Source organism: Zingiber officinale, chromosome 4A (assembly GCF_018446385.1).
Source record: "Zingiber officinale cultivar Zhangliang chromosome 4A, Zo_v1.1, whole genome shotgun sequence".
Lineage (NCBI taxonomy): Eukaryota > Viridiplantae > Streptophyta > Magnoliopsida > Zingiberales > Zingiberaceae > Zingiber > Zingiber officinale.
The window spans coordinates 59,940,806-60,012,894 of record NC_055992.1 but is presented as its reverse complement, the minus strand read 5'-3'; the positions used below and the strand labels follow the sequence as shown (position 1 = coordinate 60,012,894).

The window sequence follows — 72,089 nt, the reverse complement described above, 5'->3', positions numbered from 1 at the left end:
TTCAAAGGAAGGAAGGTTCTCCCTTTGGGGAGATCCATCTTGGTGATGATCCAAGCTCTCTAAGCTCTGTGTTCAACGATCTGAGGTCGTTTCCATCATCACATCGACTCCATAAGCAAAGGATTGAATTCGATGATCATGTGACGCAACCAGATAAGCATTCTTCTCCTTTCCTCTTCTTGTTAAATTTGGATGCTTTCAATCTTTTTGTCTTTGGATATTTTTCTTCTAGCCATGGAGTAGATCTATTGTTCTAAGATTAAGAGAGTACTTGTGGTGTGGATTGATGTAAGAACTCATGAATATAACAATTTCCTATCTAGATGACATTATCATGCTTTATATCTATTTGATCTTATGTGTATGCATTGTGCTTGATCTTATTTCTCATGTTTGATTGAATGGTTGTGTTGAATTATTGATCCCATAGGAGGGATGTCTTAAATTGTATGACTGAGGGGCCCTAGTGACAAGGGTAATCTGTTAACGAACATCTAGGGTATGATCTTGAAAGGAGAAGCAATTTCCCCATAAGGAAGTAGGGAATTGCACATAATTGTTATCTTTATCTCTAATGATATTGAGTATGAGTGCTTCTTATGATTTATGATTGAGGGGCCATAGTGACAAAAGTGACCTGTTCCGGATTTTATAGGAGTCATTCCTAGTCCATAGAAAGGGATATTGATTTAAATATCATGCCAATTTGACCACTGCAAGGGAGAGCTGGTAATGAATCTAACTTGCTACAAGTGCATGTGAATTGAGAATAGATAATTGGTGAACCATGATACATTGATACACATCACAATGAAACCAAACCCCTAGAATATCTCCCCGAAGCAACTCTCTCTCTTCCCTTTTCTCAATCTTATTTCCCTTCATTTATAGCTTTCAACCAACAATTGTTTAGCTAATTTTACGTGAGAGATCTCTAGTACTTATAACCAAGCTCTATGGGTTCAACAATCTTTTATATTATTGACGACTTAATCATGCACTTACGGTACATAACAAGGAGGGGATGTGGTCCTGCAAATAAAACTCGATTTCTCTTGCTAACGATTTAGCAAGGACACATACGCATTAAGTAAACAAACTTAAATATATAAAAGAAAGAGGCTAAGTACTTTTACATGGTTTACAACCGGTTACTAGTCCAATAACGATTGAAGATCCACTATCTTCTCCTCTTCATAAATGTCCCAGAGGTGGAGAAACCTTTTACAACAATAGAGCACGAGTGAATAATTAAAAAGAAGTTAATATGGAAAGTATTTCAAATGTGTGTGTCTACAAATGAACTCCTTGTGTCTATTTATAGATACTATATAGAGTGTTGTTAAGGCACATTTGGTTGGTCGATCGATCGAGTTGTTCGGTCGATCGAAAAAGCTGACATGGTAGGTTCGGTATTATCCATGCAACGATAGCTTGCTCAATCATTTGCTGACGTGATGGATAAATGTTTATCTGTTGTAATGGTCAAATTCTTGACTGTTTGTTGATGTCACAGATGATAGTTTGTTGATGTGGCATGCTGACATAACCTGTTAACATGGTAGACTCTCTCATCCACTCAATGGTCATTTCTCTCTACTAATGTGACATTCGGTTGAATGATCTATAGGTTCAGTGGACTAATCCTTGTTTTTGGTCGATCGATCCTGCTGGTTCGGTCAACTAGATCCAGCTCCTCGCGCAACTTCCTTTGGCTCCACCTTCCCACTCTCGAGTACTCTTCAACAACATCTCATTCCTCAGATGCACCAAATTTGTTGGTTCTTTTCCCATACCATTTTTTCTCTTTTGCTGCGTCTTCTGCCAAGACTCACTATCTCCGATGCTCCTCGTCCTTTTCGATCACTTGAGTGTACTCCTCACTGTACTCCATTGGATCCTGAGCATACTTAGATACACAAGTTAGAGACATAACACACCCTAATTTAAACTTAGTTTGATAACACATCAAAATAATCTTGGCTCACCACTTGGGGGTCTACACATATATAGAGCTTGGAGAACACGTTGGCTTAGTATGGCTAAAGTGGCATGCCTAATGGTTTGGAGGTCCATTTAGATCAAGGAAGGACGATATGAGATATTCGAGAGATTGCAAAACGAGATATATTAAGGTGTTGTTGTGGTAACTATGAAGGATTGACTTAGCTGTTCAGGTTGGTAGCTTAATGACTCGAGGTTCATAGAGATCATATAATGTTATAAGAGGCAAACTGAAGGATTGCAGGACAAGGAGCATCGAGGCAGCAAGGATGATAGTCATTAGAGGTGCACTACATAAGCACAAGGCACAAAGGATGACATGTGGAGGAGTAAAGGGCTTGGATGCATTTGAGAGATGTATGACTTGATGGTTGATGACCGGTGGGTTGAAGTTAAACTATAATTATAAGATCTCAGTGAGTTGAGTGTTGAGTAACTCATATATCTGGGGATGAGAGCAAAATTCAACATAGGCAGGACTTAATCGTAGAAGTGGTAATAATCATGGTCAGTAGTCAATTGTTGATGGATGCAATTGGCTTGTGACTAGAAAACTCAATATCCTAAATGGATTTAGGGGTTTAGGAGTTAAATAGTCAATTAATGATGAACATTAGTTGATTTACCCTCTAGTCAGTTCGTGCAGTTAACTATGTTCGAGAAGCCAACACATAGGATGGTTTTATTTGTGGATGGGTTACTTAGGCAATTGACTAATGCCATCACTCAGTTCCTAGTAAGTGACCAATCGATTGATGGCCAATATAAAAAGTAAAAAAAGAGACATTGGTTTGTCATAACAATTGGATTTTGAGGTCTAGTTTACTAATGAACACAAAACAATCATCTATTGAACGGCAAATAGCAAGAGACGTTAGAGTTTGAAGGCTAAAAAAAAGGGAGATTGGCTGAGTCTTCAAGTCTAGCAAAAACAAGATTGGTCAAGTCTTGTTAGAGATTTTTTTTTCTAGTGTTCTAAATCTTCATTAAAATCACTTGTTATCTTGTGATTGTAAAAGGTATATCTACCTGTAGTTGTTTAAGAAGTAAATATAATGACTTTTTAAGAGTAATTTTACTTATAGATCATAACTCGTAGAATAGGGACCTAGAGTTTGCTGAATCACATAAATGTATTGTATTAGCGATTATGTAAATGTGGTTTCTTTTATGCTTATTTCTGCTACTAATATTATTGTTTAACCTTACTATTGAGGGTAAGAGTAGAGTAGTATATGAGAATCACATGACATGTTAAAAATTACTACATCACCCTCTAGCTCGGCCATTTGATCCCCAACCAAAACAACTACTTGAACTTAAACTAATTTAATTTTAAAAACATGTCTAATGTTGTGTTCATTTAATATTCTCATTTTTACTATTTTTAGTTTTAAAAGTTTATATAATAATTTTAGCCAAAACTACTAATTGACTTAAAGCCGCTAGATTTCACAAACAAGTCTCTATTGTATTCCTTATAGGCATAGCCCCTTGAGTTTTTCTATATTCTCATTTGCTTTTTGTTGTTTGAATTTTGAATCAAATATATTTTAGTTAGGGGTGTAAATGAGCCAAGTCGTTCGTGAGCTATTCGAAACTCGATTCGATAAAAGTTCGTTTGAGCTCGTTTAATGAGGCTCGTTAAGATAAACAAATCAAGCTCAAGCTTCACAATATTCGTCTCGTTAGCTCGTGAACATGTTCGTTAAACTCATGAATCAACTTTTAAATAAAAAAAATAATAGTTTTGATATTGAATTTATAAATTTTACACTCTACTTATGAAAAACATAAACAAATATATTAAATTTATTTATTAGAATAAAATTATAAATTTTAACAAGAATATTATAATTTTTTAAAAATATATAATTTATTTTTTAATGAATATTTAAATTTATAATTTATATTTATTAAGGTCGTTTAGGCTCGATAAAAGTTCGAATAAGCTCGTGAGCCATGAATATATTCGTTAAATAAAGCTCGAGCTCAGTTCGATTATAAACAAGCAAAACTCACACATTCAAGATTTCGACTCGGCTCGACTCGACTTGATTACATCCTTAATTTTAATATTTATTTTGTTTTAAAGTTGTCGTATTAAGTGAGACAAGAGTATAAGTAAAAGTATATATAAGCTTTTAATTTTTTTCTTCCAAAGTTAGAGACGTGGTTCAGAAAATGGAATGTTTAATGAGTTTTCACACAATCAAATAATTAATAATGCTGATTTGGAATTTAGATCTTCTACAATCGCATAATTAATGATGCTGATGTGGAATTTCAAACTAAATAATTGAATTTTGGTAAATTGGATGCGTCCTCGATTAGGAAAACGTACGTCTCCGCGGGCGTGCGGAGGCGGGGAGTTTTGGATTCCTTTCCACAAAAGCGCGATGTGAGAGAGAGAGAGAGAGAGAGAGAGGGTGCGATGGCCGAAGATACCCCAAATATATATCTGAAAGGAACCGCCACCAATTTAGAGGAGGCCGCACCGGGGAAAGCGAAGAGCTCTCAACGGCCTCCCCCTTCCCTCTCCTCCCCCCTCCCTCGACGATACCGAGGACCCGACGCTACGATTTCTGTGGCTTCGTCGGAGTTTGGAGAGGTTTGTATTTCATTTTTTTTTCTTTAAACTTTTGATCGGGGTTTTATTGTGCTGAAAAACCATTGGTCGATGCTGCTCACGGGGGAAGGGGATGATAAAGGGAATGATCATGGATTTGTTTTCTGCGCACCAGACAGGGATTTGAGTTTGGCTGCGGGCAGGGTGGGCTAGTGAAAGAGAGGGGATATGGACGGGAAAGGTGGCTCTTTTGTGACGGCGAGGAGAATATCTCAGCCGGCTGGTCGAGGACACGGTTATCATCCACCTCCTGGTATGTGCAAAATTCTTCGCCTTTTCATCTCTGAGTCATTGCATTGATGGCGTAAGTAATAAGTTGCATTTTCATATATCATTTTGGAACATATATTGAAGTCGTTATTCTCAAGTAAATTTCTTGAAACATATTTATCGATGTTTCTGGCAGAATTTTATCAAGATTAAATGTTTCTGGCACGAAAATCATAAGCCAATATTTCAAATAATATGGTCACGTAAACCCAAAATCACCCAAGGGTGCAAGCTCTTTTAATGTCACAAATACTAATAACTTCACTAACATGGATCAAATGTGAATGCATAGTAGAATACAACAATGCCAGAAACTGGACCGATCAATCTATTCTTCTACTACCTTTATTGTCGCCATAACACATGTGGTATGAATCACATGCTACAATATTTTTTTCTTTACCAAAAATAGTGAATGTTTTTTTTCTCATAATTTAGCATTGTATAGATTTTGATTTAGACATATATAATGTCTAATTCTGAATTCAACTTATGAATTTCAATCTGGTCATTAGCAGATTCAGTAAATGGTGGGTTCATTTACTTCGATCATTATTAATACATAAATGATTTCATCTTGATATAATTATCAAGGCGACCCCAACTTATGGGTATGCTTCTATTCACAGCTACACAAGTTATCCCATAAGTAATGATCTTACTTCTATTTATATTAAACAAATAGAGATGATTGTTGAGTGGACCAATCTCAACCTGCCAACATGCTTATCGAGACTTTATACAAATGTAATAAAGACGTATATTTACACCAAATAGATTATGACATTTTGATATATCTAATTGTCTTTATAATATGTTACATACTTCGAAGTTCCAAAAACTTTACATGTCCTTGAAATGACTCTTTAGTCAATTACTTAGTAAAAGGATATGCAAACATACCATGTGCAGAGATATACTCAAGAATTATTATTATTTTTTAAACAATATACTTTATAAAATTATACTTAATTTCTATGTGCTTGCCCTTGCTATGATATTTGGAATCCTTAGAAAAAGATATAACAGCTTGACACAATACGCTATAACAGGACTCTCTTGTCCTTAACAATTTTCAGATGCTTCAGGAACATTCTCAACTAGACAACTTCTTGCATAGCCGATGCGCAAGCCACCTACTCAACTTCCATTATTGACAGCACTGCACAAGTCTATTACTTGCTGTTTCATAAGATGACGTCACCATTCAGCAAGAATGTATAGCCAGATGTAAATTTTTTTGTCATCAATGTCTCCCACCCAATCTACATCTGTGTAGCTCTTCATGCTTATATTTAATCCTTGGAAATAGAGATAATAATCTGTTGCCCCTTTGAGATATCTGAATATCCTCTTCATTGCTTTCCAATATCTCGATCCTGGGTTTAACCAGAAATGACTAACTAAGTAAACAATATAGCTTATATTAGGACGAATATACAACTATACATTAAACTACCAATGACACTAACATATGATTTTTTCTTCATTTCAGCTATTTTTTTAGGAGTCTTGGGATGCATACTTTTGCTCCAAACAATACCTCTCACTACATGTGTTTGTTCAATGTTGCAATCTGATATGTTGAAGTGTTGTAGCATCTTAGTAAAATAAATCTCTCGAGACAAACCCAAAAGTCTTTTTGATCGATATCTAACGATCCTTACTCATGAGATGTACTCAGCTTCTCCCATATCTATTATGTCAAATTGTGATGAAAGCCATGATTTAACTTCTATCACATTTTATGTCACTTCCAGCTATTAGCATATCATCAACATATAATGGTAAAATGACAAACTTTTTTTCCTTTCTTAGGTAAACATAATGATTCTCATTGATCATTTTGAAATCATAAGATAAAATAACTTCATTAAATCTTATGTTCCCTTATCTTACGCTTGCTTTTATCTATATATAGATTTTTTAAGTCTATATACTCTATTCTCTTAGCCTTTAACAATTGAACCTTCTGGCTGTGCCATATAGATTTCCTCATCAAAATTATTATTAAGGAAAGCCGTTTGTACATTTATCTGATATAATTCTATGTCAAAATGTGCTACTATAGTTAGGATGATATGTAGTAATACGAACTTTACAATTGGGGAGAATGTGTCTTTAAAATCAATACCCTTTATTTGGGTATATTCTTTTGCAACTAAATGAATTTTGTATCGATTAATCGATCCATTTGTTTTCCTCTTAACTTTGAGAATCCACTTATTCCCAATAGTCCTTCGGTCCGGAGGAAGATTAACTAAATCCCAAAGTTAATTCTTTCTCATAGACTATATTTTCTCATCCATTATAATTTTTCATTTTTCTTTTTACTGAGTTTTTCAATGCTTCCTCAATCGTTCGAGCTTCCTCATCGTCCGAAAAATCATTAATGTCTCATTTTCAATGTCAAACCTTCTCCGAGGAATAATCTGATAACTACTTTTTCATAGGTTAAACAAAAACTAATTCATTATCCATAAACCATTCCCACTAGGTTGACTAGATTCAGGTATCTCTCGTGATACTCGATCTGTTGATAAAGGAATATTATCTTCTTGCTCTATTGCAAATAAAGGAATTGTCTTATCAACTTTACCTCTCGTTGGGAACTCAGTTTCGAGAAAAGGTGCATCTCTAGACTCTATTTCAGAGATGATTCATCTTGCTATTCACCAATGAAAATATAACCTTTAAAAGCATCAGAATACCTTACAAAGATACACTTCTTATCCCTGGGTCCTTTTTTCATATTTGTGTCTTATCATGAACATAATCAGCTGCCCCCAAGGTATCAGATTACTCAAATTTGATCTGCTTGTCCAATGTTCATATGAAGTAGATGGAATAGATTTAGAAGACACTCGATTAAGTTTATAAGTTGCAGTTAATAACGCATCTCCCCAATAGAAAATTGGTAAATTAACTTGAGCCATTATAGACCTAACCATATCTAGAAGAGTTCGATTTCTTCTTTTAGCAACTCTATTTTGCTGTAAAGTTTCAGGGATAGTTAGCTGTCTAATAATCCCTTTCTCATTACATATTATCTTGAACTGATTAGAGAAATATTCACCTATATGGTCAGTGCGTAAGGTTTAATCTTATGTTCCAATTAATTCTCAATTTCGCTCAAATAATGATTGAAGCAATATAATATTTTATGTTTTTGAGAGATCAAATATACATGACTAAAATGTCTGAAGCCATCAATAAATGTAATGAAATAAGAAGTTCATTGTCTAGCCTTCATATTAACCACAAATATCCGAATAAATTAATTGCAATGGTGCTTCAGTCCTAATAGCCTTACCAAATGGTTTCTTAGTTGTTTTTTCAACAAGATAATGCTCATATATAGATAAGTTAACTTCAGTATGAGTGCCAAGCAGGTACTCTTTAGCTAATCTATTCATTTGTTCCTGTCCTATATATCCTAATCTAGCATGCCAAACTTTATCATTTATATCAGCATCGCTAGAAAAAATAATATTTGAGAAACAACCATTATTGCTACAATTAATATTTGATTTTACATCAAGAACTATAAAACTATTCGATACATAACCATGTCCTATTAACACAGAGTTAATACTTATTTCCACACAACAACCGTAAATGTTTATACAATAACCTAAATCAAGAAGACTAGTAACGAAAACCAGATTCCGTCGAATCTCAAGAGTATACAGGACATTATGTAGAAAAAGGTACGTCCACCACGTATGTTGAGTTTGTAAGTGTCAACTCCTTTGACTTCAATCTTTGCATTGTTTCTCACATATATCCATTTATTGTCAGTTGGTACCCGACGATACTCCACGTATATAGCTTGATCACGAGCTACATGGTTCATTGCTCCTAAATCTATAATCCACAAAGGATAAGAATCAACAAATAACATTGAAATAGTAACATAATGCTCATGGAAAGAAGATAAACATGGATCTACCTTTTTTGACTCGGTACATTCCTGAGAAAGTGACCCTTCTTACTAGGTATGACAGGTCAGCTTGCATTTAGGTTTCTTTCCATACTTCTTTCTTTTCTTCTTGATTAGACCTTATCCAGCAGCAGCACTAACTTCTTTTCCCTTCCCCTTTCCTTCCGAGAATCATTTTTCTTATTCTTGGATTCAGATGCTCCAACAGAACCTTCAGCTACAAAAGCTTGTCCAGGAATCCTTGCGGATTCTATTCTTTCCGCCTCCAATTCAACATGGTGTGAGACATCAGTGAAAGTCTTGATACTTTCACTGTGAGTCAGATTTTGTTTTATCATTTCCTAAAAATTAGAAAGAGAACCTGTTGTTCATCAGTTAACTCATGACTAGCCTTTAGATCCCAATTATATTCGCTATTTCCCTCAAATGTTGGGTTGGATACATTCAGACACTTTTTACAACTGCCAAAATTAATTGTCAGCTAACGAAACTTGCTTAGACTTACTCCATTATACTTTTCTCTAAGGGCTACTCACACAGCATGAGCTGATGAAAATAACTTATACTCAAAGAACAGATCAGCCACCATTGAACTAATTAATATACCCTTGGCAGTGGAGTCCTTTTTCTTCCATGCCTTCATCTATGTCTCGTTTATGCTATACTGTAAAACCATTTGCAGATTCTTCCATAAACTGATGAACAGTCTTTAGAATTTCTTGTTCCTCAATAATATATTATATATTTTAAGGTGCCAGATTTTATAGTTATCCCCATTAAGTTTTCTCCCTTATTGAGTTCAATTATGATATTTTTAGTAGTCATAATTTACTATAAATAAATACATTATTTAATATTTCAAATTTATATGTATATAACTAATGATTCACTCAATGTAAATTAGAATTGGTTTACAAAATTAAGTGGTAACTATGTTTCCACTCATCATTCATATGTTCCAATCTAATCAATATTGATCAATTATATTACACACATCCTATCAAATGAACTAGTAATTAAGTGAACAAATCATAAAATGAACTCATAATTTAAATAAACTAATCATTTTTTAAGACTGTTAACACATAATATTACTTTTTTCATAAAATATAATATTGTTCGTACATAACAATAGTTTCTACTACATTAGTTTCATAAACTAAATAAGCTAATACTGTTCGTACATAACGATAGTAACAACAATAAAACTCTAATAAGATAGATAAGCTAACACCACTTTCACTAGGATAAACACTAGTGTAGTGGTCAATACTATCCCTTTCATCCTGGACTTGGTCGGGGCAATCTCAGGTAGGTTAGCTCCAAGATTCTCCATTTGGTCTATATTCGAATCCTCTTCTGGATCTTTCTCAAATTCTTCAGGATCCTCCTCAAACACTTCAAGATCCTCTTGCTCCACACGGTGAAGTAGCTCCACACACAACTCTGCATATGAGGTACGCCTTTTAGAGATCCCATATATGGTATGTTACCACCTTGGGATACTTCGGCAATGATCGAATTAATGCCCAGATCCTGTAATTATCTACTATTGGAAACTCTGCTCGAGTTTCTGGAATAATCGGTCGAGCCATCTAATATGTCCTTCGACTTCATATTCTAGGTCATATTCTATCTCCTCAATTGCCTCTCTTAGCTCATTCTGTCGCACATCGCGACGAGCCATCGTGTATATTATTCGTGACATCTGAAATTGAAAATAATAATGTTAGTACAAAACTGACAAACTGTAACAAAATTGGTTCAATTCAATTCGCACATATACATAGAACAAATACACAAAATCCATAAGTAAATAAGACAAAATAAATTTTGACACATTGGACCGATCGATCAGGAAGCCAGATCTTAAGCATTAGCTTAGTTCCTTATCCTCATTAGAACTGATTAAATTGGGATGTACTTATGTAACCTAAGCCAATTTAATTCAAACTCAGACCTATTGATCAAACCAAGTTATTTGATAAATTCTAGCCCAATTTTGATTAAAGCTCTTTAGAACAAATTTGGCCCATTTGATTAGATCTAGAAAGATCTAGCATAATAAATCAAACTGGCTAAATTCTATAATTTTTTGGCCAATTTTGATTAGCCCAAACCCATTTAATTAAACTATCTCAATTAGATTCAATTTGGTCTAATTGAATCAAACTGATCTGGTTAAATCAACTAATGGTTTGAACTAGATCGGGACCAACCTGGTCTAATTAAACCAACTAATAGCTTAAATCAGACCATGGGTTAAATTGGACCAAAACTGATCTAGTTAAACCAACCAATAGTTTGACCAAACTTGAGTCTGATTGAACCAGACTGGTTTAAACCAACTGAACCAGATCGGTTCATTAAAAAAAAAATTATTTTTATATTTTTTAAATAAGACCATTGTGTAATTGATTAAAAAAGGTTTAATCGATTAAATTAAAAAGTTTAATCAATTAAAAAAGGTTTAATCGATTAAATCTCATGTACATTTTTTCGATTTAATAAAATCAAACTTTTTCTCATTCAATTTGCTTTGTCATTTTTTTGCTTTATGCTGGGCTTTATTCGCTGCGACAAACACGGTGGCCGGCCGATCACTTAATTTCCCATGCGGTCGCCGACGCTTGTCGGCCACGAACACTGGTCGCTAGCCATCTGACGTGGTCGCCGGTGCCTAGGTCAGTCCCGACGATGGAGAAAAATGTGATAGTCGCTTTTCCCGGCACGACTATGTGGCCTCTGCTGCGATGTGATCATTTGTGGGATTTCTCTTCTCCCAAGCAATACGTTATGATACTATTGTTGATAATAAGATAAATTCGTACGAACTGAACAGACCGGAGAAGAAGATTGGAAGAAGAACCTATTGTGGGAAGAACGATTATGAACGAATCGAAAAGCTCTTCGAAGTTCCACCAACCAAAACCCTTTGTTTGCTCTTAATGTTCTCTCTTAATTGCACACCTTTCACTAATTGCCTTGGACACCCTTTTATAAGAGGAAGATGGCTCTTCCTCTACCTCCATTAATGGGGAAGGTGAAAGGGCTAGAAGATGAGGGGAAGAGGTGCCCTTTCACCTTCTTAATTCCAACATAACTTAGTACCTCTAACTAATTATGTTTTTGGAGTTCTGGAGATGAAATTAACTATAAATAACTCTTGAAGAAAAATTTCTTACTCATTTAGCTTGTATAGGTTCTTCATAACATAAAATAAACTTAGCATGCATTGTAGAAGTAGTAGGTGTTTGTTTAACAATTCTTCGCAAAATAACTCTTATTCCTCACATTAAAATATAATGAGAATTATGCTTCATGCCATGAACATATCCAATAAAATTTGAATTTGACTATCCAATCATCTCTAAAAATCCACCCTTTTACTGACAAGCACTCAACTCTTAGTTAGTTGTTTGTGGATACATAAGACTATTAATTTCAGTCCAATGATTCCTTCTAGAATTAAATCATTGATAAACTTGCAATGAAAACAATATCAGGCCTCTTGAAAACACATCAAACTTCTAGTGACACTAGACAGAGAATGTTCTTCATGAGAGTTTTCATATGGTCATTCTTAGCATTAACTTGACTCAATTTATCCTCCTTCACGGTAGGGAATCTCCAATTTTATGATTTTGAATGTTGAACATTTTAAGCACACTCAATGCAGAGAGTATCCAACCCATGATATTTATATCTTTGAAACTCAATTTCTGACAACAAAAGAGGCTTCACTACAATCATTCATGCCCAAAGTTTTCACCACAGTCATTCATGTCTAAAGTTTTTTATAAAAATGCTTGCAATCTTTAAAAGGCTCATGTCATTACTTACAAGGTATATACCATTAACATAGCAAGGTTTAAAGTATCATTTCAAGCTAGGTATTGACTCTTTGTTTAGAATGATATTGATTATTATCATATTGATTATTATTATATACCATTACTTCTCTACTAGAGAAGTAGAGACGAATATGGTCCCTTATATTGGAAAAGTTGGAGGAAACCAAGAGATGTGACTTGTAGAGCTCTCATAAAAAATTTCAAAGAGATCTCCATAGTTGTCACCAATGGAAACTCTCCTTTGTCTTCCTCTAGCTTGTGTCTCAATGAAACCCTTACAAAAGAACTAAGAACATGCAAATTAAGGGACTCTTGCATAAGAATTTGAAGAAATCACTTGAGTTATGATTATTGAAATCATTGCAAGAGAAGGTTTTCCTGGTATTACATCTTGGACCCTTTCCACATCTTGACTCTCAAGTGGACTTTGATTGTGCAAGTTGACACATCATAAAATGTCACTCCATACAACATATAATACCAAGATAATTTTCTTCCACTAATCTTATTCTTTATGTATTGATTAATTTTATTTTCTTTAAATTCAATTTTCATTTGATTAATCTTAAACATTGTCTTTTTTTTGTCGCATGGATTAAACTCTCGTTATGGAAACATTTCGTTCCGCTCACGGACTGGCATAGGCACGCCTCCGGTGCCAATGTGCCCTGAGGCCCTATGGACGGATCGTGTTGGCTGACGGCGTGTTCGGAGGCGTCGCTCGGGCCCAATAACGTGTCTGGAGGCATCGCTCGGGCTCGATGATGCGTCTAGAAGCTTTGCTTGGGCCCGGCGATATGCCAGAAGGCTTCGCTAGGGCTCGAAGATGCATATGGAGGCTTCGTGTGGGCCAGAGGCATCGTGCGGGCCCGGTGACGCGTCCAGTGGTGTCGTGCAGTCCTGATGACCCTCTGGAGCCATCACGTTGGCCTAGTGATGTGTTCGAATGCGTTGCAAGGGCCAGAATAGGGTGGGGGTCGTGGAAGGTTTTAATTTAATTAAATAACTTATGCTAATAGTTTTAATCAACTCCTAACTATAATTGGGATAATTTAAATATGCATAATTAAAACCTAATGAAATTATCCTATTAATTTAATATATATATATTCTATTTTTAAATATTAGATTAAATTATTTATTTTTAGTTAATATATTTTATATTTAAAAAATATTGAAATTATGTTGGCATGACATGATATGGTACCGAAACCGTATTGTTCTAGCCCAGGATCCAAATTTCATCACGACTCGATATTTTAAACCATGGTTTGTAAATTGATTTACAAACTAATAGTTCCTTTAAGGTGTTTCAAAACTTTCTAGTTGTATTACTACTAATGATTTGAAATCTCGTATCATGTTGGACGAAATGGCCGAAATTCGATACCACTCTGCACTAAAGTTTAAAATCTTGAGTTGTGCTATAGTTTTAGTATTTGACCAGAAAGATATTACAGTATTGTGTCAACACTCCAATGTATGAAGCTGGTGATAGTTTAGAGGTTGAAGGAGGAAGGAGATGAAGTAAAGTACGTGCCAAGTGGTATCAAGTTTTGATAATTTATCGAAATGTTATACTTCCACCATTCGTCCAACATAGTACAAGATTTAAAACCTGTTTAGCACAAACTCCTTCCTATGCTTCATCTCCTCCCTTCTTTAACTCCAATTCATTATCGACACTACACATCGAAATATCAGCATGATACTGAAACATATCATTCCAGTCAAAGATTGAAACTTCAATACGGTTCAAGATTTTGAACCTTGATTTAGTCTTTGCTTTGGGATAAAGACAAAAAATGTTCTAGAAGAAATTCTCTTTTTCCAACCTTGTTAGAAATAATTGGCTATATTTTCTATTGATTCCAATAACAATAACAATTAAGTCTTTATCCCACTAAGTAGGGTCAATTATATTTTTCATTGATTAATTATTAATAATAAGCTTCCAACTTGAAAAGAGCTTTACAAGGTCATATACAACATTCTAAGTCATAAATAATATCTTGCATTTCCTTCCTTTCAATTTTAGCATTGATTCTCATCTTTCATTGTTGCCTTTTATTTCTCTAATTGAGCACTGGTCATTACTTCATATTAGCACGGTCAACAACATGATGCATATCAATAAGGACAAAACAATCATAAACTTTAAAGATTGTCTTGGTCTAGAGGATCCCTTTGTACATTGGAAATAAAGTGTTGGTTAGGTGATTTAACATGAGCTTGATACTTTTTGTGGTTATTAGATGTCTCTTTGGTAATTTGGGACTTGCATTTTCTTATGGTACAAGCAAATAAAAATATATACTTAGATTTAACATACATTGTGGCAAAAGAGAAAGGAATCATTGAGAGAAATTGAGTAGTGTAAACAACACGGGTGAAATAAGAAAAGGTAAATAAAATTGAAAAATAATAAATTAGATACATGTACTAGAGATAACATTTTATAGGCTATGCCTAGCAAATGTGTTGTGTTGACTTGATCCATGGCATGCACCCTATGGCATGGGATCATAGCTTGTAGGCTAGGACAACTCGAGGTTAAAATGGATCAAGCCTAGCCTGACATGGGGTTGGGCTAGACACAAAAATATTAATGATTAATTATCATATCTGATATTTTAAAAATACAATAAAATTATTATTGTTAATAGTGTTTATTCTATTTATTTTAGATTTTTTTTATTAATTTGGAATGCAAATATTCATGTTGTACCAAATTTAAAATGCAAATATTGTACCAAAATGAAATCATGTAGGGTTTTAATTCAATAAATTTTTTTAGTTTTTTGTGATTTTAAAAATTATTTTAGAATACTTATGTTTTCTATTTTCTTTTTTCTTCCCACACAACACAGGGTAGTAGTGTTGGAGAAAGCTTAACTACCCAACATAGGGTAGTAGTGTTGGATATACGCCTTAAACATAGTATCAATAGAAAGAAAATATATACAATTCCTATAATTAAGTGGTGGAAGTTAAAGGATGGGAAGCAACATATATTTAAGGAGAAGATAGAAGTACAAGCATTAGGTGAAATATATGATGACTCTAATACAACATGGGATAAGATGGTATCAAAATTAAAAATAGTAGCTAAGAGTGTCCTCGGTGAGTCAAAGGGGCATGCACCGCTAAGTAAAGAATCTTGGTGGTGGAATGAGAAAGTACAAGAGAAAGTGAAGGAAAAACGAATAGCTTATAAGGAATTATATATTTGTAAGAATGAGGAAAACTTAAAAAAAGATACAATAGCCAAGAAAGAAGCTAAGAAAGTGGTGAGTGAAGCAAAAAATGAAACTTTTGAACGGTTATATCAAAAATTGGATACAAAAGAAGGGGAAAGAGACATTTATAGAATAACTAATGTGAGACAAAGAAAAACAAGAGATCTTAGTCAAATAAAATGTATTAAAGATGAATGTAATAGGGTATTAGTAAGCGATGGAGAAATAAAAGAGCGGTGGAAGAGGTATTTTCATCAACTTTTTAATGAAGGTTTAGGAGACCAACTTAACTTGGGTAATTTAATTAGGTCAAATGAGCATCGAAATTTTAATTTTTATCGTAGAATTCAAACTTCAGAAGTAAAACAAACTTTAAATGAGATGCACAATGGAAAAGCCGTTGGACCAGATGATATTCCGATAGAGGTGTGGAAGTGCTTAGGGAAACAAGGTATTGAATGACTTACAAAATTATTTAACATGATATTGAAAACGAAAAAAATGCCTGATCAATGGAGGATAAGTACTCTAATTCCCTTATATATGTTAAACTAATGAGTCATACTATGAAACTTTGGGAAAAAGTAATAGAAAAAAGATTAAGGAAGGAGACCACAGTGACAGAAAATCAATTTGGGTTTATGCCTGGAAGGTCGACAATAGAAGCTATACATCTTCTTAGACAATTAATTGAAAAATATCGGGAGCAAAAACAAGATCTACACATGGTATTCATTGACTTAGAAAAAGCGTATGATAGAGTCCCAAGAGAAATTATATGGTGAATTTTAGAAAAGAGAGGTGTTAGCGTAACATATATTGAACTAATTAAGGATATGTACGAGGATGTAACGACCAGAGTAAAGACTTCAAGCTGAAGCATTTTCAATAAAGATAGGGTTACATCAAGGATCAGCTCTAAGTCCCTATCTTTTTACACTAATTATGGATGAACTCACTGCGCACATTCAAGACACAGTACCGTGGTGCATATTGTTTGCAGATGATATTATTTTGGTAGATGAGACACGTGAAGGAGTAAATGCTAAGCTAGAATCTTGGAGGGAAACACTAGAAGGGAAAGGTTTTAAGCTTAGTAGATTAAAGACAGAATATATGGAATTTAAGTTTAGCAATATTAGAAGTAATGAAACAATTGTTAAGATAGGAGAGGACGAGTTGCCTGGAACCGAGCGATTTAAATATTTAGGATCAATTTTACAAAATGATGGAGGGATTGAGAGAGATGTCTTACATAGAATACAAGCAGGATGGGTGAAATGGAGGGGAGCGTCGAGTGTTTTATGTGACCGTAAAGTACCTCTTAAACTTAAAGGTAAGTTCTATAAAACCGCAGTTAGACCTGCTATGCTATATGGAGCTGAATGTTGGGCTATGACTCGAGCACACGAGCAGAAGATAAGAGTTGCAGAGATGAGTATGTTAAGGTGGATGTGTGGACATACGAAGATGGACAAAATAAGAAATGAGAGCATTAGAGAGAAAGTCGGAGTTGCATCTATTGAGGGAAAACTCCGAGAGACACGTTTAAGATGGTACAGACATGTACTTAGACGACCAATAAATGCTCCAGTTAGGCGATGTGAAACTATGATAAATATGCATATCAAACGAGGAAGAGGAAGACCAAAAAAGACTTGGTTAGCAACAATAAAACAAGATAAAATTTATTTAAATATAGATGATGATATAATAGGAGATAGAGCTCAATGGCGTAAAAGGATTCATACAGCCGACCCCACCTAGTGGGAAAGGGTTTGGATGTTGTTGTTGTTGTTGTTCCAACACAACACAAAAAAATGGACCAACATGGACATAACCCATTGATACCTCTACATCTATCGTATGTTGGGCATGACTTATTAATACTTCTATATCAATCCATATCATCCATACCATATCAATAGAATTTGTGAAACCAAAATTATCAAAAAAAAAAGAAAAAATAAATAATTTAATATAATAGACACAAATGATTTTCAATGACAATAAAGTTGATATATTATATGAAAATATTATCTTATTAAACTAAATAAATAACTTTTAGATTAGTGATAGATAATGTCATATTTTATTGTAGAATGAATAGTTAAAAATATATTAATAAATACTATCACATTTTTTGTTATAAAGTAGTTAAATAAGATTAGATACTAATATATTATTTATTAAAATAGATTATTATGATTGGGTTTAGTTGAGAAGCATTTATCTTTGATAATATTGATTGAGAGAAACTTTCAAATCTTAATTAACATTAAATGTTTAAATGAAGAAAAGCTAGATGGAGTGCTTGGTCTATGTAGTTGTAAATTACATGAAATAAGAAAGTCATTTTATTGATTTTGCAACAAATTATAAATGGTGAGAAGTTGAGGAATTTAAGTTAGAATTTATGAGAGCAACATTGACTACCTCCTCTTATATGCCTTTCTTTGTATTCAAGCTAAGATTGGGAAATAGTTAGCCTAACTGGTTAGCTGAGTTTTTCCAAATCAATTTAGTTTGAGTAAATTTCAACTTAATTGTTGGTAATTTATTAAAATTTTAACTTTCTTTTAACTTAGGTTTCTAACGAAAGATAGGTCGACAATCTAACTTGGACACTTCATATTCGTATCAGTTGATTTTGACAACTATGTTTCTAATTGCTAGACTTGAAGTGCATTTGGTTCAAATGAAATCAAATAGACAACTACAATTTTTTATGGCGGTTTTTATAAACCAACTAAACTGAATAAGTATGTTATCAAATTAAATACAAAATGAAATTATCAGTTTTGTTTGGTTTGGGTTGAACTAAATTTGTGTCTATACAATATGTTTTTTTCTTAAATAAGTTTTATAGATCAAATTTTGTCTTTTAAAGAATGCCATGCCAAATTATATTTTCATATTATAAATTTTTGATATAAACTTTATAAATATTAAATGATTTGCATTGAATTTTAATGATAAATATAAATTTTATTATTAAACAAAATATATATTCAACTTTCTGGTTTAAGTTGGTTTAAGAATAATCAAATTGAAATCTTTTTATATAGCAGATCAATCTAAAACTCAGACAAAGTAAATTCGTCAAGTAACCACACTAAATTAAAATTTTAAGTGGATTATTTTTGGTTGGAACCAAATAATGGAGACCACTGTGGTTTGGTGGGATTTATCCTTGCATTTTCTTATATAACAATAGAGTAATACTATGTGCATGCTCCACACTCTTGTGTCTACCAAGGAAACCAAGGTTTATTATCACCAACACAAGGTCTAGGAGAAAAATTGAATATAATGGCTATGGCTCATAGCATCTTATAGGCCTATGCCTTGTCTCCATAAGATATCATTTATAAGTATCTTTTCCTTAGCAAGTGACTCATCTCTAATCCAATATCATGCTATGCCTTATGCTAATCATGGTCTAACTAAGTTAATGAATCTATTGCCATTTTCAATGTGTACTAACCCTAACAATGATAAAAGCTAGTTTATGTTATATCTCATAAACATCATCCTACATTATTGTACCTACAAGCCTTTTCAAATGACTTTAGCATATAAGACTACCATCATGGTTGAAGTACTAAGGTGTTGGTTTGTATAGGTGGAATTTGTCATTCGACCGATAGCATGACATTAAATTTGACACAGTGAAATAGTGAAGAGGCCAAGTGAGAGGAAGAGAGGGGAGGAGAGGAGGTTTACTGGCAGGAGGGATAGTGAGTAGGTGGGGGCAAGTAGATTGCAGCGGGGTAGCGATAGGTGGGCAGTGGGCAGACATTGCACACTATCGAGGAGGAATAGGAAACTTGCTTAAAATAAGGAAAGAAAGAGAGAAAAAGGGAGAAATTAAATACTAATTTCCAACCTTTTAAAAATACTTCTAATCTAATTAAATCTGGTCGAATGAATTTTCCTCTACAAACTTGGTTTAATTTTAAAAGGACCAAAATAAATTCAAACTTGGTCGAAACTTACGTGATTTGAATTAACATGTCTAATTGATGGGTTTCATCTAATCCTAATTCAACTTCTACTTGAACCCAAAACTTAAAATATTATATCAACTTAGTTTATTAGTATCTAATTTTTTTTTAAAAAAGATTAGTTTAAAATGTAAGAAATCTAAATAAGATAAACTTTGGTACATGACATTGGCAAAGATTTTTTTTTGTGTGTGTTCTGACTCTTATGATATCAGATGATTGTCTAGCTAGTGATGAGAAAACTAAGATTTAACTGGAGTATGATAACGTTTTGATTATATAAATATATTTGATTAAGTTAAAAAAATAAATTTTTTAATTTTATTTTTAATGGAGTATCATTCAAGATATATAATAAGTACAATAAATGTTCATTAAATATTATTATTATTTTTAAAAAAAGCTCTATCTATTAAATTTGAAAGTCTAAAAAATTTTCAAATCCAAATTTAATTTTATCAAAAAAAATTCTTGAATCCAAAGTTCCCAAATTTAATGGGGTTGAATAATAGTCGAATTTCATTTTTTTTTCATTTCTTAGAAATTTTATACCTATACAATTAAATAAAATTAATTATAAAATTTAAAATATAATTTTAGCCAAAAATATAATATTTTACATTGTAAAATTTAAGATATCTTATATCTTTCTATTTTCATCTATTTGAATAATTATAGTTCCATGAACACAACAAAATAAGTTAAAATGTTGGGAACTCGAGTACATGAGTAGAATATAGAGTTGTAGAGATGTGGATGTTAAGGTGAATTGTAAACATACGAGGATGGACAAGATAATAAATGAGAATATAAGAGAGAAAGTCAGATTGCATCTATTGAGAGAAAACTTCAAGAGATACATTTAAGATGGTATAAACGTGTACTTAGATGACTAATAAATGCTCTAGTTAGGCGATGTGAAACTATGACAAATATACACATCAAACATAAAAGAGGAAGACCACAAAAAAAATTGGTTAATAATAATAAAATAAGATAAAATTTATTCAAATATAGATGATAATATAGCAAGGGATATAGTCCAATGACGTAGAAGGATCCATATAGCAGACCCAACCTAGTGGAATAAGACTTGGTTGTTATTATTGAATATTTTACTAGATCTATGTTTTATTTAGGTTTTATCAAATCAATACAAGAAATATATGCTTACATTTCTTACTAAATGCTTATGAACAAATTGCAAACACTCAAGGTTCAAAATCTCAAGCTATGCCGAATTTTTGGTCTTTGATCGGAACGATATTGTGACAATGTTTTGATGCATGGTGATGGTAATGGATTAAAGTTGAAGAAGGAAGGAGAGTAAGCATATATAGGAGACATTGTTTGCGTCGAACATGCCTTTAGATCTTGTACAATGTCGCGTGAAATGGTCAAAATATATCAATCCGGTAAATTACCGAAACTCAATACTACTTAGCAATGCCTTTTTCCTTTACTTTATCTCTTTCCTTCTTCACCGTCACCATGCATCAAAGTGTTGACACGATACTAGAACAATATCTTTTCGATCAAAGGATGAAACTATGACACGACTTGTTGAATGGTATTGAGTTCCAATGATTTATTGAAATGATACGTTTCGATCGTTTTGCCTGGCACGATATGAGATTTCAAAACATGCAAACACTATTGTATTGTTGTCTTTAAAGTTGAAATTGCTACAATGCTATAGAATTTGAAAGCTAATGATGCCCTAAGCTTTAAATTTGAAATTGCTGCAATGTTACAAAATTCGAAAGCTAATGATGCCCTAGTTTATAAAGGACCATGTAATGTCTCATTTTCTCATTACTCTTTCTGGGTTTTACATGCAAAAGTTAAATAAGTTATAAATATAAATAATTATAAAATAATATAGATTAGATATGACTAAAGTTGAAAATTACAACTTCATTGATTGTTGATATTTTTTTTACTTTAAAGATTGAGTTGATCAAATTAATCAACAAGTACAAACAAAATAATAAAATATTAGCAATCTGATTAATTATTAAGTAAATACTTAGTTTCAATAGAAAATAATTAAAAGATACAACTTATACTAAGTAAAATAATCACATTATTATCAATAAGTTAATTAAATAAGTATCAAAAGTGTACCAACATGTACGATATAGTACTGAAAACATATTCTAGTTAGCCATTGAAACTCCGACATGACTAAAAATTTGAAGCCTTGATCACCATATAAAAGAACATATATATTATGCATAGGTATCTGTATGTATAACAAATAGTGTGGTGTATAAAGTATAAACAAAGGAGATTCACTAACAAGACGATATAAGCAAGGCAAACAAAGGAGTCATCAACATGCCTTTGAGACTAACCTCACCATCAACCATGCTAAATTACCCTCATTCATTGAGTATTTTCAACTCAACAACCTAAATGAACCAAAAGTAAGGATACACCTTGTAATAGTTTTCTCCACTCCCTGATATAGTTTATACTCATCGACTTTCCCTCTAGGCTGCCATACATAACATGCAAACCAATACTCTTTACCATTGATGACCTTCTTGTATGACCCCACCCATTTCCATGCAAAGAGAAGTTGAATCTATCAATAAACTGCAGCTAATTGAATAGAGTTGAAAAGACTATTCTTGGCAGAAAGAAACTTTTCACTTTCATGGGTGATCGTCACTCAATGTAGGGCCACTAGAAATGAAGAACAATGAAGAAGTACCAATTTTACTATGATAAATCACATGGAAACACAAAAAGTGCAATAAAGTTATGAGCTCACATTATGGATATTGCAACACAAGGAATGAAGAAGGTTTGAGGGATCTTTTGCTTGCATGAGGGAGAGGAGATGGACTATAGGTTTGTTGCATGATGGACATAGAAAGGGATAGGGTTGTAAATGAACCAAGCGTTCGTGAACAAGCTTGGTGTTCGGCTTGGTAAGAGCTTGTTTATGTTCGTTCAATATACATAAGTTTAATTAAACAAACAAGCTTGAATAGCTCGTTAAGCTAAAGAAACAAGCTTGTACATATAAGTGTTCAGCTCGTTAACGTTCGTAAACAATGTTCACAAATCATATTTATTAATAAAACTCTTTTCAATATGCCAAATAATAAAATAAAATAAAATAAATAAATAAATTTAAATTATCAATTTTAATAATCAATCAAATAATTAAAAGTTTCAAACAATCAAATAAGCTTGAATTGAGAGCTTGATAACATCTAAACGAACCAAGCTCAAGCCAAGCTTGAATTGAGAGCTTGATAACATCTAAATGAACCAAGCTCAAGCCAAGCTTCAAACAAGCTCAAGCTCATAAAAAATAAACCAAGCCAAGCTTGAACACTTATTTCAAAAGCTTGGTTCTTTTTAAGCTCGGCTTGGCTCGACTCGATTATCTTATCAAACAAGCTTGAACACCCCAAAGCTTGGCTCGGTTCGGCTCGTTTACAGCCCTAGAAAGGGAGAGGGATTTTTTGGGGGGGGAGTGTTGCTCCTCACTACAACATAATGGAAGAAAGAGGGTAAAAGGGGAGGTAGAATTTGTTGTGGATGAGACTATGAGAGATAGTAAAGATTGTGGTGGCCGACTGAGCAACAAGTGACAATCAATGTGTGACAACTACCTGATGAATAAGGAATGGAGATCGAAGCTATTACTCCTTGCAGTCCATAAGCAAGAGGGGATTAAAGAGGCAATGGGTGCGAGAGACATTCGAGTAGCAACGCTTGGTCTACAAGTGGTGAGCACAAATGAGAAGGCTTGGCAATCGAGGTGGGGAAGGCTGTATCATTAGAGGGATGTTGAAGGGAAAGAGATTTTAAGGGTTCAATGAATGAATCTACCATATATTCTTTTTCCCAATATATCACACATTAAGTTTCATCTCACTACTATTAAAATAATAATATGGTGTTGATGTGTCATTATTTCATGTCAACAAGTTGATTGCTTGCATGCTAGAGTTGATAATGGAAACATGAACTCATTCTAGATTCGGGGTGCTCTAGACGTGATTACCAAAAAAAAAAAAAATTCATTTTTAAACTTTTAGATATGATTTTTTGATACCCACACAATCTATTTAATGACATGGCATAATGGCATGTTAAACATCACCTCAACATTTTATCTGTTAGAAATAGAAAATTAATGTGTTATATTTGAAGCAAAAAAGAATACATTATGCTAGATATGAAAAACATTAAACATGGCAATAGATTAATTAATTAGTCCTTTATTTTCATCGCATACTCATTTTATGTTTGTATTCATGAACTTGGTAAATTTCTTGAGCACATTTATTTGATGTTTTAACTTTGGAATGTGGTATGAAGCTAAGCATTTTTATATGCAAGTTCATGCTTCCATTTTTCAAGATTTGCTTTCTTTTTTCTAATGATTTTTCATCTAATAAATTGTTATTCTCTTGTTACTTGTGGTCATGGTTTGAAATTTCATGTCATGTCAAGTGGTATGATCAAAATTTACTATTCTAGTAAATCATCAAAATTCAATATTGGTAACCACGACTAATCTCTCCTTTATTGTTTATGCCAAGGAGTACCACACTATAAAATTGTCAAATCAAGGGTTTGTATAAATATTATTGAATTTTCAAATCATGAATGCTAATGTTTAGAGAGCGAAATATGTTAAAAGATTTATTTTGGCATTCTACAAAATGTAAAATACTATAGTACAATTCTATTTAATAGAATCTATTATAAATGGTGTTGATGATGATTCATGACAAAAACATCCACAATGCATCGATCTTAAACTTTTAATTTGTTAGATTTTGGTTAACTTTTATTTATTTTTCTATAAAATTTTGATTCATTCAGTAACAAACTATCTAAAGGTAGATTAGAACTTCATTGTGTTGAGTGTTGACACAGTATGATGCAATAAATATTAATGTGATTGGATATCTAATTGTTACAGTGGAAAGGATTAAAGTAATAAAGTGAATTTGAACTCATCTTGGCATGCTTCACTACATGTTGAAGCATGGTTGAGTATTTGCACTAGTTTGTACATCAAAGTTTTGATTGAGTTGGCTCTCCAATTGTTATAGTTCTATTTTGTAAATAAACTTGGGGTGAACCAAAAAAGTTTGGGTAGAGCCGAATCTAAGTGTTGGCTAGGTAAGAGTCCTATAGTAAGAGTATTTATGAACCTTGTAGGCCATCTCCATGGAGGGTGATGAGGGGAGAGCCCCAATTGGTAGAAAAAACCCACAACCCCTTGGGATATCCTGCGCTTGGAAGAAGTAGGATGTAGATGGGGTTTCCGAGGAATATAAATAACCTCCGTTTTTTTTAGATTTGGCGAGCATCTAGAATAACTAGTGAATTACAACTTTATTATACCACAATTGGGGCATTGGTCTTTGCATCGTTAATGCTTTTTGCCCATTGGTTCCATTATCATAAAGCCGCCCCAAAATTGGCTTGGTTCCAAGATGTGGAATCCAATTGAATCACCACCTTGAGGGGTTATTAGGATTTGGGTCTCTTTCTTCGACGACCCACTAAATCCATATATCTTTACCGATTAACCAATTTCTCAACTTTGGAGTTGATCCTAGATAAATACCACTTTCTCATGGATATATCTTAAATCAGAATCGAACTTGTTTAGAATAAACAATTGTGTCGAACAGCTGTGACAGTTTGAACAACTATGAACAGTAATAGCTGTGAGCACAAAGTAGGAAATCAAGGGATGTAATTAAAAAGATATTAATTTCTTATGTACATAATAATTAGTTTTCTATTCGCTATTAATTTCCTATTCTCTCTTCTATTGTAATTTTGTATATAATGGGTATTCCCATTCTAAATATAATACAATTTGAGACATCAATTCTTTCCACATAGTATCAGAGCATTAAGCCTTCATTGCTAATTCTTTGCTTTTGCATTTCTTCATCATGGCTGATTATGCATTTTGCATTTCCTAGGAAGATACAACAATATAGAAATTGAGAAACTTCGTGGATTGTTGAGTTCTCTTGATAAACTGTTTGGCATATGCTCTTTGTCTCTCTCATGTATCTCCTCACTCCCTTTTTGTATGAATACCTCAAATAGTTTTTTTGATAACTCATGGATCATAGACTTAGGTGCCACATACCGCATGACTCTCAATTCTCAAAACTTTCACACTTGTAACCCCAATCCAAGTAATAGAAAAATTGTAGTAGTCAAAGGATCTTTTACTACTAGTGCTGGTTTTGGAAATGTTCACCTTACCCCTAACCTTATCCTTAAAAATGTCTTCCATATACCAAAATTCTCTACCAACCTTGTTTCTGTTAAAAAATTAACTACTAAACTTCATTGTCATGCCATTTCCCCCCTTCTTATTGTGTTTTCCAAGATAAGGACTCGGGAAGGAGGATTGGACTTGCTAAGGAACATATTGACATTTACTATCTTGAATCCACTAAGAAGAATAATTTGTCTTTGTCCTTTCATAGTTCTTCTAATAAAGATAACATTTGGTTGTATCATAAACATCTTAGTCATCTATCTTTTAGAGTTTTAAAGGTCATATTTCCTCATTTTTTCAAGGATTGGATGTTTCTGGATTGAGTGTGATGTTTGTGAATTGCCAAAATATTCTCGTCCACCCTTTCCTATTAACAATAAAAGAAGTTCTACTCCCTTTCATTTAATTCATAGTGACATATGAGATCCTTTTAATATTCCCAATGTTTCTGGAACTTGATGGTTTGCCTCCTTAATTGATGATTACATAGTTGTTTCTCCTCAAACAAAAATTTGATGTCAACCTTATTATTCCTAATTTCCACTCAATGATTCAAAATTAATTTAGAGTGAAAATCAAAAGCATTAGGACCGATAACGCTAGAGATTACTTCAACCAAAGCTTGTCCTTCTACTTCCAATCTCAAGGGATTATTCATGATTCGTCTTGTGTTCATACACCCTAACATAATGAAATAGCAGAAAGGAAAAATAGACATTTACTCAACACTACTCATGTCATTCCTTTTATAACAATGCCCCTAAATCCTATTAGGGAGAGGCTATCCTTATTGTCACATACATGATAAACACACTTCCCTCACGTGTCTTAGATAACATGAGTCCTATGCAACTCCTTGACGATTTTTATCCTCATTTCGAAACCATAAATGGACTTACTCCTAGGATTTTTGGGTGCCATATCCATGGTCCACTACGAGGTAAACTAGACCCTCGTGTCATCAAATGTGTCTTCCTTGGATACTCATCCACTCAAAAAGGGTACAAGTATTACCACCCTTCATCTCAAAAGTTTTACATCTCGGCTGATGTTACCTTCTTTAAACATACCCCGTTCTTCTCTAAGTCCTATCCTCAGGGGGAGATTTCAGTGACAGAAGATAACACTTCTTAATCATTTGAACCCATTAACGCTCTTGATCTTCCTTCTACTCAAGTCCGTACCGAATCACCTTCTATTCCTATTCCATCTAGTGAGTCACCTCCATCTTCCTTTCCATCCAATGTTTCTTGTGATACTCCAATATTCCTCAAGTTTATTCAAGGAGAAAGGCTGCTTCAGAAGCGATACAAATCCAAGAACCTTAACCACAAATCTCTAACCCTGATATTGGGATCATGGTAAGTTCTAACCCATCATTACAACTTATTGAATCATCCATTGACCTAACAGGTAGCCTTGACCTTCCCATTACCGTTAGAAAGGGTACTAGAGAATGCACCAAACACCCTCTCTACCCTCTATCTCACTATGTTTCTCTTAAACATCTATCACCAAGCCACAAGATTCATTGTGAGTCTAAATACCATGACTATTTCCAATACTATTTTTGTGGCATTGTCAAAAAGGGAATGGAGGGATGTCATAAGGGAGGAAATGAATGCATTAAAAAAGAATAAGACATGAGAGGTTGTTGAGAAGCTAAAGGGGAAGAACATTGTTGATTGTAAGTGGATTTTTACACTAAAATACAAAGCAGATGGATCTCTTGAAAGATATAAAGTTAGGTTGGTGGCAAAAGATTATACTCAGAGACTTATGAGGTAGATTGTCATGAGACCTTTACTCTAGTTGCAAAAATGAATACGGTTAGAGTTCTACCATCTTTGGCTGCACACTTCAACGGACAACTCCTACAGAATGATGTGAAGAATGCATTTCTTCATGGACATTAAGATGAAGAAATTTATATGAACCTCCCATCAGGATTTGCAGAGAATACTGGTAACAGAGTATGTAAATTGAGGAAGGCTCTTTATGGTCTAAAACAATCTCCTAAGGCATTGTTTGGAAGATTTTTAAAAGTCATAAAAAAGTCTGGATATAACCAAAGCAAAGGGGACCATACTCTCTTTGTTAAGCACTCAACTATAGGGAAGGGGATGCCTCTTCTAGCCTATGTGGAAGATATCATTGTAACTGGAAATGATGAAAATGAAAAACATGATCTAAAGTAGAAATTGATAGAGGAGTTTGAAATAAAGGAACTGAGCAAATTGAAGTACTTAGTATTGAGGTAGTGTACTCTATCGAAGGAATTTTTATTTCTTAGCAGAAGTATGTAACTGATTTATTAGCTGAAATAGGGAAGATTGGCTGTAAGCCGATTTCTAGTCTAATGGATCCAAATCACTAGATAGCAAAAGCTAAGGAGGAACCAACTGTGGACAAAAGGATGTATCAGAGTTTGGTTGGTAGGCTTATATACCTTGCTTACACTCGTCTAGACATAGCATATGCTGTGAGTGTAATAAGCCAATTCATGCATGATCCAAGAGAATCTCACCTTCAAGCTACTTACCGAGTTTTACATTACTTGAAAGATACTCCGGGAAAGGAAATTTTGTTCAAGAAAAATGAGGCACTAGCTTTAGAAGCTTACACAGATGCAGACTATGCATATTCTCAAGTGGATAGAAGATCAACTACAGGATATTGTACTTTCCTTGGTGGTAATCTGGTGACATGGAGGAGTAAGAAGCAAAGTGTGGTGACAAGATCATCTGCAATCAGAATTTAGGGCTATTGCTCAAGTATTATGTGAACTACTCTGGTTGAAGATTATTCTGGATGATTTGAAAATCAAATGGAAATGCCCCATAAAATTTTATTGTGACAATAAGTCAACTATCAATATTGCTTATAATCCTATTCAATATGATCGGACTAAGCATATTGAAATTGATAGACATTTCATCAAGGAAAAATTAGAGAAAGGATTAGTGTGTATGTCATATGTTCTTTCAGAATTACAATTGGTTGATGTGCTAACAAAGGGAATGAACAGTTCTAGATTTCATGATCTTATAGTCAAGCTGGGAACAACTTTCATAGCGTGTACAGAATAAGCAGCTGTGTTAAACAGCTATCACAATTTGAACAACTATGAACACTAATAGCTATGAGCACAAAGTAGTAAATCAAGGGATGTAATTAGAAAGATATTAATTTTCTATATACAGAATAATTAGTTTTCTATTATCTCTTCTATTGTAATTTTGTATATAATGGGTATTCCCATTCTGAATGTAATATAATTGGAGATATCAATTCTTTCCATAGAATTTTTTGGCTCAACTTTATCCTAGATTTTTTTGAGGGAGCAACCCCATTTTCACCTTGAATTGGTCAAAATATGTAGAATTTTTGATTTCTCATGGAGGATTAGACGAAATAACAAGTGATCTATGGCTGACTGATATTGCACATTATCATTTAGTTATTGCTTTTCTTTTTTTGATCGCAGGTCATATGTATAGAACTAACTGGGGCATTGGTAATGACCTTAAAGACATTTTAGAGGCTCATAAAGATCCATTTACAGAGCAGGACATAAGGGACTCTATAAAATCCTAACGATGTCATGGCAAGCTCAATTATCTAAACCTTGCTATGTTAGGTTCTTTAACCATTGTCATAGCTCACCATATATCCCATGCCTCCTTATCCATACCTAGCTATTGACTATGGAACACAACTTTCGTTCTTCACCCATCACATGTGGGTCTGTAGGTTTCTTATAGTTGGTGCTAGTGTACAAGCAATAATTTTTATGGTAAGAAACTATGATCCAATTACTCGATACAACGATCTATTAGATCGTAACCTTAGACACTACGATGCAATCATATCACATCTTAATTGGGTATGTAAATTTTTAGGTTATCACTGTTTTGCTTTTATATTCATAATGATATCGTGAGTGCTTTAGGGCATCCCCAAAATATGTTTTAGATACCACTATACAATTACAACCCATCCTTGCTTAATGGGTACAAAACACCCATGCTTTAGCACCTGGCATAACAACTCCTGGTGCAATAGCATGTACCAACTTAACTTGGGGAGATGATGAGTTGGTAGCAGTAGGAAGTAAAGTTGCTTTGTTACGTATTCCATTACAGTTTCATTTCCCTTGTGTTGGACCTGGAAGAGAGGGGACATAAATGAGAAAAATTCTTGAGAATTTATCTTGGCATACATTAGCATGTGTGGAAGTCTGTCGAGTGACAACATGTTACATATTAAAATTGTTTTGCTCCATTATGGGATAGAAACCTTGCACAGTATTATACTATAAACTTTGATGATGCTATGAATTTTGTTCTCTGGTATTGCTTAAATGTGCATAGGCTTGAGTCTCTCTTCTTGTTTTTGTTCTTTTTCTGAATGTAATTTTGATGATACTATGAACTTTGTTCTCTAGCATTGCCTAAATATGTGCACAAACTTTTGTCTCTCTTCTTGTGCTAGTGTTCTTTCTGTTTATTAGCTGTTTGTGGAACCTGTCACAGGATCAACTGCATGGATTGGAAGAGGTATTTCATGTGTTTGTGCCCAAGGAATAAAAGCAGAGGCTCACTTAATAATCGATCTTACTTCTTCTCAGGTATTCTCTTAGTTACATCAATTGTTGTCTTATTAGCTTTTTGAAGTAACATCCCTCAGTTAAATGCCTTAGATGGTTATGCTGATAGAATAGACGCTAGAAGAACATATTGTTGGTTATCTTGAATACATAACAAATGTATCCCTCACAATTTTGTGCAAACGATAGTAGAGGTGTCAAAAATGAACCCGACCCGACGACCTAACCCGAGTCAACAAAAAAAAAATCAAGTTCGGATTGGATATTTTCGGATTCGGGTTGGAGGATTTTCGGGTTAAAAATTTTCGAGTTGGATCAGGTCAGGTTTGGGTTGACCCAGGGTTTAGTGAATTTTTTGGGGTTAAATCGAATTTTATTTTGAAAATTAAGATGTTTTTATGTATATTAATATCAATGTTAGTATGATAATGATGGAGTATTGAGATAAAAGTGAAAAATTATATGGAAAATAGCCAAAAAAAAAAGTTATTTTGAATCGGATTTTCGGGTTATCCGGGTCGGGTTCAGGTTGGTCGAGTTCAGGTTTAGGGGTTTCGGGATGAATCCGGATTCTGATCGAGTTCGGGTTGGATTAAAAAAAAATTAACCCCACCCAACCCGACCAGATCCACCTGAATTGACACCCTTAAATAATAGCATGGATGACAAGGATGGTGGTGATAATTCCTGTAAATGAGTTTAGGTTATGTATTCTTTTAGACTCTGCTTTTGAAATTGAGATATATTGCATACAAAAACGTGTTGTAGATATGCTTTTTATCGACTCTGCTTTTGGAATTGAGATATCTTGGAAATGTTAGTTTTTTTTTTTTCATTATTTTGGTATGCTTGAAAATACTGTGTGATGCTAATTTTCTTTTGTGATAAACTTTCATCCTCTTCCACACCATGGTGTTGGTTTCCTATCCTTATTCTGTAGACAAGTATTGCATCAATAACATCTCTTAATAGTATAAGATCTTGCTTTCTGAAATTCAAAAGATGAATGAAGGCCATGAACTAATGATTATTCACACATGCAGGAGGAATGTTTGCATAGGCTACAAAGACGGATTGCTGTTGTTTATGATAGTACGAGGAAAGAGCATCAGGTATTTAACTTAGAAAGACATTGTTTCACTTTGTTTGTATCTCAATTAGAATTCGGTGTTACTATGCTCACTTTTTTTCCTCATAAGTAATTGAAGTGATTCTTAATGATCTAGAATGTTCGAAATATAAGATCTGCTACTTTGGATATACTTCAGTGGTTTTTTTTGAGCTGATTATTTTTGGCACAGTCATTGTACTTCTTTGGGAAAAAAAAAAATAAAGTGCTAATCATTTACTTTGTAAGTTTGTGCTTTAGTCTTAATAGAATTGCAATTAATAGTTATAATTTCTCTTAGTTGAACCTAAATGCATTGATATATTTGTAGAATTTCCTGATAGTATTCTATCTCAGTCACTGATTTTTTTTTAGGAAGCATTGAGAGCCCTATGGTGTGCTGCTTATCCTGGTGTTGAACTCCTTGGTTTAATATCTGAACAGTGGAAGGATATGGGATGGCAAGGAAAAGATCCTTCCACCGATTTTAGGTATTAACACTTTTGTTCTCTAAAGGAATTTTGCTAGGCTACAATCAATTCCTTTGTATTTGTATGGTTCTGAACCTATCTTTTATTTTTGATTTTGTTTTTGTTGATGTAGGGGTGGCGGTTTCATATCTGTGGAAAACATGTTTTTCTTTGCCAGAAACTATCCAGTAAGTTATACTTTTACTGCTAATTAATAAAGTAGGATTGCAGACCGTTTATATTTGACCAATATTTTCAAGAGTATGAATGAGTGATGGAGGCACGAAGCGATCTCCTATAGAAGTAAATAAAGATTCTAAAGTCCAATTTTTAATTTGGCATACTTTAAAAAATGGTGAGCCTATTTGAAAAATGATATAAAGTTCAATATTCTAAGGCTTGAAAGTTAAAGTTTGGAAGAGTCAAACTATAAAGTGCAGTAATTCCCAGCAATTCCTATGTTTTTCAATTTCTAATACTTGGAAAATTGAAGCGTCAACTAAAAATTTTTACGAATCTTCATATTTTCTATGCGAGACTTTATGGATACTTTATTTTCCTATGTTTGTCCTTATGAGTTTTTTTGTGTTTGAAAAAATCTATCTGAGTATAAATATATATTATATGCTAGAACATGGAATATAAAGTGAATTTTTAAGAATTTTCTTAGTTTGTCCTGATGCAATCTCTCTATGGTCCTTAGTGTAATACCTAAATTTATAAATCTTTCTACACTTTACCATCTAATTTCAGATTCTTAGTCTCTCTTTAGATTGCTACTCTACAAACCTTCCAACACTCAATCGCTCTTGTGCTACATCATATTTGGTATTTGAGCTTAAGCTAACAAGAGATAGATTTTGTCATTCATATCACCCCATAAGTCCAAATAAGTGCTAGAAAATCGCTGAATATCCACAAAATGCTGAAGACAACCCCATAAATCAAAGTGTTCAAGAAATTCTTGAACAACTAGTTGAACAACATGACACCCTAGAAAATGGTTAGACAACATTAAGAAGATCTACTCTCAGTGACTACATAGTGTATCTACAAGAGTCGAACTATGTTAGTCCCCACGTAGGGTAGATGGTCATTGCATGGGATGTTGCCATCAAGAGGTCCAGAGGTCAATTCCTAGCAACAAAATGCTTGCTAGGTTCCTGCTCTCCCCCATGCAATGTTTCAAAAGATAAAAAAAAAGTCATCTGTGATTTACCTCTCTACAAACGACTGTGGGACCAGTCGTGTGGGGCGCTTGAGGTCCGCGTATGACCTTTGGCCACCAAGAGTCGGACTACGTTATTGGAGCTGAAAGTGATTCTCAAGCGGTTTTACAAGATATGAGTTTCAAAGAATCAAAACATTAGTATTATACTATGATAGATGAGATGAATTCTATGACATCAAACGAAGGTTGGGATCTTGTAGAGTCGCCTCATGATGTAAAAGCCTTTGGATCCAAATAGGTATTAAAGTTAAGAAAGATTCACAAGGTAACACAAAAAGATATAAGATTTGTTCTAAAGGTTTCACTCATAAGGAAAGAATCCACTACAAGGAATTAGTTCTCCTGTATCTAAGAAAGATTCTGTTAGTATCATCATGGCATTAGTTGTACTGTTTGATTTGGAGTAGCAACAAATGAATGTTAAAACAACCTTTCTTAGGGCAGTACTAGAAGATGAGATTTACATGAAATTAACCAAAGGTTCTTTTGTAGTAATGGTGGGCATTTGGTTTGTCAGGTGATATCTAAAGTTCCATAATGTTATCTCTTCATTAAATTTTGTTGAAAATATTATGATCGATGTATATGGTTGTTAGTTAGAGTAAAATTTGTTTTCTTATCTTATATATAAGTGACATTTTTACTTGCACCAATCATAAGAGTACACTATATGAGGCGAAACAATTACTCTCTAAAAACTTTGATATGAAAGATATGAGTAATGCATCTTATGTTATTGGTATTAAAATTCATAAAGTCAAACATCGAGGTATCATAAGACTATGTCAAGTAACTTATATTATAAAGTTTGATAGAAAAAAAAATGCACCTCTTATTATCATTATCATCAAAAGAGTACCCCACTTTTAGAAAATATCGAAACAGTGCACTACCTATAAATTTCTACCTAAAATACCTATGTGCTCCACCTTGGAACTATTTTGACCAAAACTGTACCACCTTGTAGTCGACTGAAGCTGCTCCACCTTGGATCTACTTGGTCCAAAGCAGTTATAACCTTAGAGTTGTTTTGACTAAACCAAAGCAACTCGACCTTGGAGCCAAAGCAACTCCATCTTCAAAACTAGTCTAAGGTAGTTCCGTCTTAGAGCCATTTTGATTCAATTTTGGTCAAAATAGCACCACCTACTTTATACAAAAGAGTTACATCTTAGAGCTGTTTTGACTCAATTATAGGAAAAATAGCACCACCTACTTTATACATAGCAGTTCCAACTTGGAGCTGTTTTGATCCAATTTTGGTCAAAATAACACCACCTTGGAGTTGGTTTGAGCAACTCTAAGTTGGTGTTGCTTTATACAAAGTAGCTCTAAGGTGGTGTGGTGCTTTGTAAAAAGTAGCACCAAGACGAGTGGAACACAGAGGAGTGGTTTGGATAGAAAATTATATGTGGGATGCTCTTTTAATAATTTTTAAAACGGGAGGACCCTTTTGATGAGATAGATAGAAAAGAATATACTTTTAATTTTTTGCCATAATATTTTGAAGAGATTTAGAATGAAGGATTTTGTCCCAAGTGTAGTTCCTATCATAAAAGCTAATAGAATCAATTTAAGTCACTGTCCAAAGAATGACTTTGAGAGGGAAGAAATGAAGAATGGTCCATATGCTTCAACTATTGGAAATCAATGTGTGTGCAAGTCTGCACAATACGAGACATTGCATTTGTAAATAGAATGTTAGGACGATATCAGAGTAATCTCAAGAAACACCATTGGAGAGCTATAATGAAAGTAATAAGGTACCTTTAAGGCTCCAAAAACTATGTTTTGAAATCTCGTACCATGCCGAGTGTAACAGTCTAAATGTATCATTTTGCTAAATCACCGAACTAGATACAATTCGGCACCAATGTTTAAAATATCTAGTTGTGCCATAGTTTCAGTCTTTGATAGGAAAAAAACTATTCTAATATTGTGCCAACATTACAATGTATGGTGTCGGTAATAATTTGGAGGTTGATGGAGGAAGGAGATGAAGCAAAGGATGTGATTTGTAGTATAGTGTTTCGGTAATTTATTAAAATGATACGTTTCCACCATTTCGTCCGATATGGTACAAGATTTAAAACCTACTTGCACAAACTCTATGCTTCATCTCCTTCCTTCTTCAACTCCAATCAATTACTGACACCATATATTGAAATATCGACACCATATCAAAACAATCATTCCAGTCAAAGATTGAAACTTCGACATAGTTCGAGATTTTGAATCTTACCAAAAAGTACATGTTTATGTATAGACGAACTGAATATTTAGAAGTAGTAGACTACTCCATTATAAGCTTTGCTAGCTATGTTGATTCTTTGAAGTCAACATCTAGATATATATGTTGTTACCTGGAGTTGTATCTTGGAAAAGTATGTAGTAGAGTGTTACATTCACTGTATATGTTGAGTTTGTGGCTTATTTTGAGGTTACCTCACATGGTGTATGGTTAAGGAGTGACATTTCTTGTCTTAGAGTTGTAGACTCTACCTTAAGCCATTGAGGACATTTTGTGATAATTCAGTAGTATTTTTTATGGCTAAGAATGATAAAGTGGAAGTAATTGCAAACACATTTAGTTTAAATATTTTACAATAAAAGAACATTTCAAAGGAAAAGTAGTGGTTATTGAATAAATTAGCACTAAATTGATGATAGCATAGATTAAAATTTCGAGTCGTTTCACCTAATATAGGCGAAACATCTCGTTTTTCTCGATACGGGAGAAACATCTTATTCTGCCCACGGACCAATACAATGCTAGCACCCGAAGGCGTTGTGCGAGCTTGGTGACGCGTTCGAACCCGACCCTGACCATGTGTTCTGTCGCGACGCGCAAGCCTGGTGACGTGTCCTATCGCCCGGGCCCGACGAGGAGTCCGGAAGCGTCACGCTGGCTGGCGTGCTCGTGGTCATCGCAAAACAAGGAACAACAAGTTTTAAATTAGGCTTTAATAATAAACGTTAATAATTTTAATAAATTTCCAGCTATGATTAAGATAATTTAAATAGACTTACTTAAAGCCTAATCCCATTAATTTAATATATATATATATATATATATATATATATATTTAAATATTTTTTATTCTTTATAACTTTTATTTTTAAATATTTAGATTAATTTTTTATTTTTAGTTAATATATTTTATATTTAAAAAATATTGAAACATGTTGACACCCTAAACCCTAAATTGTATCATTCCGGTCCAAATCTCAACACGGTTTGGATTTTAAACCATGGATGATAGCTGATCCTTCAACAAAGGGCATAACCATCATTAAAGTTTAAACATCATGTAGAAAAAATGGGACTTGGATGCTCTTTTGGAAACTCCATGTTAAGAAACTTTCTCATTTTTGTTTTGTTCGTGTACACATTCTTTTTTTTTTTCAAGAAAATATCACTGAAGTTGGAGTTTGGATGAACATATGGTTCATTCATTAAGAATATTGTTTAAGAAACACGATATAGAGTAATACAAGAAAGATAATACTCACTTTAGAAGACTTGTTTCCACGATTCATATAATACATTTCTTATTGTGATATATCAACCAAGTGGGAGAACATTAGATAAATATTTCAAATATTATTTTTATATATATTTATCAAGATTTGAATGGGATTTTGATATGTCATATATATTGGTCATATATCTCAGGATTCTAATGAATATTCTATATGTTTTTCTCATTTATATCTTGTTTTTTGTTTGTTGGGCATCATGGGAAACTCCTAAATTTTTCATTGCATAATGATTCTCTTTAAGGATTTTCTTTGCCGAATACCTTTCTTCATGAACAAATGATATGAGAGTTACAAGATGGAGGGGCAACAAGTCATTTTGGTAGGGATAAGACTCAATGGTTGAAGACCATTTCTATTGGCCTTGCCTTAAGAAAGATGTGACCAACATTGTTTTTTGGTGTCACATGTCACTTATCTAGAGGAAGAAGGAAAAATAGAGGTCTATATATGCCACTACTTGTGCCACACAAACCTTGGTAGATCTAAGCATGGATTTCGTGCTTAGTTTGCCTAAAACTATCAGAGGACATTACTCTATATTTGTGGTGGTGGATAAAAAGGGTAGCCTGGTGTACGAAGTTCCCGCTATGTGGGGTTCCGGGGAAGGATCCATTGTACCAGCCTTACCCTGCTTTTTGCAAGAGGCTGTTTCTAGGATTCGAATCTGTGACCTTTTGGTCACAAATCAACAACTTTACCATTGCGCCAAGACTACCCATTAACAATTGTTTATGATCAAGATGTGAAGTCTGCAAGTTACTTCTGACAAACTTTATGGAAATTGATGAATATAAAGTTGAAGGTTTTTTCTTTTTCCATTCTCAAACATAAGATAGAGGTTGTCAATAGGAGTTTGGGTATACTTCTTAGAAAGTCAATTGATTTGGTTCCTTTACCATTGGACGCAAGAACGAGTGCTGAAACTCACACTTTTAGCAACAACGTGCAAGAAATATATGATGATGTGAGATGACAAAATAAGTAATGAAAGATATAAGACGCATGCTGATATGAAAGGAAGAAAGTTTTTTGAATTTGAGGAAGATGATATGGTTATGGTTCATATAAGGTTAGAATTATATCTAAGAAGGGTTTATAAGAAACTTCATTCAAGGTAGACCTGACCACGGTTCGGAACCGACGGTTCGACGGTTCGGAACCGCCGGTTCGACGGTTCCAGGCAGGTCGACCCTTAACCTTCTAAGGCAGTTACGGTTCACTGCTTGCATAGGCTCACGTTCACGGTTCGGTTCACGGTTTGCTAGGGTTCAAGATTATTATTATTTTTATTTAAAAAATTATAAATTTAAAAAATATAAAAAGGGGATATCCACTTATTTAAGTTGTCTATGTATCCCTTTAGGGATAGGGAATTAAAGCTCACATAGTTCTTTTACATTTTTATCCTTGTTACATTTGGAAGTGAGCACACTTCCATTTCACCATTCTGTCGTATTTGTTCCTTGGGTATCAAAATCTTCAACCGTCATCGAAAGTTGCATTCCTTGGATTCTTTTCTCCGCTGGTCAATCGTCCGTAATGCTTGGCTTCCATGAGTCAGGGAGAAGTTGATCATCGATTCATCTAATATGTTGCGCTTGACAACTGACGTCTACTCCGGCAATTTGTACTAGACTGGCTAAAAATTTCTTTTACGTCCGTCAGAAGGGCAAGGAAAGCTTTAGGCCTTCATACCACTTTAAGATATCAAATTTATATCTGTATTAAATCAAAGTCATCAAATATTCATCAGTTTCATTCAAAATATTTATATATATTTAACATTTAATTGATGTTACTTTCTTTAAACATACCCGTTCTTCTCTAAGTCCTATCCTCAGTGGGAGATTTCGGTGTGGGAAGATAACACTTCTTAATCATTTGAACCCATTAACGCTCTTGATCTTCCTTCTACTCAAGTCCGTATCGAATCACCTTCTATTCCTATTCCATCTAGTGAGTCACTCCATCTTCCTTTCCATCCAATGTTTCTTGTGATACTCCAATATTCCTCAAGTATATTCAGGAGAAAGGCTGCTCGCGATACAAATCCAAGAACCTTAACCACAAATCTCTAACCACGATACTTGGATCATGGTAAGTTCTAACCCATCATTACAACTATTGAATCATCCATTGACCTAACAGTAGCCTTGACCTTCCCATTACTGTTAGAAAGGGTACTAGAGAATGCACCAAACACCCTCTCTACCCTCTATCTCACTATGTTTCTCTTAAACATCTATCACCAAGCCACAAGATTCATTGTGAGTCTAAATACCATGACTATTTCCAATACTATTTTTGTGGCATTGTCAAAAAGGGAATGGAGGGATGTCATAAGGAGGAAATGAATGCATTAAAAAGAATAAGACATGAGAGGTTGTTGAGAAGCTAAAGGGAAGAACATTGTTGATTGTAAGTGGATTTTACACTAAAATACAAAGCGGATGGATCTCTTGAAAGATATAAAGTTAGGTTGGTGGCAAAGATTATACTCAGAGACTTATGAGGTAGATTGTCATGAGACCTTTACTCTAGTTGCAAAAATGAATATTGTCAGAGTTCTACTATCTTTGGTTGAACACTTCAACTGGTAAATCCTACAGTATGATGTGAAGAATGCATTTCTCCATGAAGATTTAGATGAAGAAATTTATATGAACCTCTCTCTGGGATTTGCAGGGGATATTGGTAATAGAGTATGTAAATTGAGGAAGACTCTTTATGGTCTAAAACAATCTCCTAGGGCATGGTTTAGAAGATTTACAAAAGTCATGAAGAAATCTGGGTATAATCAAAGCTAAGGTGGTCATACTCTCTTTGTTAAGCACTTAACAACAGGGAAGGTGACTGCTCTTCTAGTCCATGTAGATGATATCATTGTAACTGAAAATGGTGAAAAAGAAAAACATAATCTAAAGCATCAATTAATAGAGGAGTTTGAAATAAAGGAACTAGACAAACTGAAGTACTTCCTTAGTATTAAGGTAGCATACTTTACCAAAAGAATTTTTATTTCTCAACAAAAGTATGTGACTAATTTGTTAGCTGAAATAGCGAAGATTGGGCATAAGCTGATTTCTAGTCCAATTGATCCAAATCATAAGATAGGAGAAGCTAAGGAAGAATCAACTGTGGACAAAAGGATGTATCAGAGTTTGGTTGGTAGGCTTATATACCTTGCTTACACTCGTCTAGACATAGCATATGCTGTGAGTGTAATAAGCCAATTCATGTATGATCCAAGAGAATCTCACCTTCAAGCTACTTACTGAGTATTGCATTACTTGAAAGATACTCCGGGAAAGGAAATTTTGTTCAAGAAAAATAAGGCACTAGCTTTAGAAGCTTACACAGATGCAGACTATGCATATTCTCTAGTGGATAGAAGATCAACTACAGGATATTGTACTTTCCTTGGTGGTAATCTGGTGACATGGAGGAGTAAGAAGCAAAGTGTGGTGACAAGATCATCTGCAATCAGAATTTAGGGCTATTGCTCAAGTATTATGTGAACTACTCTGGTTGAAGATTATTTTGGATGATTTGAAAATCAAATGGAAATGCCCCATAAAATTTTATTGTGACAATAAGTCAACTATCAATATTGCTTATAATCCTATTCAATATGATCGGACTAAGCATATTGAAATTGATAGACATTTCATCAAGGAAAAATTAGAGAAAGGATTAGTGTGTATGTCATATGTTCTTTCAGAATTACAATTGATTGATGTGCTAACAAAGGGAATGAACAGTTCTAGATTTCATGATCTTATAGTCAAGCTGGGAACAACTTTCATAGCGTGTACAGAATAAGCAGCTGTGTTAAACAGCTATCACAATTTGAACAACTATGAACACTAATAGCTATGAGCACAAAGTAGTAAATCAAGGGATGTAATTAGAAAGATATTAATTTTCTATATACAGAATAATTAGTTTTTTATTATCTCTTCTATTGTAATTTTGTATATAATGGGTATTCCCATTCTGAATGTAATATAATTGGAGATATCAATTCTTTCCATAGAATTTTTTGGCTAAACTTTATCCTAGATTTTTTTGAGGGAGCAACCCCATTTTCACCTTGAATTGGTCAAAATATGTAGAATTTTTGACTTCTCATGGAGGATTAGACGAAATAACAAGTGATCTATGGCTGACTGATATTGCACATTATCATTTAGTTATTGCTTTTCTTTTTTTGATCGCAGGTCATATGTATAGAACTAACTGGGGCATTGGTAATGACCTTAAAGACATTTTAGAGGCTCATAAAGATCCATTTACAGAGCAGGCCATAAGGGACTCTATAAAATCCTAACGATGTCATGGCAAGCTCAATTATCTAAACGTTGCTATGTTAGGTTCTTTAACCATTGTCATAGCTCACCATATATCCCATGCCTCCTTATCCATACCTAGCTATTGACTATGGAACACAACTTTCGTTCTTCACCCATCACATGTGGGTCTGTAGGTTTCTTATAGTTGGTGCTAGTGTACAAGCAATAATTTTTATGGTAAGAAACTATGATCCAATTACTCGATACAACGATCTATTAGATCGTGTCCTTAGACACCGCGATGCAATCATATCACATCTTAACTGGGTATGTATATTTTTAGGTTTTCACAGTTTTGGCTTGTATATTCATAATGATACCATGAGTGCTTTAGGACGTCCCCAAGATATGTTTTCAGATACCGCTATACAATTACAACCCATCCTTGCTCAATGGGTACAAAACACCCATGCTTTAGCACCTGGCATACCAACTCCTGGTGCAATAGCATGTACCAACTTAACTTGGGGAGATGATGAGTTGGTAGCAGTAGGAAGTAAAGTTGCTTTATTACGTATTCCATTACAGTTTCATTTCCTTGTTTTGGACTGGAGGATAAATGAGAAAAATTCTTGTATCTTGGCATACATTAGCATGTGTGGAAGTCTGTCGAGTGACAACATGTTACATATTAAAATTGTTTTGCTCGATTATGGGATAGAAACCTTGCACAGTATTATACTATAAACTTTGATGATGCTATGAATTTTGTTCTCTAGTATTGCTTAAATGTGCATAGGCTTGAGTCTCTCTTCTTGTTTTTGTTCTTTTTCTGAATGTAATTTTGATGATACTATGAACTTTGTTCTCTAGCATTGCCTAAATATGTGCACAAACTTTTGTCTCTCTTCTTGTGCTAGTGTTCTTTCTGTTTATTAGCTGTTTGTGGAACCTGTCACAGGATCAACTGCATGGATTGGAAGAGGTATTTCATGTGTTTGTGCCCAAGGAATAAAAGCTGAGGCTCACTTAATAATCGATCTTACTTCTTCTCAGGTATTCTCTTAGTTACATCAATTGTTGTCTTATTAGCTTTTTGAAGTAACATCCCTCAGTTAAATGCCTTAGATGGTTATGCTGATAGAATATACGCTAGAAGAAACATATTGTTGGTTATCTTGAATACATAACAAATGTATCCCTCACAATTTTGTGCAAACGATAGTAGAGGTGTCAAAAATGAACCCGACCCGACGACCTAACCCGAGTCAACAAAAAAAAAATCAAGTTCGTATTGGATATTTTCGGATTCAGGTTGGAGGATTTTCGGGTTAAAAATTTTCGAGTTGGATCAGGTCAGGTTTGGGTTGACCCAGGGTTTAGTGAATTTTTTGGGGTTAAATCGAATTTTATTTTGAAAATTAAGATGTTTTTATGTATATTAATATCAATGTTAGTATGATAATGATGGAGTATTGAGATAAAAGTGAAAAATTATATGGAAAATCGGCAAAAAAAATTTATTTTGAATCGGATTTTCGGGTTATCCGGGTCGGGTTCAGGTTGGTCGAGTTCAGGTTTAGGGGTTTCGGGATGAATCCGGATTCGGATCGGGTTCGGGTTGGATTAAAAAAAAAATTAACCCCACCCAACCCGACCAGATCCACTTGAATTGACACCCTTAAATAATAGCATGGATGACAAGGATGGTGGTGATAATTCCTGTAAATGAGTTTAGGTTATGTATTCTTTTAGACTCTGCTTTTGAAATTGAGATATATTGCATACAAAAACGTGTTGTAGATATGCTTTTTATCGACTCTGCTTTTGGAATTGAGATACCTTGGAAATGTTAGTTTTTTTTTTTCATTATTTTGGTATGCTTGAAAATACTGTGTGATGCTAATTTTCTTTTGTGATAAACTTTCATCCTCTTCCACACCATGGTGTTGGTTTCCTATCCTTATTCTGTAGACAAGTATTGCATCAATAACATCTCTTAATAGTATAAGATCTTGCTTTCTGAAATTCAAAAGATGAATGAAGGCCATGAACTAATGATTATTCACACATGCAGGAGGAATGTTTGCATAGGCTACAAAGACGGATTACTGTTGTTTATGATAGTACGAGGAAAGAGCATCAGGTATTTAACTTAGAAAGACAGTGTTTCACTTTGTTTGTATCTCAATTAGAAATCGGTGTTACTATGCTCACTTTTTTTCCTCATAAGTAATTGAAGTGATTCTTAATGATCTAGAATGTTCGAAATATAAGATCTGCTACTTTGGATATACTTCAGTGGTTTTTTTTGAGCTGATTATTTTTGGCACAGTCATTGTACTTCTTTGGGAAAAAAAAGAATAAAGTGCTAATCATTTACTTTGTAAGTTTGTGCTTTAGTCTTAATAGAATTGCAATTAATAGTTATAATTTCTCTTAGTTGAACCTAAATGCATTGATATATTTGTAGAATTTCCTGATAGTATTCTATCTCAGTCACTGATTTTTTTTTAGGAAGCATTGAGAGCCCTATGGTGTGCTGCTTATCCTGGTGTTGAACTCCTTGGTTTAATATCTGAACAGTGGAAGGATATGGGATGGCAAGGAAAAGATCCTTCCACCGATTTTAGGTATTAACACTTTTGTTCTCTAAAGGAATTTTGCTAGGCTACAATCAATTCCTTTGTATTTGTATGGTTCTGAAGCTATCTTTTATTTTTTATTTTGTTTTTGTTGATGTAGGGGTGGCGGTTTCATATCTGTGGAAAACATGTTTTTCTTTGCCAGAAACTATCCAGTAAGTTATACTTTTACTGCTAATTAATAAAGTAGGATTGCAGACCGTTTATATTTGACCAATATTTTCAAGAGTATGAATGAGTGATGGAGGCACGAAGCGATCTCCTATAGAAGTAAATAAAGATTCTAAAGTCCAATTTTTAATTTGGCATACTTTAAAAAATGGTGAGCCTATTTGAAAAATGATATAAAGTTCAATATTCTAAGGCTTGAAAGTTAAAGTTTGGAAGAGTCGAACTATAAAGTGCAGTAATTCCCAGCAATTCCTATGTTTTTCAATTTCTAATACTTGGAAAATTGAAGCGTCAACTAAAAATTTTTACGAATCTTCATATTTTCTATGCAAGACTTTATGGATACTTTATTTTCCAATGTTTGTCCTTATGAGTTTTTTTGTGTTTGAAAAAATCCATCTGAGTATAAATATATATTATATGCTAGAACATGGAATATAAAGTGAATTTTTAAGAATTTTCTTAGTTTGTCCTGATGCAATCTCTCTATGGTCCTTAGTGTAATACCTAAATTTATAAATCTTTCTACACTTTACCATCTAATTTCAGATTCTTAGTCTCTCTTTAGATTGCTACTCTACAAACCTTCCAACACTCAATCGCTCTTGTGCTACATCATATTTGGTATTTAAGCTTAAGCTAACAAGAGATAGATTTTGTCATTCATATCACCCCATAAGTCCAAATAAGTGCTAGAAAATCGTTGAATATCCACAAAATGCTGAAGACAACCCCATAAATCAAGGTGTTCAAGAAATTCATGAACAACTAGTTGAACAACATGACACCCTAGAAAATGGTTAAACAACATTAAGAAGATCTACTCTCAGTGACTACATAGTGTATCTACAAGAGTCGAACTATGTTAGTCCCCACGTAGGGTAGATGGTCATTGCATGGGATGTTGCCATCAAGAGGTCTAGAGGTCAATTCCTAGCAACAAAATGCTTGCTAGGTTCCTGCTCTCCCCCATGCAATGTTTCAAAAGATAAAAAAAAGTCATCTGTGATTTACCTCTCTACAAACGACTGTGGGATCAGTCGTGTGGGGCGCTTGAGGTCCGCGTATGACCTTTGGCCACCAAGAGTCGGACTACGTTATTGGAGCTGAAAGTGATTCTCAAGCGGTTTTACAAGATACGAGTTTCAAAGAATCAAAACATTAGTATTATACTATGATAGATGAGATGAATTCTATGACATCAAACGATGGTTGGGATCTTGTAGAGTCGCCTCATGATGTAAAAGCCTTTGGATGCAAATAGGTATTAAAGTTAAGAAAGATTCACAAGGTAACACAAAAAGATATAAGATTTGTTCTAAAGGTTTCACTCAGAAGGAAAGAATCCACTACAATGAATTAGTTCTCCTGTATCTAAGAAAGATTCTGTTAGTATCATCATGGCATTAGTTGTACTGTTTGATTTGGAGTAGCAACAAATGAATGTTAAAACAACCTTTCTTAGGGCAGTACTAGAAGATGAGATTTACATGAAATTAACCAAAGGTTCTTTTGTAGTAATGGTGGGCATTTGGTTTGTCAGGTGATATCTAAAGTTCCATAATGTTATCTCTTCATTAAATTTTGTTGAAAATATTATGATCGATGTATATGGTTGTTAGTTAGAGTAAAATTTGTTTTCTTATCTTATATATAAGTGACATTTTTACTTGCACCAATCATAAGAGTACACTATATGAGGCGAAACAATTAGTCTCTAAAAACTTTGATATGAAAGATATGAGTAATGCATCTTATGTTATTGGTATTAAAATTCATAAAGTCAAACATCGAGGTATCATAAGACTATGTCAAGTAACCTATATTATAAAGTTTGATAGAAAAAAAAATGCACCTCTTATTATCATTATCATCAAAAGAGTACCCCACTTTTAGAAAATATTGAAACAGTGTACTACCTATAAATTTCTACCTAAAATACCTATGTGCTCCACCTTGGAACTATTTTGACCAAAACTGTACCACCTTGTAGTTGACTGAAGCTGCTCCACCTTGGATCTACTTGGTCCAAAGCAGTTATAACCTTAGAGTTGTTTTGACTAAACCAAAGCAACTCGACCTTGGAGCCAAAGCAACTCCATCGTCAAAACTAGTCTAAGGTAGTTCCGTCTTAGAGCCATTTTGATTCAATTTTGGTCAAAATAGCACCACCTACTTTATACAAAAGAGTTACATCTTAGAGCTGTTTTGACTCAATTATAGGAAAAATAGCACCACCTACTTTATACAAAGCAGTTCCATCTTGGAGCCGTTTTGATCCAATTTTGGTCAAAATAACACCACCTTGGAGTTGGTTTGAGCAACTCTAAGTTGGTGTTGCTTTATACAAAGTAGCTTTAAGGTGGTGTGGTGCTTTGTAAAAAGTAGCACCAAGACGAGTGGAACACAGAGGAGTGGTTAGGATAGAAAATTATATGTGGGATGCTCTTTTAATAATTTTTAAAACGGGAGGACCCTTTTGATGAGATAGATAGAAAAGAATGTACTTTTAATTTTTTGCCATAATATTTTGAAGAGATTTAGAATGAAGGATTTTGTCGCAAGTGTAGTTCCTATCATAAAAGCTAATAGAATCAATTTAAGTCACTGTCCAAAGAATGACTTTGAGAGGGAAGAAATGAAGAATGGTCCATATGCTTCAACTATTGGAAATCAATGTGTGTGCAAGTCTGCACAATACGAGACATTGCATTTGTAAATAGAATGTTAGGACGATATCAGAGTAATCTCGAGAAACACCATTGGAAAGCTACAATGAAAGTAATAAGGTACCTTTAAGGCTCCAAAAACTATGTTTTGAAATCTCGTACCATGCCGAGTGTAACAGTCTAAATGTATCATTTTTCTAAATCACCAAACTAGATACAATTCGGCACCAATGTTTAAAATCTCTAGTTGTGCCATAGTTTCAGTCTTTGATAGGAAAAAAACTATTCTAATATTGTGCCAACATTACAATGTATGGTGTCGGTAATAATTTGGAGGTTGATGGAGGAAGGAGATGAAGCAAAGGATGTGATTTGTGGTATAGTGTTTCGGTAATTTATTAAAATGATACGTTTCCACCATTTCGTCCGATTTGGTACAAGATTTAAAACCTACTTGCACAAACTCTATGCTTCATCTCCTTCCTTCTTCAACTCCAATCAATTACTGACACCATATATTGAAATATCGACACCATATCAAAACAATCATTCTAGTCAAAGATTGAAACTTCAACATAGTTCGAGATTTTGAATCTTACCAAAATTTATGTATAGACAAGACTGAATATTTAGAAGTAGTAGACTATCCATTATTAAACATTGTAATATATATGTTGTTGATAGCTTCACATCTAAATTATAGAGATCTATTGTAGTGTTACATTCACTGTATATGTTGAGTTTGTGGCTTATTTTGAGGTTACCTCACATGGTGTATGGTTAAGGAGTGACATTTCTTGTCTTAGAGTTGTAGACTCTACCTTAAGCCATTGAGGACATTTTGTGATAATTCAGTAGTATTTTTTATGGCTAAGAATGATAAAGTGGAAGTAATTGCAAACACATTTCGATTAAATATTTTACAATAAAAGAACATTTCAAAGGAAAAGTAGTGGTTATTGAATAAATTAGCACTAAATTGATGATAGCATAGATTAAAATTTCGAGTCGTTTCACCTAATATAGGCGAAACATCTCATTTTTCTCGATACGGGAGAAACATCTTATTCTGCCCACGGACCAATACAATGCTGGCACCCGAAGGCGTTGTGCGAGCTTGGTGATGTGTTCGAACCCGACCCTGACCATGTGTTCTGTCGCGGTGCGCAAGCCTGGTGACGTGTCCTATTGCCCGGGCCCGACGAGGAGTCCGGAAGCGTCACGCAGGCTGGCGTGCTCGTGGTCATCGCAAAACAAGGAACAACAAGTTTTAAATTAGGCTTTAATAATAAACGTTAATAATTTTAATAAATTTCCAGCTATGATTAAGATAATTTAAATAGACTTACTTAAAGCCTAATCCCATTAATTTAATATATATATATATATATATAAATATTTTTTATTCTTTATAACTTTTATTTTTAAATATTTAGATTAATTTTTTATTTTTAGTTAATATATTTTATATTTAAAAAATATTGAAACATGTTGACACCCTAAACCCTAAATTGTATCATTCCGGTCCAAATCTCAACACGGTTTGGATTTTAAACCATGGATGATAGCTGATCCTTCAACAAAGGGCATAACCATCATTAAAGTTTAAACATCATGTAGAAAAAATGGGACTTGGATGCTCTTTTGGAAACTCCATGTTAAGAAACTTTCTCATTTTTGTTTTGTTCGTGTACACATTCTTTTTTTTTTTCAAGAAAATATCACTGAAGTTGGAGTTTGGATGAACATACGGTTCATTCATTAAGAATATTGTTTAAGAAACACGATATAGAGTAATACAAGAAAGATAATACTCACTTTAGAAGACTTGTTTCCACGATTCATATAATACATTTCTTATTGTGATATATCAACCAAGTGGGAGAACATTAGATAAATATTTCAAATATTATTTTTATATATATTTATCAAGATTTGAATGGGATTTTGATATGTCATATATATTGGTCATATATCTCAGGATTCTAATGAATATTCTATATGTTTTTCTCATTTATATCTTCTTTTTTGTTTGTTGGGCATCATGGGAAACTCCTCAATTTTTCATTGCATAATAATTCTCTTTAAGGATTTTCTTTGCCGAATACCTTTCTTCATGAACAAATGATATGAGAGTTACAAGATGGAGGGGCAACAAGTCATTTTGGTAGGGATAAGACTCAATGGTTGAAGACCATTTCTATTGGCCTTGCCTTAAGAAAGATGTGACCAACATTGTTTTTTGGTGCCACATGTCACTTATCTAGAGGAAGAAGGAAAAATAGAGGTCTATATATGCCACTACTTGTGCCACACAAACCTTGGCAGATCTAAGCATGGATTTCGTGCTTAGTTTGCCTAAAACTATCAGAGGACATTACTCTATATTTGTGGTGGTGGATAAAAAGGGCAGCCTGGTGTACGAAGTTCCCGCTATGTGGGGTCCCGGAGAAGGATCCATTGTACCAGCCTTATCCTGCTTTTTGCAAGAGGTTATTTCCAGGATTCGAATCTGTGACCTTTTGGTTACAAATCAACAACTTTACCGTTGTACCAAGACTCCTCATTAACAATTGTTTATGATCAAGATGTGAAGTCTGCAAGTTACTTCTGACAAACTTTATGGAAATTGATGAATATAAAGTTGAAGGTTTTTTCTTTTTCCATTCTCAAACATAAGATAGAGGTTGTCAATAGGAGTTTGGGTATACTTCTTAGAAAGTCAGTTGATTTGGTTCCTTTACCATTGGACGCAAGAACGAGTGCTGAAACTCACACTTTTAGCAACAACGTACAAGAAATATATGATGATGTGAGATGACAAAATAAGTAATGAAAGATATAAGACGCATGCTGATATGAAAGGAAGAAAGTTTTTTGAATTTGAGGAAGATGATATGGTTATGGTTCATATAAGGTTAGAATGATATCTAAGAAGGGTTTATAAGAAACTTCATTCAAGGAATGTTGGTCCTTATAAAATTATAAAGAAAATGAGCTCTAATGCTTATTTCCTCAATGTACCAACACACATAGGTATTAGCAACATCTTCAACATTGAGGATCTTACCATATACTCTAAACATAAAGATGTAATGGCAAGTAATGCATCTAATGCTCGTCTACCATCAATTTCAAATATTGAGAGAAGAAATTGAAGATGTTGGAAAAGTGAAGCGGTTATTAAAAGTATATTGTCAAATGGAAGGCATCTGAATAAGCATGGATTATTGATGATGAATTTTTATGAAAGATTGCATGCTTTTAACTTGCTAGGGACTAGTTTTTCTTACCCGGGGAGAGTGGACGGAGACAAGTGACAATCTCCTATAGAAACACAATAATAAAGATTCCAAGGCCCAATTTTTAATTTGGCACTCTTTGGAAAATGATAAGCATATTTGGGAATGATATAAAGTTTAGTTCCAAGGTTTGAGAATCAAATTTTTGAAGCGTGAACTATAAAGTCCACCAATTCCCAGCAATTCCAATATTTTAGAAATTGACTTCTTGGGAATTTTCTTAAGTTGTGTGATGTAATCTCCCTAAGGTATGATGCCTAAGAGCGCTTAGGTGTGATACTTAAGTTTCTACAATCGTTGCACACTTTTTTACCACCAAATTTCAGATTCCTACTCTCTTCAGAGGTTCCTGCTCCACAAACCTTCCAAAACTCAAGCTCTCTTAGCTGCATAATCAGATCTAACTTTTGTGGCTCACCTAGTCTTCATTTGTAGGCACATGAAAAATTGATGCGCTTCCCTCCTTTATGACAAAACTAATTTGTCATCCATATAAACATCATTCTGTTTATAACTATTTTACTTACAGCAGACTTCATTATTGTCTTTGCCTTTTTACTTTAAAGCTTAAACATTACTCAGATTTGCTCTTTCTGTATCCTGGTTTAACGACAACTCATCATAAGAGTTTTGTTCATTTGTACTCCTTGTTACTTAAAACTAAAAATTCATGCCAGTATATATCTTCATTGTAAGTACTAGAGCAGCTGTGAAGAATCTTGAGTTGCCCTAGTATTTTAGTATGAAGACAAGATTTCTTGTAACTAGAACCATTTAAGGTTTATCTGCATGGTGATCTGGTTTGTACTCTGCTGACTAATCTTTCTGAGGGAAAGACTAGGTAAGACTTAGTTTTGTTTAGTCTAGGTAAGACTTAGTTTTGTTTAAATTAAAGTACTGAGAGAAGCTTATTGACAGAAACTACTCTGTGCAGTCATATGGAGAATTTATTCTGATAACTCAGAACAATCCTGATCAGAAATTTCTTGGGCAAATATCAAAAAGAGAACACCTTTTTCAAAATCCTTATTGCATGCCTTTTTTTTATCCCTTCCTCATCTTATGCTAAATTTATATAACATACAAATTTCAATCAAAATAATTTTAAAAATTATCTTATAAGCTTTAAAAAGAATATATATAAATCTTAATTTACTTGGATTTTATAAAATTGTTTTATTTATAAAAATATATTATAATAATTTAGTTTCATAAAATCTTTATAAAACTGTGTTATGAATTTTGGATTTTACAACAAGAACAATAATTAAGCCTTGTCCCGGTAGGTAGGGTCAGATATATGAAACCTCCTATGCAGTCTATATTTTATTATATCATCTTTTATATTTAAATAAATTTTATAATATTTTATCATTGCTAGAAGAGTAGTCTTGGCACAATGGTCAAGTTATTGTTGTATGATCTAGAACTCACGGGTTCAAATCTCAAAAACAGCCTTCTGCAAAGCAAGGCAAGACTGCATACAATATACCATTTCTCGGGACTCCGCATTGGTGGGAGCTTCATACACTGGTTGCCTTTTTTATATATATATTTTATCATTGCTACTTAAATCTTCTTTGATTTTCCTTTTTCTCATTTAATATACATATTTGTCATCGACTGACCGATACATTTATTGATATTGGTCATTTAAGTATATGTATGTACCATCTTAAGTCATAAAATTTAGATTTAAAAAAAATAAAAATTTAGATTTTATAATATTAAATTTGGGATTTCTAAAATTTTATTGGAAAATTTTGGTTTTTAAAATATTTACAGAATGTTGAAACTAAATTTGGATTTTGTAAAATTAAAATTCAGATTAGTAAAGTATGACAATTTATTTGAAAATTTTGAATCTCATATATTCAGAGTTTACAAAATTAAAATTTGGATTTCTCCAATTTGAATTTATTATAAAAATTTATGGGAGGAATGAAAGAGACATACAATAAAATTATAAAAGTAGGGACTCCCTTTTTAATGGTTTTGAAAAAAGGGACACCTATTTGATATCTTTGGTAAAAATGGGTTTCCTGTCGATTATTTGCTAGAATTTCTTTTGCATAGTCATTTACAGTTATGTTATTTTTCTTATGTTCTAGTTCTAAAAACCCATGTAGCGCCTTTATCTGGCAGGATATGTTTGAGTAATTGCAATCTAGGAAAGAACTGTCTATTTGAATTCGAAGACTCTTTAGGGAATGAAAACTTCACAGGCTTTGGTTTCATTGTCAAATTACATACAGTGATTCCGGTCACAGTGTGCTTGTTTGAGCTGGTTTTCTTGCTAGTAAACTGGATGGTATTGTTCTTTGGTTAACTGATCATGAAAAATTATACTTGCAGACATCCTTTCAAGATCTTCTCCAAAAACAGAATGGAGAACGAGCACTATGGGAATACCCTTTTGCAGTAGCTGGTGTTAATATCACATTCATGCTCATACAAATGCTTGATCTTCAACTTGGTTTGTATTTCATCTTATTATAAGTTCACTGGCTTTTTAGCTAAGTTAATTAAGTTGAGCTAGAACTTTATAGATGACCGATTAGAAGCATCTGTTGAAATATAGGACTAATTATCTCTGAGACAATAAAATTCTAGCGAGGACACTAATGAACGTTTGTAATGACTGCAGCCAAACCCAGGTCGTTTATTGCAGCTGTCTTTCTGAAGTTACTTTCAGGTACAAATCTGAACTTGTTTTTCGTTTAAGCACTTAAGTTTGCTCTTGATGATTTTTTTGGCAATTAAATCATACTGTTCAATGCTGAATTTATGACAAAAATCCTTACGAATATATATGTAATGTCAAAGCATAGTGCTTTTTTCTTCTTCTAAATTCTAATGTACTGGAGTAACTGGACTTCTAGGCTTGGTTTTAGTAGTATGACAATAAACAATTTGTTTTAATCCGTAGAGTATTTATGAATCTCCTGAGATCTTCCAATTTGATTTCATTGAAGAGGGAAAGATATTTTGAATTGTTATTGATAAGAGAGGACAAATGTTTTGAAAAGAAGATAAGTGATTGGTTGAACTATCATACTTTGGTTGAACCGGTACCAAAAATGACATCATAAATGCTTTATATTTTTATATATACCAAATATATTTTGTTCTTTATATATTTATTAAAATACTACAAATTTTAAAATGATGTTTTAGATCAAAGAGTTACAAAAACTCCTATCACAACACATATACCTTATATTTTATGTTGAAAATTATAGACTAAAGGATAAAATGAAAAACATTCTAATTTAATATAATTCATATGTTGCTCCTTATTTTGCCAACTAGTATATATTTACTGGGCAATATAAAGCAGTTGTTCTAATTTTTCCACCCTATAGTACTCTTCCTTTTCCTATGTATCTTGGCTTTGATTATAACCCATTCCTCCCTAGTTCTCTGAGCCAAGCTTCCTAAGCAATAAAAATGGACTTAGAGAAAAGTGTTATTGCCAAACACTTGACCACCAGAAGAGGAGCCCCCTAGAAGAAGAGCGGAAGCTTGAATATGTGCAACCAACATTTTTTGTTGGTGCTCCCCAGCTTGGGTCCGATTGATGTGCTCCCATTCTTATATATATATACTCAAAAAAGGATAGTCTGATACACGAAGCTCCTGCCAATGCGACCACATTGGTTCTATTGTACTTAACCTTACCTTATATTTTGCAAAAGGTTGTTCTGCGATTTGAACTTGTAACCACGAGGTCATATGATAGCAATAGGCCAAGGCTCCCCCCCTTTGTTCTTGTATATATACTATTAACTCTTAATAACAATGACACTCTCCTATTAAATATCAAGCGAGAAACCAAGTAAAATCGATAGTACTTTGTGATGTGGATGTCAAGAGGATATTGAGTGAAGTTCTCACATCTACTCAAGAGAAAGAGGATGCTAAATTGGACCTAAATTGGACTTATAAAGTGTTATAGACAAAAGTAAAATTGTGGTTCCACCATCAACCCTTAAGTGGAGATATGCTAGGAAGAGATGTTGGAAGTGACAAATACTACCTTATCTTTAAAATCATGCACACATACAATACCTTAAATCACACACACACAATTTGATGGCAGAACCCTAGTACATTAACTTGAGAAAAAAGAAAGAAAGAAAAATTTGAAAATTATGAAAGAGAAATCCCTCCAATCTCTAGCCCATTTATTTATGTATAATATTGTTTCTTATTGTAACTTTTTCCTCAATTAGAAAATTCATCCCATGTTTTTTTGCTACTCGCTTCCTTTGAAAACCTTTTTTTAAATCTGTAATTTTAAAATTAATATTGATTTGGACATTAATCAGATTTGCACAAACGAGTGATTGATGTTGTTCACATCTTGGCAATCATTGGATTAAATGTGATTCCTCATTGGATAATCTATGCTTGCTAAAACAGTCAGTATTTATTGTTCTGACTCAGGATCCGCACCGATATCCTACTAGCATCGTGATTGTGAGGTTGCAGAGGGTGTTGTGACCTTTGCCCTCTGTGCCACTGCGGCTACCCTTCGCGCCCTCGGGGCCGTGCCCTTGCACCCCCGCGCCCCCATAATGGCCCTACTTGGGGGTGTAGACGGTGCACACCCTCGTTATGGGTTCACATTTTTTTTTAAAGATTTTTTTAAATAGATTTTTTATTATAAATAGTTAATTATATATAATAATTATAAATATAATATATTATTAATAATATACCGTAGCAAGACTTACATATGATATTTGTCGACCTAGGCAAAATTTACGATAGAATCCCAAGGAAAATTATATGAAGAATTCTAGAAAAGAGATGTTAGCATAACGTATATTGAACTAATTAAGGATATATATGAGAATGTAACAACAAGAGTAAAGACTTTAGGTGGATTAACCGAAGTGTTTTCCATAAAGATAGTGTCACATTAAAGATCAATTCTAAGTCCCTATCTTTTTGTACTAATCATGAATGAACTCATTGGACACATCTAAGATACGATAGTGCGATGCATGTTGTTTGCAGATGATATTGTTTTGATAGCTGAGACATGTGAATGAGTAAATGCTAATGCTAGAAGTAAAAGGTTTTAAGTTTAGTAGAGTAAAAACATAATATATGAAATTTAAGTTTAGTAATATAGACATAATAAGACAATTATTAAGATAATAGATGATGAGTTGTTTTTAATTGAAAGTTTTAAGTATTTAGGATTATTTTTTAAAAGGATCGAGGGATTGAGAACATAGCATACAAACAGGATGGTTAAAATGGAGGAGAGTGTGAGGTGTTCTTTGTGTTCGTAAAGTACCATCAAGACTTAAAGGAAAGTTTTACAAAATAGAGGTTAGACTTGCTATTTATATGGAGTTGAATGCTGGGATATGACTCGAGCACATGGGCAGAAGATAAGAGTTGTAGAGATGAAGGATGTTAAGGTAAATATGAGACATACAAGGATGGACAGAATAAAAAAAAGATAATATTAGAGAAATTCGAGGTTACACCTATTGGGGAAAAATTCCGAGAGACACATTTAAGATGATATAGATATGTACTTAGACAATCAATAAATGTTTTAATTAGGCGATGTGAAACTATGACAAATGTGCATATCAAGCAAGGAAGAAAAATACCAAAAAAGACTTAGTTAGCAAAAATAAAATAAGATAAAATTTATTTAAATATAAATGATGATATAGTAGGGGATAGAGTCTAATGACGTAGAAGGATACATATAACCAACTTCACCTAGTGGGATAAAACTTGGTTTTTGTTGTATAATATATTATTAATAATAGTTATAAAATCTTAATAATTATTTTAAAATTTTAAAATAATTTTAAAAATTAATTAAATATTTTAAATATTTTAATATATATTAAATATTAATTTTAAATAGTTTAATAATTTTTTAAAATATAATTCTTAAACATTTCAAATAAATTTTAAAAAATTTTAAATTTACAAATTCATTCAAAAAATAATTTAAACCTTTAAATAATTTTATAATTATCTTCGTACCTTTTAAATAATTTTATAATTTTAGATTTAACTTTAAATTTTAAGAATTATTTATTTTTTAAAAGTATTTTTATAAAAAATTAATAAATATTACCTTATGAGAAAATATTGAAATATGAACTCAATATTTCAAAATATGGCATTAATAGTGAACATATTTAATAATCAAATATTAATAAAATTATTTTTTAATTAATATACACTTATATTTAAAAATAAAAAAAATACTGAAACTGTATAAGCACACTATAATACGACACCAAAATTGTTTCGTTCCAATCCTATATCAAAACTCTGGCGGGTTGAAATTTTAAACCATGATCTATGTAACTATGTTGTACTTATGCATCTATAATTTTTACATAGTAATTGTAATTAGAGAATCAGTTGATTAAGTGTAACAAATTAGTCGTGTAGTTATCCTTCTATATAGAATCATATAAGTTCCGATGAGGATATCATATTGTTCATTCTCCGTGTTCTCAAGTTGTGTTTAACTTGAATGATCCAGCATCTTCTGGATGATTACTGCAAAGTTATCATCAAGGTGGGCGTGATGCAAATTCCAATCTCTCGCAAATTCTGTCATGTTTCTTAAACTTGTTTTTATGTTGATTAAGAAGAATCATTATACTTTTGGCTTGTTTTTTGATGTTCATGTGTTTACGTACAAAAGAATGACTCTTTCTCTTGTAACAGAGAATGACCAGGCTTTTGACATAATGTACTGCATAACTTTCAAGTTGATGGATCACCAATGGCTTACTATGCATGCCTCGTACATGGACTTCAATGTATGCTATTTCATTCACTATAATAAGAGTTAGATTGAAAGTTTCACTTCCTAAATGTAGGGTCTCTTTATTACGGTTCTGTACACTTGACGTTCTTTGAATTTCAAATTTTACCACAGTATTCTTGAATTATTCAGCAGACTTTTTTTTTTCTTTTCAATTGACAAAAGAAGTCACTAAGTTCAGAGCTAGAAATTGACTGATTGAGCAAAAACAAGTTTGAGAATGTTTTTTTGACTTAAATTTAATCAAACTATAGTATACAGGGGATCCATTCAAGTTTACATTACAATTTCCCCCAACAGATCCCCATAAAAGAAACCACTTAAGCCTTTTGATTTTATGGATTCAAGTGACCAATGGAGTCAAACTTTACTTGTCAATTTCAAAATAATAATGATGTTGTACTTATCTGTTAACTGGTTTATTTAGATTGTGATGAAGTCCACACGTCGTCGGCTGGAGCAGGAGCTTCTTCTAAAGAGTGTCAGTAGAATTGAGGACTTACCTTCATATAGGCTCCTTGCTTGTTAGCGACTCTGGTTATATTTGACTTTGAGCAGTTTGATTCTCTGGTTTTGTGGCATGCTAAATTATGCTCTTCTGATTACAAAGCTGGGACATTTTAGTCTATCAGTCATTTTCTCTCTGTAATGTTATAGATTCATACTTAACAAGGAATCATTACCATATAGAAGAGCTTTGTCTGTTATATTCATTTTAGAAAAATGATGATATTTTGCTTAATTCTTCGAATAAGATAACGATGGAACATTGAAAAGCTAAGGGTGCGTTTGGTTTGCACCGTTTTCATTTTCATTTTCTGGAAAACGCGCGTTTTCTAGAAAACAGAAAACGACTTTTTGTCATTCTCTGTTTTTCTAGAAAACGATAGCCAAATTTTTAGAAAACGCGCGCGGAAAACGCAAACCAAACACCATTTTCCAGAAAACGCGCGTTTTCCAGAAAATGAAAATGGAAAATGCGCGTACCAAACGCCCCCTAAGTTTCCAAGTAGATATTGTCCATTTTCTGTGTTCTTTACCAGGTTGCATTATCATGCTTCTCTTGTGTATCCGCTGCAGATTTTCGTCTGGCTTCCATTCGAATGGCTTAATATGAGTTGGGAATTTTCGCTCCTAGTGTTTCTAGGAGTGTGAACAAGCCGAGACAAGCTTAATTGTGTTCAAGTATATTTGTTTACTTGTCAATCTTATTTATTAAAAATATTATTAAGTTCGAAGAGTTTAAGCTTTCTATTGATCTTAATTAATAGGTCTCTGTATAAATTAAGTTAAATATTTATTTATATAATCCTTGAAATTTATATTATTTTTTTAAACATACAATGAATAATTTAAAATTATAAAAATTTATAAATAATTATAATTTTTATATATTTAGATTTAAAAAATTATGATTAAATTTTATATAAATTAATATATAAATTTATTCATGAATGTGTTTATCTGGATACAGAATAATTTATTTTATTTTATTTTTTTATTATTGAATAAATATAAATAAATTTTGTCGGAACATTAAGTTTGTTGACTAATATTCGATTTATTTACATTTGGAGTAAAATGTTAATGAACTTAAAATTGCAATATAGAATAGCAATCTGGGTTTAAAAGTATTATAATTAGATGCTGAATGTTGATTTTCTAAGAAAAACATAAACTTTATGGAGTTTCTATTTGGGATCTCCTCTAAATGTATATATATAAAGTATTTCTTAAATCGACACCATCTATAATCTATAATGAGTATCACAAATATGTAAATTTCAAAATATCAGTTGTATATAAGTACTCATTTCAATTATAGACAAAATAATTATGTTCATTTTAAATGTATCTCACAGTTTGTCTTATGATTTTATGGAGCAAGTTAAATTATGAAATCAATTTATAATCAACCATTAACTAAGAAATGAGAAAGATTTTTTCCTCCAAAGATATATATTCATCGAATCTCTTATCCCATTATAATTAATTAGTCATCCTCTAATCAATTAACCATCCTGTGATGACTATTGTATTAGATTTCAGGTATCTTAGTTGAGGTTATTGTTAAATAAATTCTCTAATAATTATCTTGAGTAAAAGTGTTATTAAAGTTATAAATTTAAAAAACATACATATATCTCAGAGAATTTACTTTTTTAAAAAATAATTGATAATAAACGGATATAAGTTTTGTAAATGTAAAAGTAAAATATTAATTTTTAAATAGTAAAATAAAAAAAATCATAATAAATTTACACAAAATTGCTAGATTTCAAATAAAATTTTTAGTCAAATCTATCTATTTAGTAGTTTTAGTAAAATTATTATATGTTTATTTAATAGTTTTGATTAAAATTATTATATATCATTTTCAATGGTCTAGTCACTTTAAAAGCGTGATTATATTATAATATTTTTTAAGTACATATATAAAATCAAATTTATTTATTTTTTAAGTAAATATTTGTTAATTTTGACTAAAATTACTATTTAAATATTTCTTAATTTATTTAAGTATTTCAGTGTTATTTGGAGTTTAAAAGAATGGATGAATTCTTCTCTATCCATCTATCTATTTAAATTCAAAGTTTTAAAAGAAAATAACTATATAATAGTATTAGCCAACACTACTACTAGGTAGTTTATTTATATTCTACTTTTAGAAAAAAAAAACTTGCTAATCAGCTCATGGAATTTATCACTTTCCATTTGAATATATAACTCATATAATATTTTAATTTTAATGAAAATTGTTGGATCACGTGACATGATTGGAGGGGTGAATAACACTCGATGTTGTTTTTTTAACTTAATTTCATTTTTATTTACTGAACAATTGTGCTTTATCCTATTAAATATGACCAATTATATGAATTATTTTATATCATTAAGTTCTATCTCCCGTTATATCATCATTTATATTTAAATAAATTTTATCTTATTTTATTATTACTAATCAAGTCTTTTTTGATCTTCTTCATCCTCATTTGATGTACGTATTTATCATAGTTTCACATCGCCTAACTAGAACATTTATTAATCATCTAAATATATGTCCGTACCATCTTAAATATGTCTTTCGGAGTTTTTTCTCAATAGATATAACTCCAACTTTCTCTTTAATGATCTCATTTCTTATTCTATTCATCCTTGTATGTCTACATATCCACATTAACATCCTCATTTCTATAACTTTCATCTTCTGCTCATGTGCTCAAGTCATAGCTTAAGATTCAACTCCAAATAATATAGTAGTTCTAATTACAGTTTTGTAGAAATTTTTTTTAACTTTTAGAGGTATTTTACGATCACATAAAACACCTGACACTATTTTCTATTTCAATCATTCTGTTTGTATTTTATGTAAGACATCTCTCTTAATTCCTATATCGTTTTATAAAAATGATCCTAAATATTTAAAACTCTCAGTTCCAAGCAACTCATCACCTCTTATCTTAATAATTGTCTCATTATGTCTAATATTACTAAATTTAAATTCCATATATTCTGTCTTTATTCTAGTAAGTCTAAAACCTTTTCGTTTTAGTACTTCCTGCCAAGATTCTAATTTACCATTTACTCATTCACGTGTTTCATCTACTAAAATAATATCATATACAAATAATATGTACTACGGTATTATGTCTTGAATGTGTGTTGTGAGTTCACCCATAATTAATGTAAAAAGATAGAAACTTAGAACTCATCCTTAATGTAATTCTATCTTTATTGAAAATGCTTCAGTTATTCCATCTAAAGTTTTTTACTCTGGTCGTTATATCCTCATATATATCCATAATTAGTTCAATATATATTAAGCTAATACCTTTTTTTTTAGAATTATCCATATAATTTCTGTTGAAATTCTATCTTAAGTGTTTTTCTAAGTCAATAAATACCATGTGTAGATCTTTTTTCATTCTTGATATTTTTTAATTAGTTGTCTAAGAAAATGTATAACTTCTATTGTCGACCTTCCAGGCATGAACCCAAATTAATTTTCAGTCATCATGGTCTCCATCCTTAATTTTTTTCTATTACTATTTCCCTAAGTTTTATGATATGACTTGTTAGTTTAATATTCCAATAGTTTGTACAATTTTATATGTCTTCCTTATTCTTATATAGGGGAACTAGAGTACTTACCGTCTATTAATTAGATATTTTTTTTCATTTTCAATATCATATTAAATAATTTTGAATGCCATTTAATATCTTGTTAACTTAGGCACTTTTAAACCTCTATCGAAATATCATCTGGTTCAATGACTTTTCTATTGTACATCCCATTTAAATATTGTTCTACTTCTGAGTTAAGTTGATCACCTAAATCCTCATTAAAAAGTTAATAAAAGTACCTCTTCCATAGCTATTTTATTTTTCTATCATTTATTAGTACCCTATTTTATTTTGAGTTCTAAAGCGAAATAAAAGAATAAGCAACAAAATACCAGTCGATTTTATTTGGTTTGAAGCCTTCGGCGACTCCTACTCTAAGACCCAGGTACCACGGACCTATCAATCGGTAATCTACTACATAACTCTTCCGGAACCATCGGAAGAGTAATCGAGTACAAGGAAAGTCAGAGAAGTGTAACACGCTATACTTTCCGTTTGCAGAAAGTAAGTGTAATAATTAACTTGTTACCAAATACTTGTTTGCAATTGGTTGGCTTTAGCTCGGTGTTTGGGTAGCTTCTTGGTGGCAGTTGGGCGTAGCAGAGTCATAGTAAAGCAACAAGAGCAAGCTAGAGCAGTTGGAAAGCTGTTTGGACACGTAGAAGCTCGTATAGAAGTTGATGTTGAAGCCTTGGGCGAAACATCTTTTTATTGAGCATGGAAGGAACCTTCCGTAGTCTTGAAGGTGCCTCCAATGTGAGAAATTTGATCCCAAACTACTCGCTCCTTATCTGCGACAAGGTCTGAATTTTATCCTATGGAAGGTGCCTTCCACAGCACCTAATGTGCCTTCTATGAATAGTATAAAGGCGCCTTCCAATGCTTGAAGGCGCTTCAGGCACTGTTCACCAAGGTCTTTTGTGCTCCTTTTACGCTATAAAAAGTGTTAGTCTAATAACTTATAAAATAAATATTAGTACAGTAATAATAATGAATATTAATTACACCTTGTCTCCCCGAGACCAGGATCTAATTAGGGCTTCAATTTAGATTTTTAAAATGAACCTAAATTAGACAGACACCTAATGTCCCTTCGAATAGGGCACACCCTCACTTAGTCACTCTCCTCCAGTGACTTACCTCTACTTACCAGGTATAGAGTTACCTTCTGGAATCAAACATCCGGACTTCAGGAATCAAACATCCCAACATACTGAAATCATAAATCCGGTCTTCTCTAATCGGGAATCTCACATTCCGACCTACCAAAATAGCACAATCGGTCTTCTCAATCGAGAATCGAACATTCTAACCCTTGCTAGAATCCCACATCTGGACTTCAACCTGTTGAGAATCGAACATCCCAACTTATCGGAATTACACATTCAGTCTTCAACCAATCAGGAATTAAACATCCTGACTAGGGTTACTCAACCCTGCACACTAGGTAACAATGTTAGATCGTAACATGTCTAACTTTAATCTATTTGTCATTCATCAAAACTCAGATTTGACCATCGGTGATGACTACACCAACAATATCCCCCTTTTTGATGTAATGATAACCTGAGTTAAAGTTAGAAAAATAATGCAAAAGAAATAGCAATAAAAATTAAGCAAGTTTTGTTCTATTCTCTTGAGCATTTTAAGGTTAAGGTTTTCACATTTTTATTTTTTTTACTTAACCCTTACCCTCCCTCTTTAACATTCATTAAAAAATATATAAGTAAGTATACCAAGGAATTGAAACACACAATAGACGTTTCCAAAATAAGCATTAAAACTTGCAGGTTTATTGTAGGGAAGAACTTAGTGTAACAAAAAATTCACTTAATCTTGAAGAAGTTTTCAAAATTTATAACAGGTTTTAAAAGCTAACTTTTGTAAAATAATTTTAAAGTGTAAAGTGTTAAATTAGCTTTAAAGATATTTTCAAACTAATTTGTCAAAATTCTTGAAGAGTGGGTTGCAAAACATTTTTTTTAAAAAATAACTTTCAAAATAAGCTTTTTCAACCATTTAAAAAAAAAAGTTAAGTAAGCTTTAAAAAATTTCTAAGAATTCGAAAGATTTTCAAGAAAATATTTTAACCAAGAATTTAGAAAGATTTTTAAAGTATGTTAAACAAGAACTTAGAAGTATTTTCAAAATATTTTAAATAAGAGTTTTTAACTTAGAAATATTTTTAAAATACTTTAAATAAGAATATTCTAAGTTATTTTGAGTAAAATAAATTTTTAAGTAAAAAATTTTCAAAACAATTTCCAAACATAATTTTCAAATTCAAAAATAGAATTTTCGAAGGTTTCAAAATATATTTTTGAAATTATTCTTCAAATATCCTCCCCTGAATCTGTAATATATATTTTTTTTTAAAAAATATTTATAAATTATCCTTAAATGTTTAATTGTTTGTTACTAACTGACTATCAAAAGATAATAGTATTCACTTGGTTAGTCAAGTTAAATAAATATATCCAGTTAGTGTTTGACTAAGATGGATTAATTAACCTGATCACTATAGTTTCGATTTTTTTTACCCAAACTTGTGTTGATGCACCGATATAAGCATCTTAAGTCCAAATAATTTGCCTATGCATCTCACGCTGTTCTAAATTTTGGAATACACAATCAAGGTAGGTCTTATGTGTTTGTGAGATGCTCGATACCTACATTTATAGGAACATGCTTTCTATAAATTTGATCTAGACTAAAGCTTAAAATTAATTTTGAAATTCTAAAAAAATAGGAATTTTTAGAAAAACAAGTAAAGAATTTCCCCTAAAATTTATTAAAAAAATTATTTTAAAAATAGCAATCCTAGTCTAAGAGGATTATCCAAATAAAGTGATAGAAAGTAGCTAACTATATAGATCAAGTCAACCAAATATACAATATATTTGGGGGCTGCTCAGGTGCTCTCAAAGCCCAAAAAATCTACTGAAATCTGGTGGTCATCTCCTCCCAGAGAGAAGAGAATCCGGTGGTCATCTCTCCGTGAATAGTGATGAATCTATCCAATATTGACTGTCAAATTTGAGCAAAAGACTCCTCAAGTCAAGCAAGATGATCCTCGATGGATAATGAAGTCGAGGGTTGGGTCAGAGAAGGTCCAAAGAGCTCCTCGGCTGTAATGTTGGCAACTTCTCTCTCTCGACAGGAATAATAGGTGGAAAATCATCATTGGCCTCGCCTAGAGTGTCTAGTTGTGGTCCCACTCTCTAAGCTAGTCCCCCTTGAGTAGTGACATCTATATGCACTAATGTAAGATGACGCTGGCATATCTTATCATATGCGCTAAGGGGAATGAATGTACCTTGGGTCATATCTACCCCCTATGGTCAAGAATATATAAGTCAAAACATGACAGTGGGGTATATGAACCTATCGCTTAGTGATGAGACTAGCTACATGGATGACATTCTGAAACATGTACAATACAATGTCGATTTACTGATTGAACTTAACTAGGTTGTTGTAAAACTGTGCACACAAGTCTAGATTTACTAAATGACTACAATAAACTAGTCTATTTAACTAGTAATAATCAATGTCCTGTATGAAGGGGCATAGTATCTAGTGAAGAATGACCTACTCAAAAACCTAGATTTAAGTGGAATATATGAATATTTTATGAAATCTAATCTAAGTTGCTCATTGGAAAATCTAGCATTGGCAGAGGGGATGCTACTCGAACTAGGTTGTGATGGAATAACATTACGTCATTTCCTAAAATAATTTATATATGCAAATATTCACATAACAACACATAAATAGCCAAAACTAACTAGATAGTTGAATTAGAGTGTATCGAGGAGACATTGTTGAGGTTTGGAAAGAGAAAAATGGAGAAAGTGTGGAAATCAATTGCGGGAAGGTGCCTTACAGTGAGTAAAATCATGAACAAAGCTCAGCTCTGTTCGCTTGAAAAATTTGGATTGAAGGCGCTTTTAGCATGATGGAAGGCGCCTTCCATGTGCTATGGAGGGCACCTTCAACCAACTGAAGGCACCTTTAGTCGGTTAGGGCAGGATTTTTCCCGCCCTTCCGAGGGCGCCTCCGATTTTCTTGGAGGTACCTTCGGTAGTGCTTCATCATTATTTTTTATTTTTTTTAATTTTAATTTTAATTTTAATTTTAATTTTAATTTTAATTTTAACTTTGATTTGAATTTGAATTTAAATTTAAATTTTGATTTAAATTTTAATGTTAATTTGAATTTAAATTTGAATTGGAATTTGAATTCTTAGTCATCTCACTCGATCTACATTTTCAATCAGGGAATCCTTATAATTTTGTGAGATGAGTTAAGTTAAATTTCAGGATTTGATTTAAATTTGTGTTATATTTAAGTTTAGCTTTAGATTCAACAAACATGTATTCTTTAGATATACTTCTAAGCTGTGGTGAGTCACCTGGACATCATTAGAGTAACCACACCTTCAAAATTTTCTAAATAGTTATATCCACTAAATTTAATACAAAACTCTAGTCTAACCAGTTAGAATTAGTAAGGGGTAGCTTCAGTTAGTTCCACTAAGCCAAATGCATCAGGTCGAAGTCATATATTCCTAGATATGCATAGACAAAGCTTTCCTAACCTCCTATCATCCAAAACTGTACTAGTATCATTTATCAAGTTAAACATTTGTCTCTATTTAATCTAGTCCTAATTACTAACCAGGGTAAATTATTATTTTTAGATGTGCCAACTAGTTTGGAGCCTCCCCTAAATTATTGGACTTTGAGTTTAGGTTTTAGGTTTGTGTCGATTTGCTTTATAGTTCTAGACTTGGTTATAGTCTGAGCTTATATTAATTTTGTTTTTGTTTAATTTAGGTTTATTTATTTTATTCTTTAAATTTATTTTTGAGGTTAAGAGTGATTTATTTAGTTTATTTGAATTTATATAGTGAATTTTATTTTTTGGTAAATAGTATTGATTGAGTCCTACTTACGTGGTTAGGCATACCTTCGGAACCCAAGTTTTAGTTAATTTTAAATTTTGAGTTAAAGTTAAAAATAATTTAATCGTAGTGTTAGATTTGTATCCAAGTCTGATTTTATTGTATACGACTCTTTGAGATTCAAGTATTATGTAGGTACTTGGTTCCCGAGGTAAACTTTTCCAACTGCTCTTTGAGCTTGTTGACTTGACTTTTTAGGACAGAGTTTTCTTCCTCAAGTTTTACAACTTGAGTTGAATCTTTGTCTTGAACTTGGCTAGTCACCAAGTTCATGTTCAGTTGCTCCTTAAGGATGCTATTTTCCTTTAGGAGTTATTTAGCGTATTCATCAATTTTAATTAATCTTTTATTTAGGCAAGCAATTACTTTAAATGAATTTATCCTAATAAAAGAATTTACCTAGGGTCGGTCTGACCCAGATGAAGATTCATGGTTTGACTCGTATTCAGACTCGTCTTCTTCACCCGAGTCGCCTTCGGTTGCCATCAATGCAACATAGCTTGTTTGCTTTAGTTCGTCTGCTCCTGATCTATCCAAAGACTCGTCCCAAGTCACTTTTAGTGATTTCTTTTCCTTTGTCTTCTTGACTTGGTGTTTGTTCAGGCATTCGTGTTTGAAGTGCCCCTTCTTGTTATAGCCATAACACATGACGTTTGCTTTTGTGTTGTTGGATGTAGACTTGGACATATTCTTTATGTCCCATTTGGTGAAGCTTTTCTTGCGTCTAGTGAATATCTTCCTTACCTGGTTCACTAGTTGCTTTTCTTTACCTGACTCTAATTCGTATTCAGTCTCAGTTTCAGGTTTAGTTCCCTTTGATGTACTTGCAAAAAAAGTAATTCCTTTCTCGACCTTTGGGCTGTTAGTTTGTTCATGTAGCTCTAATTCATAAAATAATTCATCTAATTTTAATTTAGAGAGGTTCCTCGAAACCTTATAGGCATCTATGATCAATGCCTACAGTGCGTTTCAGGGGAACGAGTTAAGACTATACCTTATTATGCCTCAATTTTTGATTTGGTGTCTGATTAGGTGAAGGCTGTTGAGGATGTCCTTGATTTGAGCATTGAGCTAGTTTGCGGTCTCATTGTCCTATATTTTAATGTTAAATAATGAATTAAGAAGTAGTTAGCATTTCGTTACCTTTGAATTGGGAATTCCTTCATGTAGCTCGATGAGCATGTCCCAAAGCTCTTTTGCATTCTCGTATAGGCCGACTTAGTTGAGCTCTTCCTTGTGAGTCCGCATTAGATTGTGTTCAATGCTTTGGAGTTGATCTGAGCTTTCTTTTTATCTTTTGGACTCCATTTTTCTAGATCGAGTGGTACTTTTGTTGCTTCATCTACAGGTGTCCGGTACCCTCATTGGATGATAAACCATTGCTCGATGTCTATCTTCAAATAAACTTCCATCCTTTTCTTCCAATACAAAAAGTCATTTCCATTGAAGAGAGGAGGATGAGCGGTGATGAATCCCTCAAGTTGGGCCATTTGATTTGCTGAAAGAGAAAACTGGAAAAAGGTACCAAGACTTGGTCTTGGATCAGTAGTGCTTGAGACAAGAAAAAAAAGTGTTGATGACTTGAGTGATGTTGCACCAATTTCGAGTAAAACTGAATGAGAAATAATCATTTGAAAGGGTAAGTTTTACCAATTCAAGTAAGATGCAAAAAAAAAAAAAAATGGTTCCCTCAGCTTGATTGGTGGTTACACCAATTCAGAGTAGAAGCTGCTCTATAACCACTTATTGGATCGAGACGCATGTGGGGCAGGGAGGGGGGGGGGGTGAATCACGTGATTTTGAAAAACTTGTTCTTTTTCATTTTATAAAATCAATTGTGCAACAGAAAATTAAGTACTAAAGCGAAATAAAAGAACAAGCAATAAAACACGCGGTCTATTTTACTTGATTCGGAGCCTTTAGCGACTCCTACTCCAAAACCTAGGTCCACAAACCTATCGATGGTTAATCCACTAAATAACCCTTCTGGAACCATCGAAAGAGTAATCAAGTACAAGGAAAGTCGGAGAACTATAACACGCTACACTTCCCTTTTGCAGAAAGTAAGTGCAGTAATTAACTTGTTACGAAACACTTGTTTGTAGTTGGATGGCTTCAGCTCAGTGTTTGGGCATCTTCTTGACAATAGTCAGGTGTAGCAGAGTCATAGTAGCAACAACAAGCTGGAGCAGTCGGAAAGTCATTCGGACGTGCAGAAGCTTGTATAGAAGTTGATGTTGAAGCTTTGGGTGAAACATCCTTTTATTGAGCATGGAAGATGCCTTCCATAGCCTTGAAGGCGCCTCCAATATAAGAAATTTGATCCCAAACCATCCGCTCCTTATCTGTGATGAGGTTTGAATTTTATCCTATGGAAGACATCTTTCACAACACCAAAGGTGACTTCTATGAACAGTGAGAAGACGCATTCAGTTGGTGCAGAAAGCATCAGACGATCAAACCTATGTTTTGATAATAGCAAAGGGTTCAAAGTTAAGATTACTTATTGTCTAACAAGTCTGAATAAGCTTGCAGGAAAGTCTTAAGTGTTCTTAGGCAAAAGTCCTAACTGTAGTTAGGCAGGTAGAAAACCCTAGAGAGTGGTAACCCTATGTGGAAAGTCTTGGCGGGTCGAACACTTTGGGTGAAATCCTAGAGTCAAGGACTCTAGGTGAAAATCCTGGTGGTCGGGAACTAGGTAGAAGACTGGACGGGTTGGGGATTAGACGTCCAGCAAAAAAGTCCTGAAGACTCGGACGTTGAGCATAAGTCCAGTCGGTCTGGAGGACCGGTCTAGCAACAGGTAAACTCTCCTGAGAGGAGTAGGTGAGGACGCGTTCCTCTAAGAGAGAACAGTAAGTGTCGATTCGACTTAGAGTTTCAGCGAAACTCAAAGTCAGAACCAGACAATTGCAAGAAGTGGAAAGCATAAAGAGCCTCGGATGAACAGTGTTTGAAGGCGCCTTCCATGGAGTTTGAAGGCGCCTCCGGTGAATAGTATTCAAGGCACCTTCCATGAAACTTGAAGGCGCGTTCGGACAGATGAAGTTCACAGAAAGCAGAGTTTATCAATACCGTAGATTTAGGGATAGAATATATAGCTGGAGGCACCTTCTAATGGTGTTGAAGGCGCCTTCAACAGACTATATAATGCGGTCTCGACCAGAAGGTGAAGAACAACATTCCAAGCAACTTTCCCTTCTTTGCACTGCTGTGAAAATGCTTCCTCGACACTCAAAAGCTGTCTCGACGACCACCGTGATCTTTGTTTCCAAGTTGTTAGTTTTCTTTAAGTCTTGTAATCAATCATTGTACTTGTACTTATTTCGATTGATTAGTGATTGCCCATTGAAAGCACTTTCACGTGCGGGCCTTGGAGTAGGAGTTGTCACAGGCTCCAAACCAAGTAACTCTTGGTGTTTGCGATTATTCTGTTGTGCCTTAATTCCGCCACCTAACTCCAAGTTTAGTTTTAAAATGAGCGTTATTCACCCCCTCTAGCGCAACGATCCTACACCTTCCTTTGCTTGAAGGTGCCTCAGACACTATTCACCTGAGGCCTTCTATGCTCCTTTTACCTTACAAAAAATGTCAGTCCAATAACCTGCAAGACAAATATTGGCAAAGTAATAATAATGAATGCTAATTAGATCATGTCTCCTCAAGACTAGGATCTAGTCAGGGTCTTAATTTTGGTTTTCAAAATAGGCCTAAATTGGACCTATGCCTAATGTCCCTTCGAACGGGGACATGTCCTTACTTAGTCACTCTACTCTAGTGATTTACCTCTAATTACTAGGTGTAGAGTTACCTTTCAGAATCAAACATCTGGATTTCAGGAACTAAACATCTCGACCTACTAGAATCGCACATCCGGTCTTCTCCAATTGGGAATCGCACATCCTAATCTATCGAAATCGCATATCAGGTCTTCTCAATCAGGAATCACATATCCCAACCCTTGCTAGAATCCCACATTTAGACTTCAACTTGTCAGGAATTGAATATTCTGACTTGCCAGAATCACACGTCCGGTCTTTAACCAATCAAGAATCAAACATCATGACTAGGGTTAGTCAACCCTGCACACTCAGTAACAAAGTTAGGTCACAACACGTCTAACTTTAACCTATTTATCATTCATCAAAACTCAGGTTTGATCATCAGTACTGACTGTACCAACAGATATATCTACATAGGCATATGATATGCTACACTTGATTGAGCTATGATTGTTTTATATGTTTGTCATGCTTTATACATGTTAATTTATCATACAAGTATATGTTGTCATTTATATTGCTCAGGTGTTACGAGAAGATCTGTTACTAATCGCTAGTGAGTTTACCGATCACTATAAAGTGTGTGTTAGATCCAGATTGGGTATGTGCATTCATTGTGTCAGTTATGATTGTGTGCATTTATTATGACATATATGACCATTTTCTTGTTGGTGCAAGAAGCACCAGATGATTGAATCCAAATTTTGATAATGACAAAGGGTTTAAATTTAAGGGTTATTATGGTTCTAACAAGTCTAACTGAGTATGCAGGAAAGTCCTAAGTGAGGTTAGGAAAGGTAAAAATCCTAGTGAATACAAGATAGGTGGAAAGCCTTAATTGTGGCTAGGAAAAGAAGTCCTGGTCTAAGGGATTGGGTAGAAGTCTTAGCAGATAGAGGATATCAAGCAAAAAATCCTACTGGTCGAGGACAGTAGCTGAAAGGCTTGGAGGTCGTAGACATCACCCCTTTTATGGGTTTCCTTTCACCAGGGAGTAGGTAGAGGATTTATGGAGTCACTTAGAGATCTTGTCCGCCAGTCCCATGTTGCATCGAGAGTCTTCTTCCGCTATTTCTTTTACTCGTATTATTGGTTTTCAGACTTGTTCATGTATTGAATAACTTGTGTTTGGATTTTTAGACTTATGGTGTCCTTTTATTTGGTTATGTACTTGATGTGGTAAGTCATACTGGTACACAGTCTAGTCAGTTATTTTATGTGGTTGTGTTTTGTACCAACCATGTAGGCCGTGTATTATTATTATTATTTTTCGCTATGTTTTTAGTTCAACCGTGTGAGCTGCTTATTATACAACTATATGGTTGTTGATCCAACCATGTAGGCTATTTTTTTTATACTTATACAGTTGTGTGGCTATGTATCTAGGTTCCATATATTATCATAAGGGGGGAGATGTTGTTCGTTTGTTGGGCAGAGACTCTTTTGGGGCGTGACATATCAATCTCATATTACAATTACTCCTTTAATTTTAGAACAAGTGGATCTACTCCATAATAAGGATAATCGAATCCAAAGGCATTCAGATTACAAGCTTTCTAAGCAATTCAAGAGAGAAAAGATTAGGAAAGCTTATCCAAGTGTGATGCTGTTCTTTGGATCCAATTCTTGTATCCAGAGAAGATTGAGACAATGGAAATGGCCTCGGATTGTCGAATATGGCATGGAAGAAGCATGGATCATGACCTTGAGTCACCCCAAGGGGAAAACTCTCCTCCCCTTGAAAGGGGGAAGGACTCCTCTATTTATAAGTGAGACACGACTGAATGAGACACAAGTCATGTCATGGCTACACTACAAGAAATTATAGATTTAACCACACCTAATAGACAACAGTTTTTTGAGAAACTGTTGTCTTTTTGTCATTTAACAACGGTTTTATGGAAAACTGTTGTTGTTGGTCGTGTTTTTTTTAAAAAAATACAACAATGTTTAAAAAACCGTTGTCTTTGACATACATAAGACAACGGTTTTTTAAAATTGTTGCCTATGAGATATCTTTACTTGGCATACGACAACAGCTTTAATCAACCGTTGTCTATTAGCGTTGCTTACATTTTAATGTGCATATTTTAATTTGGTGTCTAAAACTATGTTGTCTT

General features: G+C 33.4%; 1 pseudogene; it reads left to right on the top strand.

Annotated features, from left to right (window-relative positions):
• Positions 1-13,461: 13,461 nt before the first annotated feature.
• On the top strand, positions 13,462-57,693 carry LOC121972417 (annotated as a pseudogene).
• The last annotated feature ends 14,396 nt before the right edge of the window (positions 57,694-72,089 follow it).